We start from the raw sequence: 65,728 nt of genomic DNA on the forward strand, positions 1-65,728 counted from the left end.
ATGGTATTTGTGTGTACAGTTTTCCTAAACTGACTACAAGCACGGCCGGATGGTCGTGACACCAATTAGCTAAAGAACTGGGGACTAGCGAAGAGACCAAAGCTAGCAGCTACCGCCAAGTGACTGCGCCCATACGTCACCTGTCACTCACTCAGGTTTCACAAGGTTTCAGTTATCCTTGGCTGCTCTGTGAGCCATACAAGCCAGCAGCATTTACTTAGTTCATTTAGATTGTAGGTTAATCGTCATATCTCATGACCGGAGGTTTGTTAGGGTTTCTCAGTTGGACAGGGCCTCTAAATGTGTTTTGCCTGGGATCTTGGCACAAGGGATTGTAACATCTAATCCTGTGCATTAATGAATGCTTCTCTTTATAAGGGGTTTTCAGATCGCCAACAATCGCAAGGTCGGAGATCCTCCATGTATTTTTTTTTACGATATTTGCTGAGTGCCATGATCTGTGGATGCTTCCGAGATGTGAACGGACTAAATTAGGGTCAAAGTTTCCATTAATAATGATAGAACAGTCCTTTGGGTCTGCTATTGTGGTTTGGTTGCGGTATGGGATGTTTTTGTTTATCAAAATAGCAGCTTCTTTTTTTTTTTAGTTACATGAGGTGTTCTGGTGCTGTGATATGTGTTTCTTATAGAAGACAGAAACCAGGGTTCATTTTTGCAAGGTGATTCAAGACTTTTGTATGTTTTACAGGTGACCCGATGCCCCGAATGTTCCAGCTTATGAACTTAAGAGCTGTCATGCACATGGAAGACTAAAGTATTTTGTTATATTTATATTGCATCTTCTAGCATCTTCTAGCACCCCACCTCCCCATTCTCCAGAATATAGGATCTCCAATTAATACGGGTTATCTCTGGGTTTACATTTATATGTACATAGCAAATATTACAACAGAAGCAAACAGACAAGATGAAAAGAAAAAAAACATTTTATTTATAGGGTCTGACAGGAGTTTTAGCGTGGAGCTGTCAGTTGTGTTCTCGGGGATTCCAGAAAAAAAAATAGGTTGTTTCACATACTGTGCATTTGGATGTCGAGGATGGTTTCTTTCAATGTCTTATTTTCTTGTTATTTTCTTATTCTTATTGTGTTCATCAGAGAGGCCAGTAGTTCTACGGAGGTTTGGAGTTGTGTATTGTCTCTTCAGAGTTAGCCTATTTGGTGGTGATTGAACTCGAGACTAGATCTTTGGTCTTTCATTTCTTGATGTTTTGCGTCCAGAATAATCAGTTTTATGTTTATTGACTCGAGGACACTGACCTGTGTGTCTGTGTTGTTTAGAAGAGTCCTTGTTTTTCCTTCTGGTTGGCTGGGAGTTTGGTGGTCAGGGTTATTATTGTCTTCCTCCATAGTGAAGTAATATCGGTCGATGAAATCCTCCAGGTGCTGCACTCTAAATAGTGTGCTGTAGTTGTGCTGTCTGAAAAAAAAATTAGCGACCCGTAAAAAGTTGTGGTTTTTGTTTGAGTATTTAGATGATAAATTACAGAAGATGCTCAGTCTGATATAGCAGCTGGGCACCGCCATGCTGAATCCAAATCTCGCCTCTGTGGTCTCGTGATCTCAGCGAATCTCCCCTCCAATAAATTGCTACCTAAACTAGCTGAACTTTGGGGTTTAGGAAGGGTTTAATTATCCTCCACCTTCTGCTAATGTGAAGAGAGTCACAGCTGAACGATTGTTGCTGGTGGAGAGGAGCGTCTAGTTAGTTTCAAATGAGATTTATGGTTCTGCATTGGATCAACACATCAATAGTACATGTAAATTGTAAGTACATTTTGCTGCGACACAGAACGCAACAACTGCACTAGAAAAAATGCCCCTCCATAAGTAAGTAAAAAAACAACAAATAGAAGATGTTTTTGCTTGAAATAAGCAAAAAAATCTGCCGATGGAGCTAGTGAAAATCAGCTTGTCAAGATTTCTTGAAATAAGATGTGATATTTAGGACTTTTGAGATAAAAGTGATCTTGAAATTAGCTAGGAAAACTTATTTTGAGCTATATTTTAGTGTATTTAACTCATTTTAAGTTCTAAAATAGTGACATTGTCCTAGATTTCAGACCATCACCAACATGAAATAGGATTAGGAAATGAATATTAAAGCATTTTAGGATAAAATATGTCTTGAAGTTAGCTGGAAATACTCATATTATGCATTTTTTTACTCATATTAAGAAGTGCTTTTGTATCATAAGACACAATTCATCTCAATTCAAGTGCATTTAACTTACAGTAAGCTCTACAATAGTACTATTGTTCTAGATTTAAGACAACCACCTACTTCAATGAAAACAAGTCTTGCATTAAACAAACAAATGTTTTATTTTCTCTGCATAAGAAAGAACATGCATTTTTAGCTCTGAAATGCAGGAGTAAACAGTTCTTACAATCGAGTGCAGTTAGTCAGTTACACTGAGACTTCACAGCATGTAGTGTACAACTGGAGCAGTCATGTTTTGGCTCACAGTATGTATGGGACTGTAATAAAATAATAATAATTTAAAAAAATAAATAAATAAACATAGCATAACATGCCATATATGTGTAACTAGGGTTGGGTATCGTTTGAATTTGAACGATTCCGATTCCGATTCCTTGTTTCGATTCCGGTTCCTAACGATTCTCGATTCCGATTCTTTTAAGAGGCAGGGTCAAAAAAAGTTTAGGATATTTTAAATGAGCTAGCTAGCCAACGGTCTTTCTGAAGGAAAGACCGTTGGCTCCATCAATTTTAATTCTATGAACTTTTTCCTTTTTATGAACTTTAGCCTACTATGAATTTCTCACAGGGCTGTTTTCAACTACAACATAAATATCAAATCTATGAACTTAAATATTATGAACCTATGAACTATAAATATTATAAATTATGAATATATTTTCACAGGGGTACACTTTCCTTGCAAGCTTTATTTTTGAAAATCTCATGAAAATCTCATGAAAACACATTTGCACATGAGTGCAAACGGAGTAGGCTCAGCACATCGCGGAGTCGTGGAGTCATCAGCCTGGCTAACGTTCGCAATCTCAGGTCGTAAATTGTCTATGAAAAAAATATGTGGGCTAATTTGTTAGCTGCCTCAATGTTGGCGCAAGACATATTATTTAATGTATATGTATTGTTTTACTCACCAGATTCGGACTGCAGTGTAGTCACTGCGGTGCCAGGCTGGGGGTCGGAGCCAGAGCCAGAGGAAGAGGCAGCGGAGGACGGTCGGCGCAGCGCGTCAAAGACGGGGCACACATTTATTTCTGCTCCATGAATTCGGAGGTGCTTTATCATGTTCGACGTGCACCCTCCTATGCACGAACCAATCTTGTCGCAAATGTTGCATTTTGCCGAGATTTCGTTCTGTTTATAAAAGTGAAGCCACACTTTCGACCTCCGCTATCCACGTTCGACCATAGACATTCGGTTAAGCCAACACTTCCGGTGGACGCTTCTTCGTTGGTGTTCAGCGGTTTCTTCTTCCGGTCGGCGGACTGGGAATCGAAACTAGGAATCGAAAATTAAACTTTTGAACGATTCCGGGAAAATCGCAAAGCTAGTCCCGGTTCCAATCGTTTCTCGATACTCGATACCCAAGCCTGTGTGTAACACATGGATTACAGTCAGACATGATCATCTGCGTCTGTCCCCTCAATACACTTACAAAGTGCTTATTGCAACATCCAAGTTAGGGGTCTTGGGCTAACATTAACATGACTATCTGACCAATGTGTCTCTCAATACATTAACAAAATTCTTATTATTGCTACCTTAACATTGGGCTACATTTGCTAAATTACGAATACGTATATTTGCCAACAAAAGCTTTCCAGTCAGCCATGCTCTTCTTGAAAGATGGTGTGAGGTCTCGCTCATGGATTGTGTACAAGAGGACCTCTGTTTGTATGACAGAAAGCAGAGTAGCTACACACCTGGGGTAAGTAAAATGTAGAGCATAATAGTAGACCATAAGGTATAAAACACCCTCTGTAACCTTGTCTTTTGGGAGCGTAGTTATCGGCACATCTCCTAAAGCCAGGAGGCAGTTGGACGAACTCACGATAAGGACTGGACAGGAGAGAGGGCGTTTCTTCAAGTAGTCATTGGGGTCTTCTTTTTCCTTAAACACATAACATGGACATCTTTCCATTAGGATAAAGCACTTTTGTTTAAATGATCAATTCCATATTTTTCAAACTTAGCCCTTCAGAAGTCAATCAAATAACCTTCTAAAGCAAAATTTGGATGAAAGGTGCAGTACATATTAAGTTACAGCTGAAGTTGCTACTTTTAACGTTCCTCAATGCATTTCCTGAACAGCCAAACTGCATGAAACTAGTAAAAGTTGTCATTTCATTCAAAACAGCTTGCTAGCGCCAACTAGTTTAGTGCATTAACTATAGATATAGAAATAACATACCTCAGTAGACTATGCATCACCATATCAAAGTGGTGAATTAAACATTGTAGATGCAGATACAGAATGTATAAAGCAATCAGTCATAACTCTCTTAATTCTGAAGTGATTTTAATTAAAATATATAGAATGTATATAGCAATCTACAATTTTGGAGAAACTCATAAAAGCAAAAATTCTAAATAATTTACACTTTAAGTTGTGGCTATTCAGAAGGTTAATGTTTTAGTATAGAATCTGAGTAGATCCACCCCAGTAACCGGATTTAGTTGAAACAAGTAACCAGTATCAATTTATCCAATGTATTCATGGGTTTCACCAGGTCCCTTTCCACAGGTGTTTAAAATCAAGCACCTGGATTATTAATGTAGACTGCATGGTGCTTGATTAAAACACCTGTGGAAAGGGACCTGATGAAACCCATGAATAATCAACCCAATTTCATTGAAATCAGTTCAGAATTAATAGTTACGACCGATTTTATAGTTAGGACTGCAAGCCTCAATACACATCGTATTTGTTTAACCTTAGCTGATTTTAACCTCTCTGGTGAATCAGATTTAATTGCCAAATATGTTTTCACCTACAAGGAATTTGTCTTGGTATTACTGGTGCATAATAATATGATGTAAAAATAAGATAATAACTACGTTAAAAATGTGTATTTGACTACATTACCTCTTAAAATCGATACAGTGACGTCTCAAGTCCATCCATGCTGTTAGCGGTTTTAGCTAGCAAGTTAGCTCAGCTAACGTTAGCTCGTGCTCGGCTGCAACAGTGTACACAACAAATATATATTGAAACATGGATAATATTTACGTATGTGACTAAAAAACATGAGATACTCGATACAACTTACCTGCAATGAAATACGAATTCAAAACGTCTGGGACGAGGTGGCTTTATTGCGTGCCTAACGTTCCCTCCAGTGAGCCGTACTACGCATGCTCTTCTTTGTGTTTGGTACTGCGCATGTCTCTCAACAGATACGATAAACAAGTGAGATGTCTCACTCCTTAAAAAAAAATAGATGAATGTATTACGCTCACTTAGATTCTGAATAAATCACATCGTTTTTTAGATATGGAAAGTGCCATCTTGTTTTCGTTTAATCTTTAATGAGGGCTGCACCTGCAGTAACGTAAAATAGCGGGACAGCCTGCCCACTGCTGAACCATAGGCTACCATTACCAAAACAGGGGTTTATGTCAGTAATTAATTTTTTTAAATCAATTAAAAACAACTAGTTTCTGAATATATGAGGGGGAAAAAATCTACATAGTAAATTCTTCAGTGTATTGTTTTGAATGCCAGCCTCTCTCTATAAATGAGTGGAATGATCATTATTTAGCTTATGAGGTAGTTCCCTACCTAGCTCAAGCCAATGTTTGGCTGAAAAACTTGTTGATTATACGCCATACTACTATTTGAACTTCAATAATAGCAAGTACATTCCACTGAAGTATGATATCACAGACATCAATGAATATTACTCCCTTAATACAAATACTTGAGTCTGTTTGGAGAAGAAATGAATGTTTTTAACCACAAATATTAAGACTTCAGGACAGTGTAATCTGCCACTATTTATTTAGGGAAAAGGTTGATGTGCTGCTTTTCTTTCAAGTTTAACTTGATTTTCTGGGGAGCATTTCATTAAACTTTTCCTTTTTCTCCTCCCACTATTGAACCATTTAGATAAGACCAGTGTGTATGAGATACTTTATTAAGTAACTGATTTATTCATGTATGTATTGTATTCATGTATGAATGAGGTTTCAGTATATTATCATTATGGTATTGTGATATGATCTGAATAATGTTCAGATAGACTGCCTGTTAAATATCATTTGAGAAATGACATTCACTTTTTACAGTTTTAAGTCATACGTAACAGTTTATTTAGCCTTTCAAATGTGGAGATGTTTATGTAACTGTACATAACTGTGAAGGTTCTCAGTCATCCAAGTCATGGTATATCCAAAAAAGGTTCAAAAAAGGCAACTGGACTTGTAGAGTTTTTTGAGAAGACGTTTCACCACTCACCAGTAGCTTCTTCAGTTCTAGGGGACTGGTGGGAAGTTTGAGGTTTAAATAGGAACTCTTCCTGAAACTTGCTTGTTATGTTAACAATCAGAAACCGGTGCAGCTAATTTCCATTAACGATTGGATGTACATTAAAAAATCCTCTTTGTATTTGCCTCTGGTAATATGTGCATCATTGTATTTTATTCCATTTCGTTGGAGTTTTATTTTGGTTAAAGGAACATTCTGGGAATCCCTAGTCTTGTGATCACCATGAGGCAAACAGCAGAGACTCCAGAAAGTCACGATGAGTTAAGGCTTAAGGCTTTACAATAAACAAGATGTATTTTCTTAAATCAAGTAAGTCTAATTCCTGAAACAAGATGATTTATCTTTAGCAAATAACACAGCAGCTTAAAAACTTCGGCAAAAGTCAAAAAAGCTTGTTCCATATGACATATGACTCAAAACAAGATGTTTTCAAGACTTTTTCACTTAACAAGATATTCAAGATGTATTGTCTTAAAACAAGTTCCTATATCTTGCTGAAATGGTACTTGTTAGGCAATTGTGTCTTATATTAAGTGTAATGAGATATTTTGACTAGAAATGAGACAAATATACTTGGTAAGATTTAGATTTTTTTTTTCCAGTGTGCGATTGGTCTGAGACATATTTCCTCATCCATGCCGCTCAGTGACCGATAAGCACAGAAAATTTACCCCACTTTAGCTTTGGTCGCTTCAGTGTCATTTTGTTTTTGTGTTGTAGTGATTTTGGTATTTGTGGTTCAACATTTATTAGCTTCAGCTCCGACAACATCTGACCATTTGCAGAAACATGTTATTATTGTGTGTGAATACTGAAGAGAAAAAGTACATGTCCCCACAAAAGTTCACACCAGACCAATGACCCTGTCTCTGCTGCCTCCCCCATTAATAGATATTGTCGCACATTGGACTAATGACCAAGAATTCACGTAAAATACTATTTTGTTTTATTCTTTCTGCAGTCTATGAAGACTTTTGCCCTGTTCTCATGCAAACCATAAGTGCCTTACCTACTCAAAAGTAGGTACTAATTGGTGTTTTCTCTCAATAATTAAGCATTAGTCTGTACCATAAATAATACAGTATAGCCCTTAGTCAAGATGATTGGGTTTGTTTAATCAAAACTAAACTGAAACATTAAACAACATAAAATGCCACTTAGTCATTACAAATCTTTATTCCACTTTAAGTTGAAACAGCAAAAATACAGAAACAAGTTGGCTTTATGTCTTATTGATGTTCCAGAACATTTATCGGTCAGTTGGATCCATTCTATATCAATATATTTAGACATGTACAAATGGAAGCCAGGTTCAGATGAAGTGAAAGACAGATGAACTCACTTGTGTCACTTGACGATTGATCTGTTGTCTTCATTTCCCTGGTGCTCTTAATATCAGGGTCACAAGTCTACAGCATTTTCAGATGCTGAGGTGAAAATGAGCTAATGTCCGGAAACTACTACGACCTACTGCGTTGTGAAAATGTATCACACGTTCCCCAGGTATCTTTACATGGCTGTGGGGTTGTTGATCTTTCCCATGAAGAGGATGCTCTTTGTCGAGTGCTCCACGATGAAGACCATGAAGGGTCTATTGAGTGTTATAGTTTCAGGCATACTCATGGGCATGACCTCGATGGTGGTGGCAGCTGCTGCCTCTGTTCCTGTTTCATCCACACTCAGCACAGCCTGGTGAGACACCTGTGGAGGAACCAGGAGATAGTGTCAACTTTGATTCAGAGCACATCCTGAAAACTGTACATACAAACCAGATGGTCCTTGCAACATCTACTCAGTGTATCTGTGATATTCTGTTGAGTAATGGTCGGGAAACAGACTTAAAATTTTCCTACCTTTGACACTTTGAGCTTGATCTCCTCAGACATGCCAGAAAAATCAGCATCGTTTTCAAAAGCATCTTTTATTCCCATTTCTTTAAGTGTGTCATCCAGGGAAGCATCAGCTGAGATGGAAAATTTCGGCATGTAAAGATTCACGTTACTGCGGAACAAAGAACATCACTGGTGTCAGCATCACATACGGCACAAAAGGCTTGTTTGTGCATGAATTGTGCCGATTTTGAAGATAAGAGTCCAACATGCCAAGACATTCCACTGTACAAACATGTGGCTAATAACGCCAAAGAATTTCCTCTCTTACCTCCTGAAGAACGAGTCATGCCAGTGCCTGAGGTGGTCCTTGCTGATGAGGCCCTCCACCTCCTTCATCTTGCCTTCATCAGGCAGGACGATCATCATTGAGGTATTGCCCTTGTAGGGCAGCATGATGACAGAGGTGTGGTTCTCGCTGTCCTGATAGAAGTCGTATCGCCCTGTCCTCTTCATCATGTCCACCTGAACTTTGGTGGCATCATCCACATGGAAGTCTGCCTTATGTGTCATATTAGCATCGAAGGGTTTCTCCCACTGTCCTATATGAGAAGACAGAGGAGGAAGATGCCTTCAGACTGCTGCATGTCACATATTTGCAGGATGATCTGTTCTCTAACAATGCAAATAAGATGATAAAATGCACATGTACAGATGCAGTGTGTTCACAACCATCTAACTATCTGCGAGTATTCTTGTTTTTAAGAATGTGTCCTACCTCTGAAGTAGACATAGTTGATCAGCACCATGGCCATTGCAGGGTCCAAGTCCTTCACCATGTCTTTGATCGTGCCTTTTGTTTTAGTGGAAATGAGTCTGTTGATCTCAGCTGCAGCCTCATCAGGTTTGGCAAAGTCGACATTGAAGATCTCACCGGAGTAAAAGTGCTTGATATCATCCAGGAACTTCTCCAGAGGACTGAAACCAGTGCGCACCGCAACAGCGTTGCCAACATCCAGCTGCTGGCTCTCCTGGCTGCGTCCAAGCATTTGGAAAAGATGCTCGTAGGCTTCATTGACCTTAGTCTGGTTGAAGGTGTCGTAGCCCAAGCTGGAGTACAGCTGGCTGTGGGTGTCACCACGGGCCCCGGTAGACAGCATGGACAGTGCGGTGGAGATGCCCAGCGGAGAGAAGAAGATGTTCTTTCCAGCAGCAACTTTGGCATTCAGACTTTTGTAGAGGCCAAAGGCAAAGTCGGCATTGGGATCTGACAGCATGTGGCAGCTCATATGGCCCTCATCGCTGTGTCCAGACTGGCGGTGGTGGTGGTGGTGGTGGTGGTGGTCGTGGTGGTGGTCTGCCCAGGCTACAGCCAGCAGCAGTGCTGTCAGTGCACAACTAGCAAAGATACCACGCATCTTTAGAGCCTGTTGAGGGAAATACAAGTCAGTTAAGAATAGATTTAGTAGAATGGTAGGGTTAATACAGATCGTACGGTTATGCATCTCAACAACTTTGCACTTCTCAGTTATTACAACAATTTTCTTCCAAAGCTATGTTTTCTTTTTCTTTCTTTTTTTTTTTTTTTTTTTTTTTTTTTACAAATACAATATGTTTTCCAAAAACTAAGACTATTTCAATAAAGTAATGCACTTACCGTTAATGTCCTCTATGCTGCAGACAGTTTGTCAGAAGCGTCCCCTTTATATATAGGAGCTCCAAGAGTCAGCTGACATGCTGGTCAAAAATTAACCAAGACCAGTCCCTCTGCTTTTTCATGTGCTAAGAGATATCGAACTGGACTATCTTCACTGATGCAACACATCCCACACTGCATGACATGGGTAAAGAACCACGGATGACATAATAACCTGTTCAAAAAATGCGTGGAAATATATTGCAACACACATTTTCATGTTTAGAGGAGATCCTTCAAGGAATGAGTCGCAAGGGACTGTCCTTTCAGTACACACAGAAACTCAAATGCGCTCTCTCAGTCTCTACCCTCAGTGCTTTCACATGAAATCCTTTCTGAAAAGAACAGACACAGACATTGATAGATTCCACGTTGACAGTTATTCTTAATCACATAGCTGTTAATCACTATTATTGGGTCAGTGAACTCAAGGTCTGTCCACTGAACTCGGTAGCACTGTTGAAGTGGAGATAAAGCCCCTGAAAAGCTGGCCCCCTATCTTAGGTACTCAGGTTTGATCAGATGTGGCCAAACAGCCCACCAACTGTCATCAGATTGTGACTCAAGTGCTGTTAAAGCCAAGCAGAGTGCAGGAGTATGTGGCATCACATCTTCTCCCTTTCTTTGCAGTCACAAAAATTTAGGTCAGGTTTCCACTCCTATAATATGTTACTTTTGATTAAATGTGGTCGTAATGTGATGTGTTTAAGTCTGCATTTCACAAACCGTAAGTAGTTTGGCTTGTTGTCCTGCAGAGTGCTCTCAAAAATCCTCAGCTTGAGCCGCAGCATGTCCTATTGATCTACTAGTAAACTAAGTTAATAAATAATAGAGGACAGTAGAGCGAAACCCCAGTGAAGCATTCGGGAAGCATAGCATGGAAGCATTTTGTCATCCATTGTAGAAGGCTGAGATGCAATAATCCTTGAAATGTGGGAATAATTGCACACGGTTCCTGACAATCTGTCCTGGAAGCCAGTCATAGATGGAGATGGACTCGGTCATATGTTCAACAGATAGTTGTGTAAGGGCTTGAGAAAAGAGCTTAAAAATGAAGTTCAAACCTCGACTGCTGTCTCACCTCCACACATGTGGACAGCTTGTCAGATCCACCTCTGGGGACCCCACACTCTCACAAATGGCTCGCAAAACTGGGATTCCGATGAGTCACCAGGACCCCTCCTGATTAATAGGCTGACATTTCTGTTAGTTGTGATGGATCTGCTGTCCTATTCATCAAACCATCCTCTATCCATCATCTCCTCAATGAGCTAAATATCACCGCGATGTCTCCACAAGGGTATGTGACTGAGGTAAAAATGAGCTAAAGTCCCAGAGCATCTAAACCCCACTACAGAGCGAAAACCGTTTCATGAGCTTTTTCTCTCGAACAAGCCCAGAGATGCTTTTGCAAAGCAATTTCCAATAATTGCATAAGATGATAAAGAGATGTTACAGGAGGAAATTGGGTTTCAGAGAGAAAAAAATATATATATATATATTTATGTGACAAAAAGAGAAAATGCTTTTGTAATGGAAGAAAAGTGTTTTATGTTTTTGCAAGAATAACAGAGGTTCAGTAAGGGGGATAAATTTCTGCCGTTTAAATGTCTTTTCATCATTTTATGAAAATGAAGAAATAAACTATAAATCACCCTGTAATGTTTGAAAAACAAAAGCGCACTCTTATACTTCTGTGAAACTGCTGCAAATGCATTATTTTTGTTCTGCACAATTTATATGCTATACTACTGGGATAAATTCCAGCCAAAGTTGGCACGTTCTGTGGATGAGCGTGGCAACAGAAAAAGAAAAGGATGAGTTTGATGTTCACTCTAGACATCTGTGGGATCAATAATTCTCCCGATGAAGAGCACGAGCCCTGTGAGATCATCATAGATTAGAAGCATGAATGGCCTGTCGAAGGTTATTCTTGGGGGGACAGAGAAGTCCAGCATGATGCCGGGTCTCCCCCCGTCTTCGGGCTTGGTCTCTTCCACCTCCAGCATAACCTCATGGTGTGCCTAATCACACAGAAACAGGAGCAGTGAGAGAACAGAGAAAGGATTTAGGGAGTGGCTGTTCAGTGGAAATGAAGGAAAATAATTTTTTTTTTTAAATTCCACAGCACGTGTTCATGGCTGATAATTGAATTGCATTCCAAGACAGTTTTGATTCTCGCTTAACCTTGATGAATTTGAGCATCTTCTCCGATGTTCCGGAGAAGTCGGCTGAGTGGGAGAAAACGGTCGAGACTCCAGCCTTCCTCAGGAGGCTCTCTAAATTGTAAGATTTCCTCAGCCGAAACTTGGGGAAACGGATTTCTGCCCGCCTGTGAAAACAACAATCAATGTGTTAATGGATTTGCTCTAAGCTGTCTTGTTACAACTTGTGGGACCCGTACTGCAGGCTTCCAGTCACTGATGTATAGAGAGCGGTAATTATTGCTGATTTAGAATCTACTCAGCATCATTCATCACGTTACAACCGAGAGCAGGCGACTGCAGGGGTCCAGAGAGCATGTGACATAGTTCAATATACTGTAGACTCTGGAATAAGCAAACACACTAGATAAGGTTTGAACATGATAAAAGCAGAGTGATGCTAACCTTTAGGTTAACATGCTCATTGTCAAACCACCATGAATGGTTCATCACTAAACTGTTGTTAAGCATTTAAAAATATTTTTATTATTTGAGGACTATCTCGAATAAATGGGAAACAATGTGGATAAAATATTTAAAGTTGGATTCCATGCGGCGAGCCCCGGTGTACGCAGGTGACCTATCAGGCCACTGTAAAGAAAATATTTAGATGGAGTTAATTGTATTCGGATGGACGAGACTCATAAATCTGGGCATTACAAGGTTTGCTTTCAGTGCCCACCCCTTCAGTGCATTTTGCAAACAGTGGCAGAGGAAGTTCTCTGATCCTAATCGCCTTGCAAGCCCACGCCTGAACACAGTTGAATGGAAATTTCATCACAGCAGTGGGAAAAGGGGCTGGCTCGTAACCTCCCAACAGAAACAGAGAACAAAATGTGCCAAGTTGCTGGGTTTTCTGGATTCCCTCCCAAGCAAGTGGCTGAAAAAGTTTTTCAAATGGTCCTTTGAGGCTGGCCCCAAAGACAAGTCAATTTCAACAGACCTCCATGTTTAAAATTCCTACGTTTACAGAAGAACTGTTTCCAGGCTGGTACGAAAAAAAAATGGTTTCTCCTCATTCCTGAAAACTGTAAATTTTATATAACTCTGCTTTTTGAATTATATCATGAAGAAGTGTGCTTTGAGTGCAGGGTGGGTGCCAATGGGAGTCAATTTCACTGGGAGCGGGAGTCAGTTTCACTGTTGGCAACGTGGTAGGGACGGGATAGAGCAAATAATCAACGGGAGCGGGACGGAGCCGAAGATTAAATTAAAAAATGATGCATGTATAGCCCAAGTGTAGCCTAAATTTCCGAGGCAACCTCAGTGATTTGACCGCGATTAACCAAACATGCTACAGGGGGGCAACAGAGTCTGATAACTTTAGACAACAACATAGGGAGCGGGACGGGATTTGGGAGTCTTTCTCTCGGGATTTTGCGGGACGGGGGGGCTGGACAGGGGGGTGCTGGCACAATCACGTGATCAGGATATGATGGGAGTATTTTTGTGGGCTCGGCATGGGATGGGAGCGACAATTGATTCCCGCGTCACCCTCTAATGGGTGCCTTTACAGGTTGCTAGCTGTCTGCATTGGCATCAGCAGCCGCCTGACACAGTTTTTAGCCGGGACCTAGGTGGCACATTAAGTAGATATGTGTCCACTCACCTTGCCATAGAGCATTGCACAGAAATAAGCAAAGCATCTTCAGCTGTACCCCTGCTGTCTCCCAGCATCAAGCTGGTATTATAACCAACGGTCAGAGGTGTCTTCACCTTACATCTATTTTTACCTTATTGAGTATCCAGTGGAATATTTCACTATTCAGCCCGGGTCAGTAAGTATTATGCTTTCTAGCAATAGCACTTTGCTGTGACAAAAGATGTAGCTACGATACAGCCTGTTCGTTAGCCTGCTCAGCTGAGAATGAGCCCCAACTACTAACCAATGTACAAAGAACCTGGGTCCAACTACAGGTTGGAGGAGGCTCATCAGAAAACAACGCTAAAACAAAGGCAAGGTGAGACCAGATGATGTCGGTTTAGCTTTGTTCTTGGATATTCCATGACCTGGATGACTGAGAATCTTCGCAGACATCAATAATGTCAATAATTCTATTCCAACTATCCAATGACAGGGGCTCATCGGCAATCAGCTTTTCTGAATTCTGGATTCCCCTAAACAGAGATGACCCTACCCTAGATGACATGTGGCGGGTCTAATCTGATACTATACTGTAAAATTACAGTTAGAAGTTAAAGTCCTGCATTGAACATTTAAGGCAAAGTACTTGTTATAAGTAAGTATTAAGTATTCAATGCAAGAAAGTGGCATCTGATATGTATATTGGGTAGTTTAATCTAGCTAGCAAAGCTTGACTGCAACATAACTCAAGCTGTTACATAAATGTAGTGAAGTGTAAGTATAAACTGGTAGTACTTGTGTTTTCAAGCCTTTCTTCTGCATTCACTTCAAGCAGTTCAAACAGGGATGCAAAATGGCACATTTTGAGTCACTTCATAAAACTGAAATGACTCTGTTGTGCCACCCGATCCATGGCAGACTTCAAGTAGCCAAGAAAGCGTGCCAGCAAGAAGGTAGCTCGACATAGTTTGTATTTCGTTCTTGCTCAACAATTTGGATTCCCCCACCTACCCCGGCTTTAGGTTGCTGAGCCAGAAGCTCATGCGGCTGTCTGAGAGGCAGTCCTCCAGCGGCTGCAGCTCAGCTTTGGGAAGCAGGAGGAGTGAGGCCAGGCGTTCCGAATGGGCCAGCCGCACCACCGTGGCTGAGCAGTTGGTGTCGTACAGCATCATCACTTCAGATGAGTCATCCTTGAACATCATGGCAACTTCCGTGTTGGCCGTAGCATTCAGCTGGAAGCTCCGCAGCACTGTGTGGCGACGCTCAAAGGGCAGAAGACCTGAATTACATGACATTGATAAAGGGAATGCATAAATGAAAAATGGCAAACCTAAATTTGAACTTGATGTTTTTGAATGTTCTATTTTGGAAAGAAATACATTTAAAATTTAAAATCATTAATTTTATTACTTGCACACCAAGAAGATACCTTTGAAATATACGTAATTGTTGACTATAAGTTTGCCAGAGGTTTGCAAGTCTTTTAACGTCTCAGAACTGATGTTGAGGGCAGGGGGTTCAGTGAGCTGAGGCTTGGCCTGGAAAAAACTCTCATAGTCAAGTGAGGGTTTTCCATCAGCATTCAGGCTGCTCCACACTCTTAAGTGACCAACATAATCGCCATCCTTAGTCCCTGTCCTACCCTCTGCGTCATCACTTCTGTCCCCAGCATTCTCTTCTCCTTTGCCCACCCCTGCTGTGGCCCCACCAATCCCAGCATCTGTCCCGACTCCAGCCTCAGACAGTGCCTTCTGGACCCCACCTCTGCCCCCGCCCTCCAGAAGAGTGAGGCTACGCAGCAGATCTGTGAGAGCAGCTATGGTGACCTCCACGCTCTGCTCTGTAGAGTTGGCTGCCACCCCCAGGGCCTCCAGGGCCTGGCTCCGACTCTCGGACCCAGAGACTTGGCACAGTAGAGCCAGAGCTGACGCCAGGCCCAAGGGTGAGAACAAGATGTTGTGCTGCTGCTGCTGCTGCTGCTGCTGCTGCTGCCGCTGCCGCTGGGTACTGGGCTCAGCAGTGGTCCTGGTGGCCAGGTCACGATACGGTTCAAAGGCCAACGCTGTGTTAAGGGCTGATATGTTGAGCTGTTGCTGATTGACCTCTCTTTCCCTTCGCACATGCCTGCTGAAGAGTTTTTCAGGCTTTGGAACAGCTGACCTATACACTGAGGAACACGTTGACAATGCCAGCAGTGTAACAAATGTAAAACTATGCACAACAGACATCATCGCTTCTTCTCTCGCCTTCCTGGCTTGATTGTGCAGAGACCGGCCAAACTCCTGCTTTGGGGAAAGTGTTGTTCTCATGGCTCAGTGCGGGGGTGGTGGCGATGTTGAAAGAATATTGATCTCCGGGGCTGAGCTTTTGACCCTTGGGTTGAGCTCTAAACAAACAACGGCAGCCTGTTTTTAGTTTCTTAGAATTAATATGTGTTTGGTGGACAGGGAGGACAGGGCACACTCATTCTCCCCTTTAATACACATTCTGGTCAACACGGATTTTGAACGCTTATGCAACTTATGCACGCTTTTCTTTTGGTCCAGCTTCACTGTGTACACACTGTATTATTCCAGCGGGCCCGATACAAAAGTCCAATCTGTATAAGCTTCCTAGAAATACAGTATCTACAAGCCTGAATCTATCTTATGGGATGGACCACATGTATGCAGATGAAGCAGTCGGCCTATTGTTTATTGCACATTCACAAAAATGTCATGGAAAATGCATGCTCTAATCACATGCTGCACCTATCACTCAGTGTTAGAGATGAAAACAATGAAAAGGTATACATTCTAGGCCACAAGTGAGAGTGTGTGAAATGTCAAAGTGCTCAATAAATATTATCAGCTTCATCTCAGCATGTTAGTATGGCTTCTAATTAAACAGCAGGTCACATGGGATTCTCAGGCGGCAACAGAATGCAGTATAGTTGGTCTGTCGCGTGAAACAGCCGCTGCTGTGAAGCTGCGATGCCACCATGTGGCTGATTATCAAGTAAAATGGAAAGGAGTATTTGTGCCAGGAAAATCTATTATATAAACAGATTGTTTTTTTGAAATACATTCAGCGAAAACAGCCCAAAAGCCATGTCGGATAATGTATGTAGTGTAAGACCAAGAAGCAGAAAATCTGTGTAATAATGGGGATTACAGAATTGCGTGTTTATCTGAAGCTATAGCCCAAGTTATTACAAATTGTATCTGCTGGCAGCAAGAAGCAAACATAATCATTTAATGTTGCCTTGAGGGAAATTTAGTGACACAGTTAAAGAGTCAGCCCAGCTCCAAGTGTTCCCTGTTTGGCTCATTAGTGAAAACGGGGCTAATAAGCATATCTTAATAAGAAGGGTGTGCTGCAGGGGGGCTCAGAGGTTCATCTGAGGTAGGATGAGGCAGCAGTAGAGCAGGATCCACAGGACCAAGAGCATTTCCAGCTCTAATGGAGTTAAGTCACAAGAGGCTGCTAAAGAATGAAGGATGAATCCTTCCCCACTGTTGAAAAGGAGATAAAGAGGATTGTTAGTCGGACACTTCACATTTATATCATTTAAAAGTTACAATTAAAGCAGCAAAACAAGACACGCACAAACATGTAATTGTGTGCAAATTTTGTATAAATGAACTGATGGTACACCAAAGCCCCTCTCACACATTGTCCCGTCACAGTTGAGGTTGAGGCAGTTGAAGTCATAGATACATAAACAAAAGAATAAGGAACGATCCTAAACCGTCTGTGCCGTCAAATGAGACGGTGTTGAACATGTTCATGTTCAGTGAATTTAACAACTGAAATATCTTTAAATGAATTGATACTGAATCAACCCAGCCCTAAGTGGATATATTGTAATTTAGCCATGTATAGTTTTTGTTCATATTCCCAAAGGCCTTATTGTTTCATTAACCGGTCATTGGCTTTCTATATGGGGATCTAGTCTAGATAACGACAGTTGCCGAGCAGCGGTGTTGTTACGAGTTGGGGATGATGTTACTAATTGAATGTCAAGCATTTTGTATACACAATCTGCTCAGTTAAATAGCTTATTTGTAACTTAGAGTTATTTCAAAGGGTCAAGGCGTATATTATTAACTATTATAGTTATTTACATACGTCTTTTATTGTGTGTCTAGATTAGGGGGAAAGAACTCACTTTAGGACTAGAACAACCACCTAATTGGAACTGAATTACCAATGTGTATGTTCAGGCTAACTCCTTTCTGCTCTGTATATGGTTCAGACAAGTTTTCACTCCAGAAACGCCAGCCAAACTTGCATTAGATAGCATTTTAGATTTTAACGTAAAATGTCCTTAACCCTTGTGCTACCCTCTTGCATGCTCTCTATCTGTCTGTTCATTCACTTGGGGTCCCAGAGACCCCAAAGGTATAGCACGAGGGTTAAAAGTGAAGCACACAGTTTTTTAAAATCATTACTGTTATCAGTGCCACAGATTTTTTTTCTCGAAATGTTGTGTTTGCACAGATATTTTCCATATTTCTTTGTCATAATTACAGACAGACATAATTCTGTCTGTCTGTCTGTCGTCAGTGTAAAGTGTATAACTTGCAGTATTGGAAAATTGACAAGCACTGCAGTTCAGGGGCTTAGCTAACAGTCAGTTGTATTTGTACAGATAACTACCTGGATGACTGAGAGGTTGCACTGCAGGCAGGAATCCAACTCTGGTCATCATCATGGATGTGTTCACCTCCATCGGTGTCATGTTTTTTGGTTGTTTCACCAGGACGGTCTACTATTGTTGTCAGATCTTTGTGTTTCCTGGTCACCAGTTCCCTGTTCTTCTCATCTAGTGTTTTAAAAGACTTAGACTCTACGTCAGCAGTGTCGTCCATCTTCTCTTTATCGTGACCATTCTTGGTTAAATGCCGTTTTGCGACATTGTCCTGCCGACCATTTTCTTCTTCTGTGGCAATTCTAGCTGCACTGATCCTTTCAACTGCCGTTTTTCCATTTATTCCTGCCTTACAACTCTCTGTCACACTTTTTAGATTTCCCCTCTCTTCTTCCTTTACATTAATTTCTTTCCTTAAATCCTGCCCTTCCTCAAATCTTCTCTGATCTTCCTGTGCTCTCCTCTGCTCGCTCCAGTTTTCACAAAGCTTTTTTTCTCTTCCTTCCCCAACACTGTTTTGCCAACTAGCCACTTCAACAGTCTTTGCATCATTTTCTCTTGCGTCATATTCATCCGTCCTAACGTTTTCTGACGTCTTCTCCCTCTCTTCCTCACAATAACCACCATTTTCATTATTGTGTCTTCTAACTACCATCTGCTCTTCAAATTCCTCTTTGCATCCACTTCCAAGTAGCTCGAAGGGATCTCTATTGTGTGTCATCTCTCTGGTGCTACTTTCATTCTTATTCAAATCAAACTCACTGTGAATCACTGCCTGAGCCCCGACTTTTGATTCTTGATCAAAATTTGAATTTGATGCAAGGTAGCCCTCCTTGTGTCCACATCCATCGCCAATAAACATCTCAGATGCTTCCAGATGTTTGGACTCTTCATTCATTTCCTCTGCTGTTTCCTCTTCAACCTTTGGCACATTGTTTTTAAACTGATTGTATGTTTGAAAAACCTCTTTATTCAGATCTAGGATGTAGCTGTAGGCATCCTCCTCATCTGAGTCCAGCGCTGACAAGGTATAGATTCCTTCCTCAGAACTTATGGAAAAGTGACTTTCATCCACCCTTTGGTTGCTGTAGCTCCGATCTAAACCCTTTTCCATCCACGATCGGATCTCCTTGCTTACTACACCGGTGTCCAGTGGACTGGGCGGCTGTAAAACACTTCGACACCTGCCTTTCTTTTTGTTGAACACAGAGGTGGCATCATTGCCCATATGTTGATGAGTACTGCTTTGGTTAGTGTTGCTGGAAGAAAGGTTGGAGGTGACCACTCCGTTTGTGGGTAGCAAAGTTGCACTGGGGCTCCCTGAAGATCTCCTGGACCACCGTTTCCACAGCAACTGCTCACTGCTCTTTCCCAAGCTTTTAAGCAAAGCTTGGGCTTGTGGGTCATCAGCAAGGGTCTCTCCAAACCTGACAGACTCAAGTGTTCCAAAACTGTGAATATGAGGAACGTCAATGTCTGTTGTGTGGCCCTGTAATAGAAGACATATTAATGATGATTACATAAAGAAAGAAATTGCTTTAGTTCACAGTTTTGGCAATATATTTATCAAATGTCTTGGGTGGATGTAGAGGTCCACTATTCATGTCTGTTACTTTTTGCTTACAAAGCAATTTGCATCATTTGCTTTGAAAATCAATGTTTACTTACTTACTCTAATACTACGTTTGTACTAAGAGCAACAGTGAGAATAAGTGACAAAATGGCCCAGCGTGGCGAGATACATTGTCACCAAGTGTTGCTCATGTCTTTTTGTGAGTTTTTAGGTGGATGAAAAGGTTTTGATCCCAGGTAGCAAGGCAGGCTAGCTGCTTCCCTCTGTTTCCAGTTGTTATGCTAAGCTAAGCTAACTGGCTGCCGGTGGTAGCTTCATATGCCAGCCAGATTGGCATCAGTATTCTTATCTAACTCTCAGCACAAATGTATTCTTCAAAATGTTAAATGGCCCACAAACCTCATCTACGCCTGAAATATGTCCCAGGAACATTGACACGTAGGTTATGATGGACTGCTCATCTGGCGAGGCACATATCACATCTGTGGGAGGAATGACAAACATTTTCACTTTTTAACAGGGACACTGTTGCTACGGAGACGATCCTGCGAGGACCAGACTGAGCTTTTATGTGACATGGAAGTACAATTAAAAATACATTGCTAACGCCCCGCAGTGGGACTTGTGTTTCTGATTTATTTCCACCATTTTTTTAGTAGGTGGTGTCATTACACCACAATAAGCTTCTAACAGCGAGGTAAATGATGCCTTATAGAAAGACATTCGTCTCTGTGGAGGAAACTAAATGAATTTAAGGCACTCACTCCATTACAAAAGCTCTTACCTTCAGGCTCCAGCAGAGGTGGTACATGCAAACTCTGATGGGCTATTATGAAGGCCTGCTGGATGTTTTCTTTTGGCTCTCTGGACAAACTTGCCCTCAGGTCAACCAAGTCTGGGTTTATGGACTTTATCATAGCAAGGAATGCCAGACCACTCCTCCAGCCCTTCCCAAAGTCAGTCACATCCACCCCGTAACTGCATATTTAAAATAACAGACATACATACATAACCTCAACAGAGCAAACGGACACATTTTTATTTCAGTTATTAGGGCTGTAGAGGTGTATACTTTGGTTCAGGGTGACTAAAGTGAAGGTGTGAGCAACTGGATCTTTTTCAGACTCACTTAGATGTGCATCTTTGAACCCACTGCAGGAGTGTGTTGATTTCTTTCCCGTGGTACTTTGGCTCCCTGGAAGCCTTTCTGCCTTTGCTTGGCAGAGTTGCAGTGTTGCAGGAGTAGCTGTCAGGGTCATCTGACTGGGGTGAGAGGTCATCGGAGGAAGGATAACTGCTCACTGATAAGGAAGAGAGGCTAGAAGACAATTGCCTCTGGAGGCCTCTGGTTAAGTCCTTTACCTGTAGTGGAGTAAAACAGAGGTGTGTATGTGAGGTCAGTGACAATGACTAACGTCTAGACGAGAAGTGTGAAACTACATTACAGCACAGGTGGTTGATGGGGGAAAACTACCTGGAAATGAAGGACGATGTTCCAGACAAGGTTAAGCACAACAGAAGGGGTGCCATCAGCAATACCGGAGGCATCGATGCCAAACAGTTTCACCTGGAGGACAGCAGGGAGGCGGCATCAATCTAGTTAGATTGGAAAGCAACAGTAATATCTGTTCTAAAACTGTCACCGTGTTTACAAGCAAACACACTCACATGTCGATCGTCCAGGAAGGCTAGGGCCTTGGAAATGTTGTTCAGCCTGAATATGCGATGAGAAGACGACCTGAACCTGTAAAGCTAACGGTAGAGATTACAGGATGAGGGGAGTAGATAAACATTTTGAAATACATTTATCTTGAATGTTAGAATGGCAAGAAGGTTCCGGGTTTGAATCCAGGTCGACTGGGGCCTTTCTGTGTGGTGTGATCACATTGTCTGCTCCTATTTTAATTAATGGCCGCCAACTGGTTTTGCTGATTTTTCTTAGTTGTGTCTTGTTGCAGTATGTTAGTGTTCCTAATAACATAATTTAAAGCAGAATTAGAAACCACTTGCCTAGGGTTTCATTTGCGAGCAGCCTACTATAACTTTCACGCTGTGTTATTTTGGTTCCTTGCCAAAATAAACCTAATAAGGTTCACTGCCTCAAACTGAAAGTAGCAAATTAAAGAAGTAGAAAATACACGACACAATCAGGACCTTTCTCTAAAAATTAACTCTAATTGTTTCTTTTTGGGGTGGTGAGGTGGTTAGCAGTGAAGACATGCTCGTTAGGTTCATTGATTCTAAAGTGGCCGTAGCTGTGCATGTGAGTGTGAATGGTTGTCTGTCTCTCTGTGTTAGCCTTGTGATAGACTGGAGACCGGTCTAGGGTGTACCCCGCCTCTCGCCCAATGACAGCTGGGATAGGTTCCAGCCCCCCGCGACCCTCCAGAGGACAAGCGTTTACAGAAGATGAATGAATGAACTTCAGATGTGGATTTTCTTTGTTTAGAGTGAGGACAAGCTAACTGTTTCCTAAGCTAACTGGCTATAGAGTTATGGTTAGGCACAAGAGTGGCATCAATCATATTTTGAATAGGTTACATGATCCAGTGGGCTCCCACATAAAGCGAACGATCTCAGCTGAAACAGGGAGGAGATGAATTAAATAAACTGAGACATCTGTAATATATTCTCTTTTCCTTGGCGGCGCCACATTTGTCCCCTCATGATTCTTACCAGTTTGCACCCGGACAGCTCCTCCAGCAGGGCCATGAGTATCCTGCCATCCTGAATGTCTGCGAACAGGTCGTGCACTTCAAGTGGAGGATCACACTGGTGATACAGACACAGGGCCGTTATTGTCGGATTTATTTGTGAGCAGTACACGCAGTGAGGCCGTATTGATTTGTGCCTTACTCTCTTCAGAAACACATTCATCCACCTGGTGAAGGTCCTCTTCTGCACCGCTTTCCTCTCATCTGGGGGGAAAAAAACAGGACCATGGCCTTGTCAAAGTAATAGATATATATATATTTTACTTGCTTTAACTGTTTAGCACAAGATGCATTTTGTGCTGAATATGAGAAGCATTACGGGATTAAGATGGATTTAGTGGCATCTAGCAGTGGCTGCAGTTAGACACCCCTCTTTTACCCCTTGCTCGCGAAACGTGTAGCAAAAATCACAGGGGGGTAAAACCACAAAAAAGGTTTTAGTCCCTCTCTAGTTCCACCTTTTGCAGAAACATGGCAGCATGATCTGTAACCTGTAAATATGACAGCCTCCCTACAAGCTAACAAGAACACCAAAACTAAATAGTTACATGATAATAAACTAAAATATCTTCAATTTCTGCTATTACAGTCTAAATCCTATGCAATGGATTCATGGAAGAACATGGGAAACCATCTGTATAGGTAAATCAGACGTTGCTTAATTCTGGATATCAGGCATTCAAACTTCTAATCTTTTTTTTTTCACTGCTGAAAAGCATTTTACAAGAAAACTATCTATAAATAAAAACGACAAACCCATCAAAGAATTCAAAACTACCTGGAAAATGACTTGTGTAGACAGTTAAAGAAGTAAAAGAGCTACGTGTTTTATTAGTTTTATGACTATACACAGCAGTATCCCAGCATTAGACTGTACCTTGGAGCTGCACATATTGATCACTGATCTGTCCCGTTGGTTTCCTCTGTGAATCCCAGTTGTCCTGCATTCTCATTCAGCCTCAGACGCTCTGCTTCATGATCTACTCCGGAGATAACAATTCCAGACGTTAGCAATTAGAAGTGAAACTCTGAGGTTTCCTTATAGAGCAAGGATGAAGAAAATGCAAAGACAGGCAGCACGTCCTGCCTGGACACGCTGGAGCTCCTCGCCGAGCGCCACTCCCCTGGGCCATGAGACAACTCGGCTTGAACCCCATTGGCGGACAGTTCATAAAATCCTGTGTGCGAAGGCGGTCACGTAACTTGCTGGGAGCCTTTTGGATACTGTTAATATGAAGGAATCAGCTGGGATTACGGTGTTAGGTTACAGGCTGTGAAGTTGCCCTTCATAGGTCAGTAAAAAGAAACTGTCTCTGCTTCTTTGATGTAAATATTGAAATTATTTCTCAGTTTGTCAGGCTCGGATGAAAGGGATGAGCAGAGTGGGTACCCAAGGCTTGGACTTAAGTTTTAATATTTGATCTTGAGAAAAGCTAGGTTTTACCTTCAGAAGTATTTAGACATGGCATAGTCAAAACTTTTAACTGTGGATTGTAAATGAATCAGATATTCTCATTTTAGACTTGATACCCATCTAGGACCAAGCACTACCACCTCTTGTCAGCATTTAAAACAGGGCAGGGCACATCTTGAATTAATAGAAGATAAATAATTAAGCATATTTTCCTCAAGAAGAGCACTTAAAGACCAACTTTAAAGTATGTGTACTTTACTACGTACACTTTCTTTTACTTTACACATTTACTTCCATTCTTTCTAACAGCGTGGGTTTGTAGTTACAATTTCGGCACATTGCTGCTGTCTGCCGTTTAGTTCTGGGTGTTGCGTTGTTATGTCCGCAACTCTGACTAAAACAGTGTAAAACCCAGTAGACAAATTAGGAATAGCAGTTACTGTTATTGAAAAAATTGCAGTTAATGTGTTCAGTGTAATTTTCGCACCTTGCAAATTCATTCCGCAGGCCAGACTGGACCCTCGAACTGTCTGTTTGACACTCCTGGCCTAGACAGTTAAAATGCTGTTTGCATGGTTATGCATAAATAAGAATGTCCAAGAGTATGTAATATAAACTGATGATGATGATTCTCCTGCACAAAAAGTACTTCATCTTTCAAGGATTCAAGGATTCAAGGATTCTTTATTGTCATTACGACACATGTTGGTACATGGGAAGGAACGAAATTGGTTACTCTGGTCCCGATTCAAGCCATAAGTAAAGTAACAAAAAAACAAAAGTATAAATATAGAATATAGAATAAAATTAGCTTTCCAAGTATTATACAAAATAGCAGGTATGTATAAATATAACTTGAAACTTGAAACTTCTGAGTTTTATGACATAGAAAAATGATATAGGAATACAACTTAAATAGTTATAGCTGATGCATAACTATTTGTAAGGTGTTTTAATAAAGCAGTATTCTTATAATTAACAATACAAACACAAAAAGGAAAAAAAGTGTCGGATACCATTTTTAATCACATCTACAGGAACCTGAAAGCTTGCTCTGTATTTTGCTTAAGATCTGGCAGAATTTCAGTGGGGAAGATGTGTTCACAGTCAGTTAGGGCTATTTTCTCAGCTCAGTTCTAACTTCTCCTTTCTCACGCTGTCAGAATCACTTCATTCTGAATTTCAACGTCACTGCTCTTGTCCACTGATTCGTGTTTGCCCGTGTTCTCTGAGCCAGTCAATTCCGAGTCACTGTTCTTTAGCTGTACAGCAATTCTGTCACACTGCCTTTCAGACTGTCAATGGTACTGCCTTCTTTCTCCTACCCATCTCCACCTCATACTGGTTGAAACACCCACCTAGACCAGACCACGCACCCCTACCTCATAGCAATGACACTCCTTGATGGCAGCAGACATCCCCAGCAGGATGCAGCCTGACACATGAACACACACAAAAACACTTTAGGAATAATTAAAAAAACATGAAGAACAGCACAAGGTGTTGACCTGGCCTCCGAATTCACTAGATCCCAAACTGATCAAGTATCTGTGGGATGATCCACAGAGGCCCCTCCCCTCAACCCATAGGACCCAAAGGCCCCCACTAACAACATTCTGTTACCAGACACCACAGGACACCCTCAGAAGACCCATGTCCATTCTCTGATCCGTCACAATTACACAATATTAGGAAGGTGGTCTTAATGTTGTGGCTGATCGGTTTATATATTTTGTTGTTTTAATTTTAAATGATATCTTTTTTTATTTGACATATTAGTTAAAATGCTGCTTACAGCTTGTTTGTTGATGACCCTGACGACGGCCGCGAGCTGAAACACGTCAGCCTGACAGCCTGTTATAACTTGTAAGGACTTTTGAGTTGTTCAATGTACTACCAGTATTGCCGGAGTCTTAGCCTTTAAGATGTTGCAATTTGACTTCAGATGTGTATTTTTTTTAATTGGTTCAATATTCTTATTAGTAACGTGGACTTTTACTACGATCATAGTGAAGTGTCAGCAACTCCAATTCTAACCTAAGGATGAGAACTCACAACATATGAATTACTTCCAACTGGTATTTATTACACTTTGTGAACAAGACACAGTAAACACAAAACGGATGTAAAATGTATATTCTAAATTCGTTTATTGCACCGTTTTAAATGGCAATTCTGATTTTTAAAATGCCTCTTCAGGATAAAAAAAAAAAAAAAAAAAAACACAAAAGAAATTTGTCATTTGTACTACATTTCACTACAGTCAAGTTGGACTTATTTCCACATTTCAAAAATGCATGAATAACAATTTGGTAAGAGTCAAATGGAGTCAACAATTCTTTACCTTTTTAAGCTTTAAGGCTGAAGTAAAAGAGCATACTTCCCCCACTGAATCTACACGGCAGAGAAGAAATCTTTGAACGAATGAGTATGAAGTATCAGATGCAAAGTTTTGGTTGAAGTTCTGAATAAATATAAATCTCACAGGAGATGGTTTGCGGCGGTACCATCCTCCAAGACTTCTGTATTTTTGTCAGAACAGGACAAACTGAAATTTCTACAAACCGACATGAGCAATGACAACACTGAAGTGCACGTCTATGGATTGTGTTTTACTGGCTGAATTGGAGCAGCAGCGACCGGGTGAAATCCAAAACGAGCGACATTTATTAATGTGACAGCCAACAGTGTCCGACAGGAAGAGCTTCCCCTGTTTCAAACAATATCTGGCTGCCTGGCTTTTACTCTACCTGCCTCAAGAAGAGCAACCGCTACAGGATGAGGCGGTCACCACCGTGGGGAAGCAGGGATGTGTTCAAAGAACATCGCACGTGAACCTGCTGAGCCTCCAGAAGGCACGCCTTTTCATTCTTTGAGTTGCTTTCTGCAGCCTTGCTGTACCCACAAGCAACGGGCTCCGCCAGGGGCAGCGTCACAAGGCTGCAAAGAACGAGAGCGTTAAAACACACAACACCTGGATGAAGTTATGTACATTCTCACTTTTATTAAAGACTTTTACAATATTAAAAATATAGAAGATTTCGAAAAAAAAAAACTGACACCTGCTCTACTAACAGGACACATATTTCCATTTATGATTTTGGGAAGGATCATGAACAATCACACTGGAACCTTTGTCTACCTGAAGTCATGCATTTGTTGGGTTTTCCTGCCTAATAAACTAGGCAGTTCAAGATTCTTCTCTGTAATAAATGATAAATGTTTTCATCTTTACAGCAGGTCAGTACTTCCTTTGCTTCTTGGAGTTGTTACTGATGCTCGTGTCCTTCACAAAGAGTCTCATTTCCTCCCCATGATGAAGCTGGGAGCCTCGGCATCATCTTCAGCCTCTCTTTCTTCTTCCTGCTCGTCTTCGCTGCTGTCCGAGCTCTTCTCCTCGGTGTCCTCCTCCTTGTTTTTATCCTCTAGTTTAGCTTTCTTCGCCATCAGCTTTTTCAGCTTCAGCTTTTCCCGCTTCTTCCTGCGTTTCGCTGTTCTCTCCGCGGCTGCCTGTTTGTTCTGCTCCACTTTGTCGAGATACTCCACTTCTTTATCTTGCTTCAGAGCCATCTTGTCCAGAAAGTCTTGCCTCTGGTACTCTCTGCGGCGGAGGTGCCGGTAAACGTGGAACTCCCCGCTGCCTGCGCCAGCGCTGGACCCCATCACATCTCGGACGAACTCCGGCGGAGCCCGCGGGTTCCAGTCTTTGGGCCGGTCTGGGATAGGAGCTACTTTATCCGGATTTCGCATCAGCCTCTCCAACTTCAGACGCTGTTCCTCCGCCGGAGTCTTGGCGATTACAAGAGGCCGAGCCTCTTTTCCTCCAGGTTTCCCTGGTTTGTTGTTCTTTTGCGTTGGCGCCGCCATCTTTGAAACCGTCACCCTCGTCTTCCTTTTTGCTCAAGTCGCCCCGGAAGCTCTTAACGACTTCCGTAACCTGGAAATATATTTTTAAAAAAAATTTACACTTTTAATTTTAGGGTTTTTCAAATAAATGCCAAATGATTTCGTGTATTATCGTGATGGTAGTGGTGATTTTTTATTTTTTTTAAATGAAAATATTCACTTCTGAACGCGTTTCTTGTGTAACTTAAATAATTGACGTGTGGCTTTACCAATGACAAATCAGATCGGGTTTTGTTTGGTGACAGCTGACCAATCGACGCTCCAAGTCCCGCCTCTTCTCGCGAGCGTGTTTGTGACGGACTGGTTGTACTCCGGCGAGTGCAGAACTAAGTTTGTCGGTTTTGACGACGTATCTTGTCCTCATACAACTACACAACTTTCCGAAGACGATGAATAGTTTAATGAGATATACTGCTCGGTGTCTGCGGACGGGGGCGGCGGTCTGTCTTCCAAGACAAGCCGACGGGCGCGTGTCGTTGGCCTCGGCCCGGTTCCTGTGCGCGGCGACGGATCTCCAGAAGGACCTTGGTGAGATGGTGAAGAAGGACAAGGTGGTGGTGTTTATGAAAGGGACTCCTGCTCAGCCCATGTGCGGCTTCAGCAACGCCGTGGTTCAGATCCTCCGGATGCATGGGGTGGACGACTATGCTGCCTACAACGTGTTAGACGATCAGGACCTCAGACAAGGTCAGTAAACTGGAATAACCTGCAACAAGTTGCCTCGGTGTTTATGTCGCTATGAGTCACTGTCTACCGTTTGTCCTAATGGTTGGCTCATTCAAAACTACGGGACTTTTCGGTGACTTGCCAAGGGCTCCTTCTAGCTAGTTTTGGAGCTGTTTTTATCAGTGTCAAGCAGCAGGAGTGAAGGGTGTGGTGCTTTAAGTTGAACGTTACAACATCAGTATTAATACATGGGGCTGAGAGGCTAATGCAACCAAACTCATTATTTTGTCACGACAGAATGAATTAAATAAGAGCAGCAGATATGTTGAGGCACAAGGAAATGTTTTGTGGGTTATGTCAACATTGCCTTTGTTTATCGCTGTTGTGGAGTTTAAATTCAGCTATAAATGCCTCAATATACTGTATACATATTAATCTGTATTTACAAAAAAAAAAAAATGTTGAAGGAGACACTTCCTTAAAGCCAGAAACGGCTGTTTCCTACAATGCATTGGGATTGGGCTGCTTAGATTTGGAAGCACATGTTTAGAATGAATATTACCAATAAATCTCACAAGTTATTTATACTTTGTCCCAATAGTTGTTGTTTTCGACAAGTGTAGCACGAAACCAAACATATAATCACATAGTTTATGTGCTTTATCATTCTTTACATATTTTATCCATGACTTCACTTTCATTACGGTGACCAGAGTAGACCATGACTGCACCACTGACCAAAAAGAGCACACATCTGTTTGTATTCAGAGATCCCAATTATTCAGGTCTTCTAAAAATATCACAAAAAACATTATTAATGAGGTATGTAACCTTTGGTAATAATAATAATAACAGGTAATATGAGAGGTAATAATGTGACTCCAATTTCATCGGCCTTCCACAGGAGTCAAGGTCTTCTCCAACTGGCCCACAATCCCTCAGGTCTACTTCAACGGCGAGTTCGTGGGAGGCTGCGACATCCTGCTCCAGATGCACCAGAACGGAGACCTGGTGGAGGAGCTGAAGAAGCTGGGCATCAGCTCTGCGCTGCAGGACGCCGAGAAAGAATCCAAGTAAAGGACGAGTACAAACTTGAGGCAGAGGACACGTTTTTTTCCAGGTTGAACCCCACCCCACACGCTGAAGATCGCTGATAAATCTACCCTCTAGGCAGCCAGTATGCAAGACCTACTCGCCCGGCTGGACGACAAGGCACAGCAGGAGTGCAGATGTCTGAATATAAGTTTGCACGGGTTAAGAGTCTGACAATTGAGGGTTTTAATGGAGGGAGGGATAGAAATAGTGGCTAGTGTCTTCGCAGGGATAGAAACAATTCTTCTCTCATTTCTCATTAAAGCTCCATAAAGCATTTTTTTGCAACCTGTGGTGGACAGTCTGTATGGACAGCACCGATATTTTCTCATGTATCATTCGGTGTTGAGAAGGTAGGATCTGATTGGTTTATTAACTGAAAGCGAGTGACTGCTGTTGACAAAATGGTGCTATGAGAGCGAATTTAAATATTAAAGTTATGGGGCAGAAAACCAAAACGAGCTGAAAGATGCTAAAAAAGCGTCATAGAGCTGAGAAATTGATTAGATCCATTGTTAGAAAATGATTGATCATAGCAGCTTTAATATTGCCTAGCACCATGAAAAAAAACTTTTATCATTTACCCTCTAAATTCCACATTTCGATACTTTTCATATCTCCAATCACCAAATTCATCGTTTTATTTAAAAAGTATTGTCATGGGACATGAAGGCCCCGCCACAGGTTTGGTTTCTGTCTGTGCTTTAATTAGCTTACACTAGAAGCTTCCATCACCCTGCCCTCTAAAAGCTCTCCTACCTCCAATCAGTTTCAGACCAAATGAGCCTCAGACTGCACCAGGACTGTGTTAAGATCATTATAACACTGCCACGGTCAAACCAGGAAATGATGTAATCACACTTGAAACCTTCCAAATGTGCTGCCTGTAGTGTTCTTCTCAGTATACAAGAAGGAAGAACAAAGAGGGGATAACACTAAAGCTGCATAATAATAATAATAATAATAATGATAATAATAATAAATAATGAATTTGCTTTTTGAATGGAAGCAACTCTAGACACAGACGACGGCTCACTGACCTCAGTACATGCACTATCAGTGTGGCTCTGATCAAACCCTCATTGTCCGCTATTCGTTCTTCCTGCCGGGAACCACACCCTAAACTGTGTCCCCTCTGTTTTTTAAGTCGACACCCACTGAAACGCAACGGATGACTGATTCACAGCACATGTGGTCAAGCAGAAGCAGCAGAGTTTGTTACATATGTCCAACCTGTGGTATTTGTTCATTTGTCACTGAAGGATTACAGTGCTTTCTGTTTTTGAGTTTCCTCCCGAGTCCAAGAACCTCTGATGTTTATCAGTCCTAGATGTTCCTCGTGCTGCACACAGCTGTATTATCAAAGTAATGATATGTAGTACACTGTAATATATATTGTACATTGAAAGCATATTATTGAATGTATATGAGACGCACGTAAACCCTGCACCAATTAAATATTTTGTGACACAAGTAACAATTATCCTGTTTGCTGTGCCGTTTTTAAATTTGTTCTGTTGGCACATGGGTGTTAGTCCACTCCATCAGCTGTTGGGGATAAAACCTTTATCCACTGCTAAGAACCTTATCTGTTTTTTTTTGTTGTTGTCCACCTATTGGGATTATACACAAGTGGAGACAATGTTCACACACGTGTAGCTCTCATACACTGATCAGCCATAATATTATGACCATCTTCCTAATTTTCTTTTGCTGCCAATACAAGGGATTTGTCTTGGTGTTTGGTGCAATAAACCTGGTAAGATAAAAGAACAATATAAAATAGACAAAGGATATGTAAAAAGTTCTCTCCGGGTACTCCAGCTTCCTCCCACCATCCAAAGACATGTTCATTAGGTTCATTCTAGATTGGCCGTAGGCGTGAGTGTGTGTGTGAATGGTTGTCTGTCTCTCTGTGTTAGCTCTGCAATAAACTGGAGACCTGTCCAGGGTGTACCCCGCCTCTCGCCCAATGACGGCTGGGATAGACTCCAGCTCCCCCGTGACCCTCCAGAGGACAAGCGGTTACAGAAAACGAATGAATGAATTAATATTTGTTCTTTTGTATGTCTGTGTTCTTGGCAGCACTACAGTGGCCGCTGTTTGTAGTGGCCCCCCGCGACCCTTCACAGGACAAGCGGTTACAGAAGATGAATGAATGAATGAATGATATGTAAAAAGCCTGGATTTAAATAATTGTTTTACATAGAGAAAGAACTGTACACCTTGTGCACATATTAGCATTAGCAAACAAAGTGCGTTTAACGTAAAGCACAGACAGCTCTTACTTATTGAGGCATTGACTCCACTAGACCTCTGAAGGTGTGCTGTGGTACCCGGCACCAACATGTTAACAGCAGATCCTTGAAGCCAGTTTTGACCCCTGTCGAACTGGCTCAGATCATTTCACTTGCACATTTATCCTGTTTTTAACATTATAAATGTTCACTTGCTGCTTAATATATCCCACCCACCGACGGGTGCAAGGATAACCACATAATGAGCGTTATTCACTTCAGTTATCATGATCATAATGTTATGGCAGTTATAGTGAGTTTAATTATTGTGCATGACCAAGGTATGAAATCACGGTTTTACGCTACTGCACCGATGTATAACTCTGGCTTAACGTTTACAGACTGCTTCGCCAAAACTCATGATCACAGTCAGCTGGTCTGGCAGGCGTTTTCCACAGCAGACATTACGACTCCTCACTCGTCGTTATCAGTGACATAAACAATGACTGTGACTGCCACAGTGACTCGGCAAAAACAATATGAAGGCCCTTAAACCAAAGCAGCTAAATGGATTGGATTCCTTTGAGTTACTACAGCTGTGCTTTTCCTCTTGTGATATGTATTCACGTGTGCTGTGTTAAAAACCTGTTTTAGCAGGAGATGATATAAAAATAGTACAACCAGAACATTTCATTCAGTTGCAGGAAGGGAACATTTTTCAAATGCCATTGTATGCACTGAATATAAATGTGAGTTATAGGAGGAGTCCACCCCTTTTGCATTTTTCTGTTGAATTTCTTTTCTCACTTCCTCATTTCGAGAACTCAGATGTAGGAGTGCTGTCTCCATTATGATTTTCATTTCAAGACTTCAGCTTCCTTAGTGATGAGGTAGTGGTGAGGAAAGACTCACTGAATCCATTTTTGGGAATTTCTTTAATACAAAATAATATTTTATAAAACATAACTGATCTTTACACTAAAACTAACAGCGTTCAGTGGGACAGCTCAGTTCACAGCACTTTGTCCTTTCTGCTGTAGTTTCTGCTGCTGTCTGCAATCCATTACCTGTAAAACCAACACCCATGAGGCACGGGGAGGATGGAGGTCAGAGTTTCTGCAGGAAGCGGAGCACCAGGTCTCTCAGTGTGGTGCGCAGGGGCTCGTTGTTGTCACAGACGATGTGCGTCCCGTCCTCCTCCAGCTGGATCAGTGTGTCCTCAGCCTGCAGGTGCAGAATGTGTCCGTCCGCCGTCTCCTCCACTTTAACCTCTGTGATCCCGTGCTGCAATGTGAAGAGAAAAACACTAAGCTCTCATCCCAACAGGGTTATGTCATTAGGAAAGTTTAATGCTCAGATTCAAAGCTCCTTTGAGAATACTAAAGCCAATAACGAATACAGACATGTATTTAAATGTATGCTATATCAGGTCGGACTCGTGGATGCATCACATCATTCTATAACCAGAAACCAATCTTTAGATGCACAGTTTTTGAGCGCTGAAGCCACCTTTGGCTGCAGGAGTGGTTGGAGAAGCTCATTCACTTCACTGATTTGTGTGAAATTATCTTCAAGTAAGGTGCGGTTTCAGTGTTCAGCTGTAAAGTTTGTCTTGGACTATGCTTTATTCGTCAAGGTAAATGCGCCTCAGTTAGAGCGGTAGCACCTCAGTGGCTTAAAGCGTTGGCTTAGCTTCTTTACTCTTCAGATTTCCCACCTTTTGCAGTGTGGCCAGGAAAGCTTCCAGGGGCACAGCTCCGCTCAGCAGGGGTTTGGGGGCCAACATCACCGGAGGCTCCTCCATCACACGCTTCCTCTTCTTGCTGGGGGGCACGGGTGGAGGTTTGGGCACCGACTGGCCACACATGGAGAAAAAAAGGAAAAAAATCAGCCGACAGCAGAGGGGTTGCACTGCTTCAAACATATAGTGGACTCACCAGTAATGTGTGTTTGTTGTCCTTGGAGTGAAGCACTGCCGACACGGTTGCCACAGAGACGCCAGGTTTAACCTCAGAGGGCACCAGGGAGTTAGCCAGCTAGGAACAGAAAGAAGAAAACTCTCAAAAGTAATAACTGGCCACCTGCTTTCCTGACAGCAGTTTGAATATTTCCACATCACATTTAAACATGTGTCACCGTTTCCTGAAAACACTTAAGGGAATTTAAAATATGCCCGCACCATCTGTTTCCAAAGGATTCTGATCTGTTATTCAACGCTGTCAACCGACTTCATTAAGCTTTTTTAAGTCAACAAAGAATCTATTACACATAGTGATGAAAACTGGATGTAGCAAAGCTTACCTCAGGCAGTATGTAGACACGCTCGTAGCGGCGTCTGAAGGGCAGGTTGAGAACAGAACAGCGTCGGTAGGGCATTGGAGGAGGCTGCAGCTCCAGCATCAAGTCAGAGCGGTGGGACTGGGTCAGAGGAGGCTGGGTGTACTGCTCTGGACACACCACATGGAGGGGCTGCAGGAGGGAATGACGGGGGATGAGTAACTATAGCTTTTATACACATCTGTTGAACATCGGCAGACTCGGGCTGATTTAAAGATGGCTGCCTATGGAAAATAAAGGGACTACAGTCCAAAAAGGCAATAAAACAAGGATCGATGAACGGAGATTTTACAACCTATCACTGAGTAAAGTAATACAATGGTGACTAAGCCTATGGCACACTGACGAAAGTATTGCAATATCTGTATATTTTCATTACCCAAAAGACATTAAATCAGATCACGGTTGTACACAGAATGAGGGAATAAGGACAATTATTTCTTGACATTTTAATTAAAACCACAATAGTTGCGTTGCTGCCCCCAGACATCTGTAGCTTGTAGTGTTAAACTGCATTTCTTGTGACCACTACTGACAAATCAACTCACTTTAAAATTATAATGGGTTTTCTTCGATTAAATTAAAATGAAAACTGCAAGCAACTTTATAATGAGATGTGACCTTGTCGACCATAAAATATCTAACTCACTTAATTCTAATTTTCTGTAGTTCATCAATCATCCAGTCTGACTGTGTAATCAAGAACTGCGAGAGCAAAATGTTAATGCTGGCTTAATGCTAGCTTGTTAACACAAATTAATCACACTTTTTAAAAATCTGTTTTAAATGTCACTTGAAGGGATATTTTTCAAGCTTTTATTACTTTCATCAACGTGTCAGCTGCTCAGCTCCGTTCACATAAACAGTAAATGCAGATAACTTTGGTCTTGTCAAGAGAACCACCTTCACTGTTATAGGGTGTATTACTGCCCTCTGCAGGAGAAACTCGTTTACTGCAACCGCACTTCAGACTTTGCTTGCTTTCCAGTGTAATTACTACACAGTGCTTCCTCGTTTCCCAAACTACGGTCTTTTCTCAGGTCATGTCAACAGAACATGCACGCACTTAAAATTAATAAGGAAAAAATAGACTTAGTTTTTAAAGTACGATTAATGACAATCTAACGAAATGACTGTAGTCACAGCAACTATTTACAATCTCAAGGCACACAAGTCCCTTTACGTGCATAGAGGCCTAACTGAGTTGTTTTGACATGATTACATTATAGAAGAACAATAGGCTGGTTCAATCAGTTAAACGATTCTATTCCCTCTGCAGCTCATCAGGACTGCATGATCCTTCCTCATGCTCTGTTCTGAATGCTGAGCTAACACTGTTCTGTTATTCTCTCCATGACACGGCTGTTAGCTTCTAAAATTGTTTCTCCTCATACCATTATTGTGTAGAGAAACCCATGAGGCAGGCTTTTCTGAATGAGTCTTACACAATAGCAACGTACCTGAACTTCCTTGAGCAGCTTTGATACTTGATGGAAGTTGAGCCGTGTGTCAATAGGACAGTAAACACACTTCATGGCTAACGGCTGGTAGGGAGCCAGAGCATCCAGGTAAGAGAAGTCTGGCTCTGGTGATGAGAAAGAAAAGTCAGAGAATTATGAAAAAATAGCCCTTTACGGTACAGCACTGTTTAGCCAGTTGTAGTTACCGGTGAAGATGATGGTGTTGAGGCTGGATTTGCCCCACAGCTCCATGAAGTGGACCACGTCCCCGAAGCGCAGAGAGGGGTGACCGGTGAAAACCACGCAGGGCTGACGGAACTCGCTGCTGAAGTCTCCGTGGATGCTGGGGTAGTGCTTAAGCTTGTTGGTTTGGATCAGCTGAAACATGAACATCAGTTCAGTAAATTATAGCTGTCCCAGGCTACTGAACTTTAATATATCTAGTAAAATACAAAAAAACATGAACAGAGAAGGCAATGCATTGTTCTAACGTTATATAATATGACAAGGCCTCTCCAAGCTATTTATCTTGGCTTACATCGTCATGTCAGTGCACATTTTCCAGAAGAAAAGCAGGATTTCCAACCATTCACATACTGAAAAATGCAGCATTGTCCTTCAGCAGCAGGACTTACCTCTGCATGTGGGAACGGAGGCTCCGGAAGATACACCTTGGTTTGCTTATTATGACAGAGCCTGAAATCACAGTTAAAAAGAAGATCTCATAACTCCGATCACAATATCCCAAATGATCCAGTAGAGCAGCCAACAGTAATTCAAAACAATCTCATCAGAATGACAAAAATCTAAATCTGCAATTCCTTTAGTTTTGACTGAACAATAATGTAAAGTATGTGAAAAATGTAGGCCTGCACAGTCTATTACAGGCACTGACAGTTTTGTGGATATTAGGGAATGTAAATGATGTGAAGTAAATTTGAATTCATTCTTTATTCTCTGTTTAGATGCATGCTGAAACCAAAACTCGGGTACTTGTTGATCTCATGGTTCGTTGGAGAACAAAATATCAAGTTCAGTTTAACTGATGGCTGATTTAGTCTCAGTTACAGTGAGACTCAGTTACTCAGTTTCCAACAGTTTGTCCACAATGACAGACTGTTAGAATGATAAACAGCTGCTCACCACTCAGCAAAGATCTGCGAGAACTCCAGCGAGCTGTTGGCTACAGGTGAGATGAAGTAGAAGGGTGTGGTTCCCAGGTTGGCGCTCTCGATGAACTGGTACAGACACTCCAGCAGGTCGTATATCACTCCTGAAGAGTAGCACGGCACCAGCACATTGCCTCCTGCCCGGATGGTCATGGCTGCGGGTGCAGACACATGACAGCACAGTCAAAAAAAAAAAACATTTCAAGGGTGTATGAATGATTTAGTCACTCTGTGCTTATTCTTTATCCACACATTCGACACGTGAATCAGTCCAGTACATTTCAACCTACCCAGGTTACTGCAGAATTCTCCCAGCATGCCATCTGGGTTGGCAGTGGGCATCTGAGTGAGGCCTGTTAGAATCAGAACATCACTGTTCTTCAGAGAACTCTGGTCCATCGGCTGGGAGAAAAGAAGAAGAGATATTCTGAATTATCATGAGCTCAGGAAAAGTCATCCCTTCCAACTTTCACTGACAAATACACCCTTAAAGACCACCTTTCAAACAGCCTTATACAACCTTATCTTATTTCCAAACTTCTACTTGTTTAAGTTTATAATAAGCTTCTGGATCATCACAGACTTCCTCAGGCCCTGCTGGACCTGCTGACCAACCTGTGGATGTGTGGTGAGGAGGGAAGAACCAGACACGTAGGACACTTTCTCGTGATGAGACTGGATGATCCAGTTGGAGCTGCCCAGCGAGTAACCAGAGCTTAACGGGGAGATCTGTACGGCTCCAAATAGCTCCTGGAAACAAAAGACAGGTCATTGCTATGAGAAAAACAAAAACACGGGAAAAAAGGATAGATGTATGCTGATATGTAGGCACACCAAGGCCCTGTTCAGACCTGCTCATATGAGTATTCTTGTTGCAACAGACCATATGCAATTTCTCAGCAATGAACGGTGTCTTTATCTACCTTTATTACGGTGAATTTACATCGCGTATAAAAGCTTATTCCAAGGTTTGTGTCATGTCCCCAAGTCGCCATGTTATGACGCACACACAACAGTGCTGTTTGTGGTAAGATCCATTAGAAACAACAGCTGTTACAATACTCTATTGCAGCCCAAAGGATGTCGGTGTTTATTTGCATACAGACCGAGACTGATCTATTTTTAGATAGTTACATGTGATTAGATCACAGAGAATGCATTCAAGGAACCAGGTCAGAACAGGCCCTAATTAATCCTGTGCTGGCATCATGAGGAAAGATGAGTAAAGCAGAAACATTCTTTCTACTATGCCAACAGAATTAAACACGATTAAAGTTTCTCTGGGTATTAGTTAAGAAGATTTTGTTAACCAGATTAATCAACTCTCTATAAGTATATGCTAGTGTGTATTGTAACAACAGAAACTGTGGATAGAACAAGCAACAGGACATAAATCCGACACTGGAGAAAACACAACAACATCAGATTTTTTTAATCCACTTCATGCACCAAAAGCTATTTTATGCATATGCAGTAAAGTGACAAATAACTCCTGATTAGATATCAGAGAAGAGAACATTCTGACTGCATACGAACTGAAGCCTGGTATCAGCAACGGTATCAGGATCAGTGTGTGTCTGTGTAGAAGTTCTTACCACTTTCTGTGAATAACCCACAAGCTGCACTTTGCTAAGGGCGGAGTTGACCTCCTGCATGCTGTAGCTTCGCTTCCATGTCCAAACTTCCACTGCATCCTTCAGTGGCCCAGGGAGCATCCTTAGATATATATAAGGATGCATACATCAGTTATTTATTTACTTGTTTTGTACTGTATGCAGGTTAAGAAAAATAAAATTAAGTATGAGATCATGTTTAATACCTCTGATCTAAAAGATTAAAGTAAAGCATACAATATAAGACTTTTGGATTTAATATTTTCTCATTAGTTGACCTACCGTTGTATTTCCTTGGTCTTCCAGCAGGTGGCGGACTGAGGTTTGGGAACTCTCTCCATGAAGTTCACCAGCTCCTCCATCAGCAGCCTGAGGGGGAAAAAAAACAGCAAAATGCACATAAATACAACATTTATTTTCATCAAGCTATATTAATATTCAAGCCTTCCATATAGCCATTTTACACCTCTGTCCATCTTTTACAACACTACTTTTAAAATGGTAAAGGTAATGGTAAAACAGTTCAAATTGCCTTCGAAAGAATATATATATAAAAAAACAAAAACATGATTAAAGTTTTCATCTTGTGTCTCCTTACCTCCCGATCTGCAGGGTGGGCTCTGTGGCATACACTGTCCCAGTGAAGCCTGTGTGTTCGGTGATGTAGGGCAGGGCCATCATGCAGTGGTAGTTGGAGATGAGGATGACATCAATGGTAGACAGGTCCAACAGTTCTTTCTGTGGTTCACATAATTGGGAGAGACAAATCGTGCATTATTAGCATACATGTACTTAGAATCATTTACATGAAGTGCAAACTGCGGAAGTGAAAGATCAGCACTCAGGCTTTGTTGATCATAAATAAAGAGAACAATTGATGAAAAACATACAGCTAAACAAAAGAAATGCACCTTGGCTAAATATACGGTAGATTGCGTGTGGCGGGTTAACTACCTCAGGGAGACAGAATTCTGGCTGTGAGTCCACAAACACCCTTCCTGCACACTCCTTCAGCTCCTGGAAAGATGGAAAGAAAGTGTGTGGTCATTAGATTAGATTAGATTCAACTTTATTGTCATTACACATGTACATGTACAGAGCAACGAAATGCAGTTTAGCATCTAACCAGAAGTGCAATAGGCAGTAAGTGCACGTGGCATAAATATTATGGTAAATAAGTATGGTACAGCATATGGACAATATTTACAGATTAGAACCTATGTACAGATGAGACCATATATACAGGTTAATGATCAAGATATACATAACGATTGAGTGAGGTACTATGAACATATTATACAGATGGATTTGTTCGTTAATTGTGAGTAGACTATAAGCAGGAACTAGCATAACATAATTTACAATAGAGGAGATGGCAGATGATAAATTAGGCGATACAAAAACAGATGACGTGAGCAACTTACAGTGCAAAAATAAATAATAGCAGTGGCTATCTAAGTTACTAGACTAGTGCAATATTCGTTACATAGTACTGTGCAAACAGATTGTATAAAGTGAACATGTGCAGAGTAGTCCAGTAGTGCAGTGGTGATGGTGTAAAAGTCTTTGGTCAGTGATTGAATGATGAGTTAAGGGGTGTGAATTGGTGTGTAGGGGTCAGCAGGGGTCAGCGGGGGTTCGAGTTCAGTAAGATCACAGCTCTGGGGAAAAAGCTATTCCTCAGTCTGCTGGTCCTTGTCCGGAGGCTTCTGAAACGCCTGCCTGAGGGCAGGAGGGAAAATAGTCCATGTGCCGGGTGGGAGGAGTCCTTCAGAATGCCGCGGGCACGACGCAGACAGCGCCTCTTCTGGACGTCCTCAATGGCAGGGAGTGGAGTTCCTGTGATGCGCTGGGCAGTTTTCACTACGCGCTGCAGGTGTTTGCGCTCCGCAGCAGAGCAGCTTCCATACCAGACTGTGACACAGTTGGTTAGGATGCTCTCAATCACGCAGTGGTAGAAGTTCACCAGGATGGCTGAAGACAGATGGTTCTTCTTCAGTGTCCTCAGGAAGAAGAGGCGCTGGTGAGCTTTCTTGACCAGGCTGGAGGTGTTGGTGGTCCAGGACAGGTCCTCCGAGATGTGGGTCCCCAGGAACTTGAAGCTGGAGACACGTTCGACGTCCATTCCGTTCATGTGAATGGGGTCATGCGTGCTTCTTCTCTCCTTCCTGAAGTCCACAATGAGCTCCTTGGTCTTGCTGGTGTTAAGGAGCAGGTTATTGTCGGCGCACCATGTGGCCAGGTGCTGTACCTCTTCTCTGTAGGCTGTCTCGTCGTTGTTGGTGATGAGACCAATCACGGTGGTGTCGTCTGAGAACTTGATGATGGAGTTGGATCCATGCACAGGTCTGCAGTCGTGGGTGAAGAGGGAGTACAGAAAGGGGCTCAGCACACAGCCTTGTGGCACACCGGTGTTGAGTGTGACAGTGGTGGAGGAGATGTGGCCTGACCTCACGTGTTGTGGACCTCATGTGTGGGTTTACATGTGTAGGACTATGTCACAGGCTAATCCCAATATAGTTTCACAGTCATAGAACTCAAAAAGAAACAGCTATGTGTAGTCTCACAAAAACAAAACAAACAAAACAAAATAAAAAACACAGGCCGCTTCTTATACCTTTTCCAGGTTAATTGTTCCATCTTTAGACACCCAGCCAGGCAGTTTGGAGAGTCTTGGGCTAAGAAGGAGCAAAAACAGAAATAAATCATCATGATGCAGAACAATGACAAGTCTACCACCCATAAATAAATGAATATATCAGTGACTCACCTGTGGACTAGAGGGAGGGGCAGGAAGTTCAGGACAGAGGTGGTGTCAAGTCCACAGTCCAGCATGATGGTAGTGGACTTAAACTTGAGGACATTGCAGGGCAATGTAGGATGACCTGACAAACAGTACTTCAAGGAGGAAATACGAAATCAGACACACGGAAGATAAACTGTGCCAACAATACAGTACGGATAGAGAATGAAGTAAGAAAAACACGACATGAAAATAACAAAGAAGGGATGGATGCTGTCATTGGCTATTCTAAGTTGTGCACACATGGAGGTGTGGACTAGGTATCGGAAGACACAACCAGATCGCCCAGAGAACTAGTTAGTCTTAGGTAAATAGTTCACACAGTCTAGTTTTGTTTACTGCTGCCTCGCTAGCCCCAGTGAATGAGACAGAAGCTAACAAACCCCTGTATTAGCTTCCAAGCTAACATAGTTAACTATTGCCTTAGTAAGCCTTTTAGAAACTTAACCGCCATTATAGTCATTAATATATGCATTAACTATGCTGTTTACTGTCGCATGTATTACTCACCAATTTCATTTTTAACACAAGGTACGACTGATAAGTTAATTTATGGTTGTCAGGTTTGCTAACAGAGCATCGCTCTACACTGTTTTTCTAGTGCTCGCTCGCTTTGCCCTCTGCTGCCCCCTACAGAGGTGGAGTGTAACTTCACTTACATCAAACATAATATGAAAAAGGCAAGGAATTAACAGGCATGCGTTTTCATATGACTGCCCTAAACAAAAGCACCGACTCTGAAAAATAATATTAAAAACTATCAATTAAAGCATTGGCAATTATTGTCAACAAATGCACGTGTCCGTGGACTACAGGGCTGCTAATTAGGCTCGTCGGCTTAAACCAGAGCCACATATACATCAGATCATCAAGGTGAACTACGAACTGGGCAAACGTAAAGATGCCCGTGCTGTATTTAAGTTTGAAAATAGTAGCTTGGCGGCTTAAATTTAATTTATACGAGAGACTATTTTTTGAGTTATGTTCAAGTTGGAGACGTTTTCGGTAGAAGGAGGCGTTGTGACTGTTACGGGACGAGTGCCGTAGCTAAACACTGTCTATCCACTACTCTGATATAGCCTCCCCCTATGCTAGCAGGGGTTAGCATAGCAAATACCAACAATAGTAGCGATTGGTCCAACCACTCCCAAGTGACTCATACAGGGTATACTTATCTCGAGAAAGGCGACTTAATACGTGGTAATGTTTCGAAATTGATGTAGTAACATCGGCAGCCAGCATAACTTCTACATCTCCGGTAGGCCGTGTGTTTTTGATACTGTTTTTGTCTGCAGCAGCTAGAAAGAAGATTCCTAGCGTTAGGGTTAGCTCACTTTCAGAACGACTGAGGTCGATGTTTTCTCATGGAGGATTTGTACAGATAGTAGTGAAGAGAATTTACGAGTGGACAAGGACAGGTAGGACTTCAAATGCTTTACTTTATTTTATTTTTAATTTACGGTCTGACTAGCTAGGTGAAACAGCTAGGTCCCATATGGTTGTACATTTGATGCAGTTAATTTAAGCTACAGTCATATCCTCTCATAAAAATGAAACAGTAGAAAGTTTTCACAAATAAACCAAATAAAGAAAAGTACAATATCTCTAATAACGTACAGGAATATTGAACTGACAAAACTTTACACTGAGAAGTAAACGTGTTCTAATTGGAGCTGTGTTGAATAATCTGACATTTAACACAGTAAAGGTGTGTCGAAATAGTGCTGATCAGTATCTGACATGACAGAGGACGTCCCACTTCCTGCCAGATTTGACCGAGATTTGTGTCTATATTTACAGACAAGAGGAGGTACACTCTTGGTTTCTTCGCCATGGGGAACACCTGCAGTAATCACCTTGGGATCCCTCCTGCCAAGGGCCCCAACCCTGTGGGCTGCACTGATTTCATGATGGACCACACTGCACAGGTAAAAAAAAACAACAACAACAACATGATACTGAAAATAGTTGCTTTTTATTCAAATTTAAAAAACAATTGCAGTGGAAATTCAACCGGTTGTGCCAAACAAGAAATGAAGTGGGATCATTTGGAAAACACAATGTGTAATAGTAATGGTACATAAATTTCACTTTTGTCAGATATAATTTACACGTAAGGCATCACATCTGGGTATATCCTTTTAATGACTGATTAGTAGGTCACAGCTACTCATTAATACAGCCACCAGTGCTGCGTTTGAATGAGTATTTTCAAAAAAGCTGAAGAGAAAGGCAACTAGACTTGTACAGTTTCTTGAGGACGTTTCACCGCTTATCCAAGTTCAGTTCTGAGAGACTGGTGGTGGAGAGATGGCATTTAAAAAGTGACTACTGTGTGTGTTGCTCATCAGAAGCACATATGACTTGTGTTCATAGACTGTATGCTAGTCTCACATACTCAGCTTAAGTGGTGACAGCATCTGTGCACAAAAATGCAATCACTTTTAGTGAACAGGATGTTTGGGATATGATGCTACTCATGTGACAAGAGAAAATGTCTGTTTGCCGAACTCCCGCTTCTGTCTCTCCAACAGGGCACCTTCTTTCGGCTTTACTATCCTTGCCAAGAGACTGAAAGAGCGGAGAAACCTGACTGGGTCCCATGCAGGGAGTATTTCAACGGCCTTGCAGACTTCATGAAAATCAACAGGAGTATCAGTGAAAGGATTTTCAACTACCTCTTTGGTGAATAACGTCAATCATTATTTCCTGGTACATATGACACTTTGTACCTGCAGCAGCTTAAATATGTTTTGCTGTGAAACTGTCTCGCACACATTTTTGCATGCCGTGAAAAATCAAATCAATCAAATTAGATAGTTGTTTAAATCATTTTTGTGATAAGTGTGTCATTGTTGCACACACCATAATGTGCTTTTGACAACAGCTAAAGTAAGTTTGTTTCTGTTCTTGACGTTGATCTAGCAGTCTCCTGAAAGGAGAAAAAGTAGAAAGAAGAAGAAAAGTCTCTAGTAAAGTGGCTAAATATGTACAAAAACAAGCTAATGTGTGTCATTTGTTTATTTCAGGGTCCTTTAAGATCCCAGCCTTTTTGGATGCTCCATTTAAATCAAATGGAAAATGTCCTGTAATTATCTTCTCTCATGGCCTGGGAGCGTTTAGGTACACACAGTACACTGTTTTTCACACTGCTGCAGTTTTAACTCACTCTAAATGGTATGCTAACATGTGACCTGTGTAATCTGTGTAATGTTTCCTAGGACTTTGTATTCAGCTATATGTGCAGAACTGGCCTCTCAGGGCTTCATTGTGGTGTCCGTGGAACACAGGTAATTTTGTTGTCATTAGCAGAGGAGTTATTCCTTTAGAAATCAAAGGGATCCTCTTAGAGTACACAAATCAAACAGATCTGAAGGATCTCTGCATGTTTGAACTATACTCCATTCATATGCTCTCCATTTGGAGGAAATTCTGTCTGAACGTTAGCCAAGCAAACAATAACAGAGGGCAGTCTCTTCTGCAAGCGGCTGTCTGTTTATCTGTGGAGTAGGAGGGGAAAGACTGTGCACACAATGGTACGAACCAGGTCATCACATTTCTTTTCAGTATAGAGACAAGGGGACCATATGGAGATGGAACATAATGGCCAGGGTTGGTTTGTGGCACACGTCGACTGGAGTGGTATTTGACTGAATATTGGCAGCCTGTTGAAGGCTAAAGCCACAGAGAAAGCATGTGGCAGTCATGTCATAGCTGGGGCATGAGACCGGCAGGTGATTATCAGTGGTCAGTTGGTCTAGCTGCACAGCCAGAAGTGCTTTTGTCGCAGTGACAAAACAGGTTTTCTGACCAATAAACCAAACCAGAACTGAGGATTCTATTTCTTCTATTTTTGACGTCTTTTTTTTTTATAAGCTTCAGCAAAAAAAAAAAAAAGCTGAATTGGCAACTGAGTTTCTTCTGAAGTGTGTTAGAAAACTAGACTAGAGACAATAACTGATGCGCACCATTTGTTTATTTAAATCGTATATTAACAGTGTGTTATGAGATGATAAAAATGATAAAGACTCAGTATTTCCTGTTAAGATAATTAAAGGAAGTTGTGCCCAACTGCAATTTTACAGCTGTTACTTTTGCGATATTGGGCAAGTTTGAGTGTAATTTGCTGGTAACATAGTTTTGGGTGGGTGATCACTATTTGGGTTATTTTGGGGTAATACTTTCTAATTAACATTTTTTAGAAAAACTGTTCTATTTTTAATTCTTTCCATAGTCTGCTTTTGACTTTAACTGTATTGTTTTTTCTCCCCCCACAGAGACCAGTCAGCCTCAGCTACGTATTATTTTCGTGAGAAGTCAGAATCAGAAATGTCCAATGAGAATTTGCCCAAAACATCAGCCTCCGCCCAAGACAACCTGGTAATAGAGTGGATGTACTACAGAGCTCTGCAGCACGGAGAGAGCGAATTCCCCCTCAGGAACAAACAGGTTGGTTTCCCTCACTAAACGAGCGCCTGTATGAAACGTGGTGGGAACGAGATTGTTCCGTCTTCCACTGTGGTTTGAGAAATGACTGTTGCTCGATTTCACATCTCAGCTCACGGCAACGGGAAGGCAGCATGCCACTAGTGTTAAAACCAAACCACATCCTTGTTTTTTCTGTCTCTGTGTTCTCCATTTACCTTGGCAGCACCACATTGTATTGTGGTTGTATTTCAAAGAATTAACCAGAGCAGTGACATTAGATCTGCACTTATTCGATCCTCCAAACTGTGTTGAATCTTGTTTCTCTTACTCAGGTGAAGCAGAGAGCAGATGAATGTATTCGGGCTCTGGACAGACTCACTGAGATCAACTCAGGAATAGCTGTGCAGAATGTTTTGCAGACACAGTTCGACTGGACGACGCTGGAGGTAAACCGTTTGTCGGTGTTTTAGGTCTACAGAGTTGATGAGTCAGCAGGACAGCAGCGTGCTGTACTCAGTCGCAGACAAAACTAAGAGAATGCGGAAGTTATTGTAAGAATACAGAAACTAGACACTGCAAGTCAGTGGCAAATTGAACTGTGGTCATAACTGTAGCAAGTAATGCATTTGTGTTCACTTCATGAAACTTAACAGTGGTCAAAAGAGCCCAACACGCTGCAAATAGACAAAGCACAAGCAAATTAAGAAAACGTGCTCACCATTTTGGCAACATGCAAATACTCAACACCGCTGAATACAGAAACACAATGTGAGTAGCACAAATGACAGAAGATTATTTCCAGGGGAGAGTGATACATGCTTCAACATTGTTAATGCCATCAATGTGCAAATGAATTGTTTTGTCGTCAGCTCATTAGAACTGAAAAGCAAATAAAAAGCAAAAGCCTTATAAGGAATCATTCAATCAGACAAAAGACAAAAGAATCCAAAAACTTATTTCTAATGCCACTGAAACATAGCAGACTTCAACATCTCCGAAAGTCATAAAGCTGGGAAAAAGAACCGCGTCCCACGAGTTTCATTACTCGCCATTGCATTGTGTGTGTGTGGAATAGTTGTGGTGCATTGAGCAGCGTAGATCAAAGCCTAAGAGGCAAACTGTACAGATTAAGAAGCAAACTTGGACTGAATGAAGTATTATTCTATATAGGTGATATATATTCTGAGTACAAACTAAGATCTATACCTAGTATTTTGACTAAGAAGGTATTACAGTCATTTACACTACGTGGCCAAAAAAAAAGTCACCACCAAAAAAAAAAAAGGTCACTAATATTTCTTTGGACCACCTTTAACTTTGATTACAACACACATTCACTGTGGCATTGTTTCAATAAGCTTCTACAATGTCACCAGATTTATTTCCATCCAGTGTTGCATTCATTTTTCACCACAATCTTGTATCGATGATGGGAGAGTCTGACCACTGCACAAAGCCTTCTCCAGCACATCCCAAAGATTCTCAGTGGGGTTAAGGTCTGGACTCTGTGGTGGACGATCCATGTGTGAACATGATGTCTCATGCTCCCTGAACCACTCTTTCACAATTTGAGCCCCATGAATCTTGGAATATGCCCGTGCCATCAGGGAAGAAAAAAACCCATTGATGGAATAACCTCATTCTTTAGGGACATAATGACCTGAGCAACTGCAGCAACCCCAGATCATAGCACTGCCCCCACAGGCTTGTACAGTAGGCACTAGGCATGATGGGTGCATCACTTCATCTGCCTCTCTTCTCTGCTTGATGCATGCCAATAATTTGACACTTCTCAAACAGACCAACACATTTTCCATGACCACAGGATGTGTCTTTCAACATGGTTGTTTAAGAAATGAGAAGCTACTCATTGCATCAGTTGGGGTTAAATAACTTGTTGCCAGCTGAAAGATAATCACCCATGCAGTAATTATCCAATAGGAGGCTCCTACCTGTTTAGTTAAATCCAGGTGGTGACAAACAGGCAGTGTATATTGTAGTTTAAATTCCCACTTCACCTTACACCTGTGATCTGATGGCAAAACCTGGACCTGACCGCAGCTGAGAGTAGTGTTTTTATAGTACCTGTCACTCATTCTCCACCCCCTCTTGTCTCCTGGCTAACAGAACTCCATGGATCTGTGTAGGATAGCAGTGGTGGGGCATTCCTTCGGTGGAGCAACAGCGATTGAAGCTCTGTGCAAAGAGGTTAAATTCAAGTAGGTGTTTTGGCAGCAACTCCAGTCTCTTCCATTACCATGTTTTGTAAAATGAGAGCACATACTCTACATGTAATTTGCACCCGGGAAAAGATTCTGAGTACTTGTGCTGACTACAGATCTAAACAATCAGAATCAGAATCAGAATCCTTTATTAATCCTTCAAGGAAATTGTTTAATGCATTAATAGCAAGCTATAACCTGAATTTACACAACATAATGGAGTCTGTGTCCAAACCCACGATCAGGTGTGCAGTAGCACTGGACGCCTGGATGTTTCCTTTGGATGAAGAGATCTTTCCTCGGGTGAAGCAGCCAATTTTCTTCATCAACTCGGAGAAGTTCCAGTGGGCGGGGAACATCAGCCGCATGAGGAAGCTGGACTCCGCTGTCATACAGAGGAAAATGATCACTATCAAGTACAGTGGATAGAACCGTTGAGTCGCATTAGGAGATTTAATTAAAAAAAAAAAAAGTTTTGTTCTGACTTGGTTGTCTTTTCTTCAGAGGTACAGTCCACCAGAGCTTCCCCGACTTCACCTTCCTGACGGGCAACTGGATCGGGAAGCTGATGAAGCTAAAGGGAGACATCGACCCAGAGATCGCCATAGACCTCTCCAACAAAGCAACACTAGCCTTTCTACAACGGCACCTTGGTAAGAAAAATGAGCAGTCCCACGATCCCCCGCCTTCCCTTACTGGAGTCATGTGTTGAAGCAGAAGTGCTCGTTTTATTTGATAAATTATGTCAAAAATCCTGTTGGATGTTGCAGGTCTTGATATGAACTTCAATCAGTGGGACCCTCTGATTGACGGTGAAGATGACAACCTCATTAAAGGAACTAATGTAACAGTGCTTCAGTCTGCCATCTGAACTGCCACCGTGCCTCGTGCACCTCGGAAAACCACTGGAATCACGGTCAGCCGAAACGATCTGCCACGCGAGTCGGTACAAAGGTCTCCAGATATCAAGCCAGGCCTCCTTGGCATTTTTGAAATTACACGCCAGGAGGCCTGCCAAAATGGAAAGCTAATCTCAGGAAACACAGACGGAGCACTCAGTGTAGCGGTGTTTGTTTCTTGAGGCCTGAATGTTGTGGAAAAGCAGCCCTGTATTTATGAAACCTTTACTATTTACAGCAATTTCCAAGAGAAATCCTTAATCTTTATAAAGCCACCTGAGAATATGTTATTTTAGACATTTTTAAATACTACACGTCTCTTTGGATATATGATTTTCCAGCAGAGACGGGCTACTCTGTGATTGCTGTGTGATTATGTGATGAGGCCTGTAATCAGAATTGCATCTAAGGAGCCAGCCAGGGAAAGATATGTGATCTTAAATGTGAACCAAGCATCCATCGTGATTGAACAGAAGTTATTATGAACACTAAAAGGCTGCATTATGTGCCTTAACTCACGGTACAGTTCATCCTGGGTCAGTGACATATTACACTTTTATACACATACTGTCTGAGATATTTGCATTTGTACACAACGGGAATCCAATAAATCTGGTTTGTATAGAAATATGTTTCACACCTAAATTTATTTATTTGTTTTTTTAAAGGCTCCATTGTTCTGCCTTTAAAATGAAAGCTTAATACTGAACAAAATCTAGCAATGAAGGAAATGCTGAGATGGTTCCTGTTAAAAAGTTTGCAAACCCATGCATCTATCAGTAACAGTAAGGTTTTTGTGCTTAAACCTAATATTTAAGTAAATAATAATGTCCATTTTCTTTTTCTTTTAAGAAAAACCTATTTGTCTGGGGTCACTTAGTTCTAGCAATGTTAATGGTTCAGTCGGGTTATTCAAGTTCACCCGCAATACATCTCAATCAGCGAACCCAAAACAAAACAACAAACCCTTCATTCAAGGATTGCTGCGGTGCCATTACTTTTGCATTCCTGTAGTTTCAGCTAACAGGAGCCAGCTTGCCAAATGTGGCAGGAGTTGTAGAGTCGTTCTAGCTTGGTAACTGGTTTTACCTCCTTTATGTGCAACTTGATACGCTCACAACACTTTGTTTTTTAGAGGTTTTTCTTTGTCGTTGTGCTCGAAATCTTGATTAGTCTTCTTGACCGTGACTTGCATTTCCTGTTTATGAACAACATTTTCTTGCATTTTTTTTTTTTTTTTTTTTAAGAGTACTTTTGGGGCTTTAGCTCAGTAGGTAGAGCTGGTTGTTCGCGAGGTTGTTCCTTGAGCAAGACACTGGTCTTCAAATTGCTCTCAGTACTTGCCCCTGGTCTGTGAACGTGTGAGTGAGTGCGTAGGTGTGACACTGTGACTGTAGAATGTTTTAAGTGCCATCATGTGAAAAAATAGGCTAAAGCCAAGAGCATTTACTTTAAATTTTCCCATGACTAAGTATCCAGTAAAGTTAGAGCTAAGAACTCATCGACTGATTATATACAGACATTCATTTAAGTCATATGTCTGAGGTGTGGAAACTTACCCGTGACGGTAATCTAAACCCATGCGTCATGCTGTGTGTATCGTCAGACCGAACATTCAAAGGTCTGTAAACTTTTGTTCAGGGCCATTTGGGTCAATTGCCAGTTATTGTATAGACCACATTTTCTGCATGATTAATCATATTTCCTGCCAGGATGCGTGACCTTATGAGCTGAACTCTAGAGGATATAACGCTAAGCTGCTGCAACCTATGGGGAGGAAAACTCACCCACACAGGCCTGTACTGATATTTATTTTGCCAGCAGAAATACACGGCACGCAAATATTCACACCAAATACAGAAAACACTTGTGCATTTCAGCCAACAGTGAACAGTGCAATCAATATTTATGTCGTTAACGGAAGATTCAAAACTTCAAATAAATGTGAGGCAGTTTGACAGAACAGATCATATGTAACCACAGCGCTCCAAGTAACGCTGGGCAAACTGGATATCGAGAACAAACTTTATAAACAGAACGAACCATCGGTTAGCGGTTAGGTTGATCATCTTAAGGAAGGAACCGCTGGGTCAGATCAGCAAATCAAGACTTGTGCTGAGCACTCGGAACAAGCAGATAAGTTAACCAAAAGTGTTTGCTAGAATGTAAAGCATATGCAGTTGATAAACATCAGCCATGCAAAGGAAACAGACAGCTATCACTCCTCTGGCAGATTCGCACCAGTGTTTGCAGAGATGAGTTATCTCGGCTGAGCTTCAAAAAGGAAGACAACAAACAGAAAAAAACTTCAGTTGTGCGATACTGAATGCACGTCAACCGACCACACTTGCAATCCTGCAAAGAAATGTTAAGCGATAGGGATTAGAAGAAAAACAATATCACAAAACACTAATGAGGTGCTTTGCAGCTTCCATAGTAACGCGTGTTCTCAGTAGAAAAAGAAAAGGAGAGAAAACACTTACTGACTCTATTTCATGAGCAAATAAACCCTTCCCTCCGTATTTTTCATTCAAAGTACACTCTCTTCCGAAAGTACTGGAACAGTGAGGCCGTTCCTTTATTTTTGCTGTAGACTGAAAACAATTGGGTTTGACATCAAAAGGTGAATATGAGACACGAGATTAACATTTCAGCTTTTATTTCCAGGTGTTTACATCAGGATCTGATATCCAATTTAGAAGGTAGCACCTTTTGTTTGAACCCACCATAGTGCACCCCAAATGACATTGGAATTATGTGAATTATGTGCATTTTAATGCTGGCCACTTGTGATCCAGTCACATGTCTATGTGCATCTGATTAATAATACATAATGTCAGTGTCTCAAGACATGGTTTTTAACCTGTAAATACCTTCTGCACTTAAAACAAAGCATAAGACAAACAATTTAAATTTATTTTAAAATTGTATCTCTTAACCTGTCAGTTCATTGTCATCTGCCACTGCATCAGCTTCCTGTGGAGGGTTTGATAGAAAAAGGAGTACAACCAAGATTACAAACAGGAACACCTGGATTTAACTAACCAAATAGGTAGGAGCCTCCTATTGGATAATTACTGCATGGGTGATTATCTTTCAGCTGGCAACAAGTTATTTAACCCCAACTGATGCAATGAGTAGCTTCTCATTTCTTAAACAACCATGTTGAAAGACACATCCTGTGGTCGTAGAAAAGATGTTTGAGAAGTCTGTTTGAGAAGGGTCAAATCATTGGCATGCATCAAGCAGAGAAAACATCTAAGGAGATTGGAGAAACTACTAAAGCTGGATAACGCATTATTAAAAACTGGAAGGATAGTGGGGAACCATCGTCTTCCAGGAAGACATGTGGCCGGAAAAAAATCCTGATTGATCGTGATTGGTGATCATATAAACGTTTGGTGAAATCAAATGGAAGAAAAACAACAGTAGAACTCAGGGCCATATTTAATAGTGAAAGTAAGAGCATTTCCACACGTACAATGAGAAGGGAACTCAAGGGATTGGGACTGAACAGCTGTGTAGCCTTAAGAAAACCTCTAATCGGTGAGGCTAACCGGGAAAAAAGGCTTCAATTTGCTAGGGAGCATAAAGATTGGACTCTGGAGCAATGGAAGAAGGTCATGTGGTCTGATGAGTCCAGATTTACCCTGTTCCAGAGTGATGGGGGCATCAGGGTAAGAAGAGAGGCAGATGAAGTGATGCACCCATCATGCCTAGTGCCTACTGTACAAGCCTGTGGGGGCAGTGCTATGATCTGGAGTTGCTGCAGTTGCTCAGGTCTAGGTTCAGCAACATTATGTGTCCAAAGAATGAGGTCAGCTGACTACCTGAATATACTGAATGACCAGGTTATTCCATCAATGGATTTTTTCTTCCCTGATGGCACGGGCATATTCCAAGATGACAGTGGCAGGATTCATGGGGGTCAAATTGTGTCCACCAGAGTCCAGACCTTAACCCCATTGAGAATCTTTGGGATGTGCTGGAGAAGGCTTTGCTCAGTGATCAGACTCTCCCATCATCAATACAAGATCTTGGTGAAAAATGAATGCAACACTGGATGGAAATAAATCTTGCCACAGTGAATGCATGCTGTAATCAAAGATATTAGAGTGTGTGACCTTTTCTTTTTTTGGTAGCGACTTTTTTTTATTGTCTTATGGGTTGGTTAGCCGGTATTAAAGTGACTTACAAAGTGAATCATTCCGGACTTACAGTTTAAGAAATGGAACTCATATAATGTCAAGAAATACAATTATATCAACTATCAGATTCACATATATTAAAGATATACAGAAAAGTTTAAAAACTTATTTTTTGAAATTTATTTTTCACTATATTAATCATTGATTTTGTCAAGGCAAATGTATCTCATTAAAAATGAAGGTTAATAATAAATTATGGCAGAATTACAACCCCATCCATCAAAATGACAGACACCTTCCGCAAGAGACCTGGTTATTTTTAGATACACCAAAGTAGCATTTTTCTGAAACAGTCTTCAATATCTTCTATTCTCAAGAAAAAGGAACTTCCTCTACTGGCCTGGGTGGAGTTAAAATCATTTAAATACTTTCACAATACTAAGGATGATGCCAAATTTCACTGTTATCCACAGATAAGGGAGATGGTTCATGAATCTGACATAATGCCAACAAACCTGTATAGGTATCCTGGTGGAGATCTGTGGTGTCGTCTTCACTCGAGTCATTCTGAAACAGATTACTGATCACTAAACCGAAAGCATGTGTAGGACCATGTCAATGATGCCTTTGAGAGGAAGCTGGAGTACCTGGAAGAGAACCCACGCAGACACAGGGAGAACATGCAAACTCTACACAGAAAGGCCCCAGTCTTTTGTGTTTTTTTTTTTGCATCTGTACCTTTCACCTTGATTATCTCCATTTTACAGTTAAAACTTCTGCTGAGAGGGTTGTGTAAGAAACAAAATAGGAACCACTAACCGCACTGTTGTGCAGGAAGAACAAAGGAGGACAGCAGTGTTTCAGCCTGAATATAAGAGAGGACAGACACTAAGTATTCACAAATAAGTACGCACTTGTGAGCTTGTCACTCCAAGTCACGCAAAACTATGAATACATGGGAAGAACATTCAGTTTTGTATGTGTTCTGAGACTTTAAAAGCTGTATCAGATGTTTCATGCAGATCCGCACTCTCTTCAGGACTAACAGCCTTGCGGGGAACCTTAAGAAACGGATCACACGCCAATTAGCTTACGAGTCTATCTACTCACATGCATATCTGTCAGTTGCAATAATGTTATCAAAATGTCGTCAAAGTGTGAATCAAAAGCTACCGTTTTCACTGTTGTACTACAGATCACAGAAGTATCACCTGCAACAGCAAATTTCTTCATCTGGATCTGGAAATGGAAAGATTAAAACAACAAATGTGAAATTCTCAACTCACATCACTGACAACAGGTGATAATCTGTTGAGTTGGGTTGAGCTACGAGCAGTTCACCAGCAGGATGGATTTAGTTTTCATGAACATGAATACCAAAGCACTTTTGGCAACTTATTTGATGAGCAGAAAATGCATCACATAGCATGCTAACCAAAAAAAGACAAAAGGAATTAATGTGCTGCTTACCAGAATCATTTATGATGTTGTATTCACCATTCCAAGCAGAGCCTCGTTGTCAGTTGTTGGAGTCTCTGCCTCATCTGTAGTCTTAATACAGTTCTCACCCAATGGATCAGAATTTAAGTCAGCATCAGTGTGTACAGAATCTTCAGAGCATTTGCTGTTCTTTGGACGACTTGCTAATTTTGGGTCCTCATCTGCTGCGTGTGGGTCAGTGTCATCAGCACTGTGCTCTTCACTGTAGACTGTCTTGAGATGAATGCAAATAACAGTGATATCTACTTCTACTAGTCCTCTGGTAGTGCAGCCTCATTTGAATCACACTGCAGTGAAGCAGTCAGTCCAAATATATCCCGCTTGTCTTCTCCTGCGAGGCACTTCCACCAGGTTTTCATTGCCTCCTTTATCACCAGGCCTTCACATTCCATCCGCACAATCCATCTGATTTTCCCTTCTGCTCTTGTTACTTTAGTGACAGTCAGCTGTAATAATTTGTTTGCTGTAAGTGTGGACAATTCAACTGTTGCACCCCATCCCTGAAACATATACTCCTTAAAGGTATCAAGGTTGTCATTGCTGACAAAGCCAGTCGTGGTATGGGTTTGGGAAATGATTCCACTGTTCCTACATACACCTGGGAGTTAAGCTTCTGGATGTTGCGCGGGAGACGTACTGGCAGTTTGTCGTCCTTAAAGGCGTGATAATGGCTGGAAAACTTAAGCAGTACCGCAAAACTTAAGCAGTACCGTACGTGTGTGGTAGCAAAAGAGCATAAAAACAAACATAAAAAATGCAAGAAGCTACCGAAACCAAACCAGAGGAGTGCCGGGCTGCTGCAACCACTTGCGCCACCATCTTGCTCAATTCCAGTTCTACTATGGGACTGCAGAGACTTAAGTACAAATTCCTGGAACAGGTCTGGAGACACCTTGGAAAATCCCATTTCATACATCTGCTGGGATATGTCAGGGATGTGCGGGAGAAATGTTCTGTGAGCCACCAGTACACCTTGCACATGTGCTGTCACAGATTTCCCACAGAGAAATTAAAAAAATTCAAGAGCCATTGGAGACTGTTTGTTCTCATTTGAGAGTGCTAACACATTGGCTTGCACACAAAACTCCACTTCAGAGGGCAGCTGAAAATGCTTTTTCTTACCCCATGCCAGGTTACTAGTCGTGGTGACATGCCTTGTCAATGAGGAAGACACCGTACTTCAAGCCATCTCTTGAGACTCCACGGGATCTGTACCATCTATCTGAACAAAGTATTGGTCACCAGGACTTCCTTCCAAGCCTTGAAATGCATTTCCAGGAGACTGAATGTCTATAGCTAGGCACTCATAATCTACTGTCCTCCACTCGCAACATTTTCCCCAAAACACCACAAGCACACAAAGGAGATGCAAGTTGACCCTGGTTATTAGAACTGAAACATCTGATCTTTGTTTAGGGAGTCCTTGGACTGAAGACATTTTGGTAGTTTCATAAATTCTAGCAACCCATTATTTGCCATTTCTCACCAATGCTGCTAACTGAGTGGCCCCCAAAGGCAAAAGGGCAAAAATTAAACTGAACAGTACTACCTATGAATAGAATCTGCAAAATGGTTAACCACTGCTTCTTTTGAGTGGGTGTATGCACGTGTCTTGGGAATTATCAGTCTGCTTCCAAACTAAAACATGCCCAACACACAGATAAGGGAACACAGAAGCTGGATATAACAACATTTACAAACAGCTCAATAAAAGCTTCTCCCCAGTACTTTCAATGTCAAAATCCACCTTCATTTATGTTTCTAAATGATCTAATAATGATTGCAGAGAAATGTGTCCATCTTTATCACGTTTGCTTTGTTACATCTTACCTTCACATGTCAAATAACTTGCGGTTAACCGAACACACACACACTTATGTCATCATTATGTCAGGTCACAACATACAAACAGTAGGCTGTCGTAAAGGCAACTTCTTGGATCAATGACACAGCACTTTGTACCTGTTACTTGCGCACTGTGTAAATCATTCTTACATACAGTGCATCTGGAAAGTATTCACAGCGCTTCACTTATTCCACATTTTGTTATGTTATAGCCTTATTCCAAAATGGATTACATTTTATTTTATTTTTTTCAAAATTCCACGCGCAACACCCCATACCGAATTTATTAAAAATAAAACACAAAGAAATCACACGTACATAAGCATTCACAGCCTTTGCCATGGAGCTCAAAATTGAGCTCATGTGAATCCTGTTTCCGCTGATCATCCTTGACGTTTCTACAGCTTAACTGGAGTCCACCTGAGGTAAATTCAGTTGATTGGACATGATTTGGAAAGGCACACACCTGTCTATAAAAGGTCCCACAGTTGACAGAGGTGCATGACAGAGGACAAACCAAGCATGAAGTTAAAGGAATTGTCAGTAGACCCCTGAGACAGCACTGTCTTGAGGCACAAATCTGGGGAACAGTTCAAAAAGATTTCTGCTGCTTTAAAGGTCCCAATGAGCACAGTGGCCTCCTTCATCCGTAAATGGAAGAAGTTCAGAACCACCAGGACTCTTCCTAGAGCTGGCCGGCCGTCTAAACTGAACGATCAAGGGAGAAGGGCCCTAGTCATGGAGTTGACCAAGAACCCGATGGTCACTCTGTCAGAACTCCAGCATTCTTGCCGAGTCTTTATTAAACTCTGTGACACCAAGCTAGCCGATTTAAAGACCACACAAAAAAAAACCTACCTACAGCCGAGGCAGCATTAAACTTGTTCGAGCTGCTCAAATTTTTCCAATGACTAATGTTTGTTCTCCCCCAGTGTTATTTTTGTGGCGTATTCTGTTGTATAAGATTAACCACGTCTGAAATAACATTAGTGCAGGCACACAATCAAGAACAATTGGCTAACAATGACTTGCCAAAAGATCGAGCATTGCGCGTGTTTTTTTAGTTCTCCAAAGGGTGTTGCCCACCAAAAACGGACATGCCCGTGGGAGCACGCTCATACTGTTAACACTGTTTTTCCATTAGATATATCAGTCACATACCAACCTGCCAGTTCATTAGGTACAGTAGTGAAATCCAATGTTGTTTAACTAGGAGAGATTCAACTGTGTGTTAATTTGTAGTACTATTGACTTGCATTGTGCTGACACGTGTTTCTATTATTTTGACAACCCCATTTTAGTCAGTGGGCCTGGCTAAATGACAGAAACACTTCAGTGTTTAATTCAGTCCAGTTTAACAGCACCACAAACTGCATCCTCCACTTTTTTGACTCTGTTTCACCATAAACTGAACATTATAACAGTTGTGAAGCTAAGATTTAGTGCAGGACTCTTATATTAGAATGCTTTGGTTTTCACTAGTGTACCTAATGACTTTGAAAGAAAGTGTGTAAGTAACCAAAAATATGTCGTCACACGTCATGAAGGTCCTTGAGAGACTTGTCCTGGCTCGGCTCCTGTCTTGGACCCTCTTCAGTTTGCATATCAGCCTCATGTCGGTGCATATGATGCTGTCATCTACCTGCTGCAGCACGCTCACATGGATGGTGGGAAGGGCTCTGAGGATCAAGGATCAGCTCCTCCACTGTCTCCTGGATTATTTTTTACTTGTCAGACAGGCTTCAGTTTGTGCGGCTGGGGGGCTCCCTGTTCGATACTGTTGTCAGTAATGTGGGGGCACCACAGGGGACTGGCCTGTCTCTATTTCTTTTCACTCTTTACACCCCTGATTTCCAGTGCAGCTTTGGGTCCTGCCACCTGCAGAAGTTCTCTGATGACTCTGTAGTTGTTGGGTGTATTAGAGATGGACAGTATAGGACAATGATGATCGGAGACTTTGTGGAGTGGTCCCAGACAAACCACCTACTCCTGAATGTGGACAAGACCAAGGAGCTGGTCATCGACTTCAGGAGGAAGAGGACACCAGTGGAGCACATCACCATCCAGGGCCAGGAGGTGGAAGTAGTGGACCACTATAAGTACCTGGGCGTCCACATGAACAGCAGACTGGACTGGAGGGACAGCAGAGATGCTGTGTACAAGAAGGGCCTGAGTCGACTACTTCCTGAGGAAGCTCAGGTCTTTTAATGTATGCAGCACGTTGCTGGAGATTTTCAACCAGACTGTTGTGGTGAGCCATGTACTTTGCTGTGGTTTGTTGGGGGAGCAGTACCAGCAAAAAGGACACAAGTAGTATCGACAAATTGATCCGAAATGCTGGTCACGTTATTGGCAGTGAGTTGGAGACATTTGTCTCAGTGATGGACAGGAGGACACTGAACAAACTGCTCTCCATCTACCAGGAAATTTTAGAGCACTTCCTTCTGCTGAGTTTTATGGAGGAGCCGATTTCATTTTCCAGCAGGACTTGGCACCTGCGCACCTTGCCAAAGGTACCAAGCTGGTTCAATGACCATGGTGTCACTGTGCTTGACTGGCCAGCAAACTCACCTGACCTGAACCCCACAGAGAATCTATGGGCTATTGTCAAGAGGAAGGTGAGATACACCAGACCCTGCAATGCAGATGACCTGGAGGTCATCATCAAAGCAATCAATTCTAATTTTTTGAGCTGTACCTGTATATATTCTTCCATCTCTCTTTCTTGTACAATTGTTGATATGATAATTCGGTTCAGTTTTTGCTTATACTGTTTTTATTTTATTTTACTAGATTTCACTAGATTTTACTTATATTTTATTTTAATCTTGTTTTTTTAATCTTATTTCTCTTTTTAGTTGTAGCTCTCAAGAGTGTTTTTTATGTGCATCTAAGCTACTGGACCAGTAATTTCCCTTGTGGATGATTAAAGTCTATCTAAGTCTAAGTCTAATTTTGCTTCTCATACTTTCTGGCCTTGATTAACTGCATATACTTCATTGGCCATAATTGTGACGATCTGATGATCTGATTATTATGCCAGTGAGCATTAAAATGATGTTCACCTCTGATTGCTGTAACTATTTAGGTTCTGAAGCGAATGAATGCCTAATTTCTTAAGTGTGTTTTGGTTCAAGGATGCACAATGAAGGTGTTTGTTAACGAGTAATGTCCCCTTTGCAAACAAGATGAAAGCAAAGGAAACGGGCTCATGGGTGCAATTAGAAATAGAGAACTGTTCTGCTATACTGCTCACAGCCACGAATGATCAGCATTTGTTTTTCAGTTTTTTTACTTGCAGTTGTTGCCCCTTCTATTGAAGGGGAACTATAAAGAGAAAGAAATGTTGCATAAGCAATGTGTTGCATTCATTTTTCAAAGAAACTGATGAGCTTCAGCTGATGCAACTTTTGTAGAAGTAGGAGAGTAATCCCAAAACAAAAGTGGGTGAACTTTCATTATCAAAGAGTCATTCACAGGAGGAAAGTGTGTGGTATTTCCTTCTTACAGAGATGAAAAGCAACAGACCACATTTAATTCACAAACTATGCATAGCCTACTATTTCAGTATTTTATATCATATATATATTTCATGCGCTGGAACACCTCCACCCCCTTTCCCCAGTCCCCTGGCGCAAGTTGTTTTGAGTTTTTATGTTGTAATGCTTTTTTTTTCTCCTCCCCTCTCCTCTTGTTTTTCTTCCCTTTTTCCTCCCCCCACTATTGTAATTTCCCCATTGCGGGATTAATAAAGGTTTCATTCATTCATTCATTCACTGCACTGGTCGTTTGTCGCTTTCAACTGAAAGATCTCACAGACAAATACGGATACCCATCTAAATTAAATTTATGACATTTGGAGACCTCTGATGAGAATCATTAGTACTGTATTCTGGCTGCAGTCATCCTGTAGAGGGCAGCACTTCACCGTATTTGCCTCTTGTCCTTCAACCGGAAACCGGAAGTTCGTCACCAGCTACCTACCGACCGTTGCCATTTTGACGGAAGACCGAAGAGCTAGGAAACTGCGTGTTTGTTGTTTAGCGGCATAATTTACACAGAATAAATATTCACCATGGCTATGCAAGCGGCGAAACGCGCTAATGTAAGTTCGAGAGGACCGACCCGTGTATTCTGTGAATAATATAACTTAAACCTAAGTTGGTTAGGCTCGAAGCTAACCTCGCATCGTTTTAGCACACGGTTAGCCACTTAGCTCGCTAGCGAATCGAAAACATTTACACAGCTCGCTACATTCTTTTCATATACCTTTTGAGGTGGTTTATTTAGCGCCCTTTTGTCGTCTGAACTGTGACTTTAGAACATGTACACTTTATGAAGGTTTAGTTTACAACCAGTGGCTCGAAACTTGTGTTTGGTTGTTGGTATTGAAATTCACCAAGTGGTGCATACGGCCCCTGGGAAACTGAAGTCCATAATATTATAGATGTGATTTTAGTAAATAGACATTCCGCAAAAATAATGATCAAGTAGTTAAACAAAATTGCTATCAAGTCATTCTTTTGCCTAGATTAATCAACGTTGAAAGATTCACTTACACCGACCTTCCTTATCATGTCACTTTTACATTGTAATCTCTGCATCTTCGTCTCTGGTTTTTATGTTTCTTATCTAACAGTGTTGTTTTTTTTTCACTGTGTGCCGCAGATTCGATTACCTCCCGAGGTGAACAGAATCCTGTACATCAGGAACCTTCCGTATAAAATCACAGCGGAGGAAATGTATGACATCTTTGGGAAATACGGACCAATTCGTCAAATCCGAACGTAAGTGTTTCACTGTGGACTTCTAGCTCAAAGGATGCACCATAACTTGATAAAACGGTGTCAAGAAATGTATGGATTTGTGGCCTGTGGTTTACTGACCACAAGAACGTCAAATCTGGGCCTTACAATGGAGAACAGACTGTCGTATTTTTTATTTTTTTTCTTCAGATTACACTATTAAAGCTATACAAACCATATTTGGGGTTTGTAGTGCCTTTAAGCTTGAATGGATCTAGATGAAACTTAAAAATAGAGCTCACAACTCACAATAGAGCCGTCAAATCATATTCTGTTGCTGGTCAATATGCTGTTGTCTACCATCAGATATTGGTAGATATTTAGCAGTGAAAAGGTTTTGTTTCTTGATTAAAAAAAAAAAAAAAAAAAAAGGTGGATCACATTTCAGTCTCCACACCAAGACACTTGATCACTTGAAAGAGGGTACTCAGATTTTGTTAGGTGAACTGAACCACAGTTACTGCAGAGCCCATTAAGTTAGGAACAATCAAACATTAGCATGTTCCATGTTGACATTACCTATAATATCGTTGGTATTTTCTTCTAACACTCATAAGACTCTGCAGAGATTGGTCTTGTAATCGCGCCCTGTGTGTTTTGTTTTTGTCTGCTCAGGGGAAACACGCCTGAATCAAGAGGAACAGCCTACGTTGTGTACGAAGACATTTTCGATGCCAAGAACGCCTGCGATCACCTGTCAGGATTCAACGTCTGCAACCGTTACCTGGTGGTCCTCTACTACAATGCAAACAGAGTACGTATGACTTTTACAGCTTACACAGGCATAGTTGAATCAAAGGCGACACATGGATCAAGCTGTAGTAAATATCAGACAAATATAATACTGTGGACTTTTTAAAGATTAAATTTGACCTGTTTTTATCAACCTTCTGCAGGCTTTCCAGAAAATGGACACAAAGAAGAAAGAGGAACAGCTGAAGCTTCTAAAAGAAAAATATGGAATCAACACAGACCCTCCAAAGTAGTGCCCCTTACGTCTGGATTTTTTCTTCATCTGTACAAACTTCACTTGTGGCTTTGGTTATTATGCTGAGAATTGACCACTACAGCTTGTGGCAATATTCTTTTTTGAATTATTTTGTTGATTTACATTTTTTGGCTTTTATGGTCCAGTACGTATGAACCATTTGTTTAGACTGGCAGTATTTAAGGCCAAGAGAGCTGTTTTGTGCTCAGCCTCAAAAGTTGCCAGTTCTCAAATTGCTTGTCAGTTTGATTTTCAGACTGGGACTTACATTTTTTTGTTGTGTTCCTGTCAAAGTGAATGACAGGCTTCAGCAAAAAAAAGGATTTAATGTATTGACATGGTCTTATTTTACACCCTGGCCGACATGTTCAAATCAACCACAACAGATTGCTTTGTCGTCTTTTTTTTTTTTTTTTTTTAATCACAAACATTTAACTTAAATATGACCGTGGTTTGCTAACTATGATAAGAACTTCAGTTGACCAGTACTGACTATGTAAAGTACATTTGTAAAATAAATGTTCCTTTTCTAAAAGCCTGCGTCTCCTCCTTTTTACATACTGTAGATGTTATGTAATGGTAGTGCTGTCCTCTGTGTGATGCCATGTGGATCTATATGTCCATCCACTGTGGATTTTCCACATTTGCTTAAAGGTTATGGGGATGCCCAATTCCGAGTTTGCCGGAAGCTTCAAATGGCCTCTGCTTCCGTCTCTGGGGGTTTAGTGGGATGATTGCCATATACAGCAAATGTATAGGACACAAGCATCTTTGTGAACCCTGTTCAATCAGTGGTGTTCTGCCAAACAGTCATGGGTAAACACTGCAGGCTTTCTCAGTCATTTTCTCTTTGAAAAGTACTATATTCCCAACCAATTTCTTTTTTATGAGTCCTTCTGAAAAACAGTATTTACATATAAATGTGTAAAAAATGAAACCTACTTCTATACCAATACGAAAAAGAAATGTCTCAACTGTGACATCTAGTGGTGGTACAGGTCAAGTCACCTGAATAACTGCTTTGGGACTTGAAAACATTTCATGATTTCTGAAATGGTAAGCAGTGCAGGACAACCTTTTCAGTGGTGTCTTTCACTGAGGGAGAGTCATTTTATACTTGTATTGGGAAATCAGAAAAAGGAAAAACAATGAGTTTTCCACAAAAACACAAATTTTGTCCATCTTAAAGCTTTAGACGTAGACACGACCTAGGTACAGTCTGTGTGGCTTAGCCCCATAGTTTTTACTATGTCGTGTAATGTCAGAATGAGGGCACGCTGAATACTGATCTACAAGTTAATATTTTCAGGAAAATGTACTTAAAGTACAACAGTAGATCTTAAACTGTATGATTAACTGGGAGAAATTTGTGGATTTATAGTCTTGTCTTAAATGGTGATTTAATCTTGGTTCTGGACTGCTCATTCATCATTTTGAAATGTTTTAATATTAGCTTTACACTTAGATGAAGACTGGGTTGACAAACTGTTTCTGAAGCCACTCTAAAAGGGACATGGTACTGAGTCAGACGGCAGCAAAATAAACCTCTAAAAGAGTTAACTAAATATCATAGACAAATACTTGAAATAATTTGACAAAAGTAGTGCATAATTTGCTGAAATAGTTTAAGTAAAGTTACCTGAGCCCTAAGTCACAAACAAAGTGTGAAAATGAAATATTCACTTTATTCAAATTATATTTAATATAAGCACTTTGAAAGTGGGGAATCTGACAGGAATATAGAGCTACTTTAGATAGTGGAATAAGTGACAAGCAACAAAATGAAAGTAGAAGATAAACCACCAAAACGGCTAAATGTCAAATGCAAATACTTGGAAAAAATTTGGTCAGCATGGTGAATAGTTAACTGAAATCGTTAGGATAGACAGTTAATACAGCTAAAATATATGGGTTAGAATAGCTAAACATAATAAATATAGGACATTGTTAGCTTAAAGTATCTGATAAATGGTTGCTAGCTTTAAACTTAGCTGAAAATAGGGTTAGCATAGAGCTACTGAGGCTAATCTGATAGGACTGTGGAGCTACGTCAGATGGATGGGAGCCAATGGTGTGTGTCTACATCTGATGTAGCGATGCGATGGTTAGTTGAGTTACCAGACCAGACAGCAGCCCATAGAGTTCCTTTTATTAGATTAAACCACAACACAGGGAGTAGTGCAGCCATGTCGTCAGGGACACAATACATGCTACAAAAGAATCCTTGTACACGGTTGCCATTGTTTACATTTGGTATCTTGATAGCAGTAATGGGAGTAACAGAGTTTTAATTAGAAACATTATCTGGCCAAAGATGTTCATGTAAAGAAGTTCAGGTTACAAACTCGACGGGGACAAGCCACACTGCTGAGAGATGACGATGGACTGGTGTGACATATACAGCCTCTTTACTGCAGAACCGCATACTGTGGCATCTCATGAAGCCTCCACTCGCTTGTAAAATACTTCCAGTATTAATGCAGGGTGGAAAATGTCAGGGCTTACCAGTGGGCTTACAGGCTATTTCCAAATCATTCTCCGAAGGTACCACACTTCACTGAACTTCTCTACATTGAGTACGCATCGGTACGTGTACAACGTGTGAGAGAAGGGAGTAAAAAAGTACAAAAAGATTGACTGATTGGTAAGAGGGAAATACTTGGAGGGGAGGGCTGAGGGGGTGAGAGGCGAACTGTCCGACCTACTTAGCACATGGCTTTACATTAAGGGCTGTCCTCTAGTAGTTACAGTGTGTAATGAAACCTCATTCACTGCTCCTCATACGACTTTTGCACTCATTTACTTTCACTGAAAAAGACGAACGAGACAGTTAAAAATGCTGCACGGGTCTTATTTCTACTCATCTTTAATGCTCCAGAAGTGTAAAAGAATTGTTGATATGCGGCCTGTGGTTAAACTGGAAAAAAGTGGATGTGATGGTAACATGTAACAAGGCTCTTCAACTGTAGATGAATACTCTTCTTTCTAATCAGATTTTGTTTAACGTCGATCATTCTCCAGTTTGTCCTGATGTTAACATTGGATCTAATTTGCCTCCTGTGTTTTGCTTGAAAAAGAAAATCAGCTAATTTAGCTCTTTCTTTTTGTAATTCATCTCTGTTGGAAAATGGGATCCCCCCGCATTTAACTAATTCGCAATGAGGCGGTGTGTTTGAATGCACGTGGGGGGGGGCAGGGGTTTAGTTCTCAGCAACGTATACCACAGCTAATCTACAAGGAAACATGCTCCCACAGTTAAAGCAGTCAAAAGAAAATGTCTCGACAGATCACAAAATTTACATCCCGTACGACGATAGTTGTAGTGTGACTTTTTTTTTCCTCCTCCCTAGTCGGTCCCCTGGCCCCCCCACCCACCACGCTGCTTTGATAAGGCTTTCTCTGTCTGCAATTACAGGATGCAACATGAGGAGATTTTTAAGGCAGAACCTAAAGGC

The 65,728-nt window shown here is 41.4% G+C and overlaps 8 protein-coding genes across 11 annotated transcripts; 3 read left to right on the forward strand and 5 right to left on the reverse strand.

The window, feature by feature from the left end:
• Positions 1-7,594: 7,594 nt before the first annotated feature.
• LOC311499212 (alpha-1-antitrypsin homolog) lies at positions 7,595-9,775 on the reverse strand. Its single transcript, XM_084560105.1, has 4 exons — positions 9,115-9,775; positions 8,668-8,938; positions 8,361-8,508; positions 7,595-8,208 (listed from the first exon to the last, which is right to left on the reverse strand). The coding sequence occupies exons 1-4, from the start codon at positions 9,752-9,754 to the stop codon at positions 8,017-8,019; spliced, it is 1,251 nt and encodes a 416-aa protein (XP_084416231.1). The 5' UTR covers positions 9,755-9,775; the 3' UTR covers positions 7,595-8,016.
• A 1,899-nt stretch (positions 9,776-11,674) lies between these two features.
• LOC311499851 (uncharacterized protein) lies at positions 11,675-16,130 on the reverse strand (the record flags this gene model as incomplete). Its single annotated transcript, XM_084560989.1, has 4 exons — positions 11,675-12,056; positions 12,220-12,364; positions 14,833-15,100; positions 15,251-16,130. The coding sequence occupies 4 exons, from the start codon at positions 16,128-16,130 to the stop codon at positions 11,868-11,870; spliced, it is 1,482 nt and encodes a 493-aa protein (XP_084417115.1). The 3' UTR covers positions 11,675-11,867.
• A 33-nt stretch (positions 16,131-16,163) lies between these two features.
• clmnb (calmin b) lies at positions 16,164-23,745 on the reverse strand. 2 transcript variants are annotated; one of them, XM_084560039.1, is made up of 10 exons: positions 23,619-23,745; positions 22,884-22,945; positions 22,704-22,799; positions 21,696-21,779; positions 21,502-21,594; positions 21,157-21,389; positions 20,812-21,005; positions 20,427-20,509; positions 18,463-19,943; positions 16,164-17,315 (listed from the first exon to the last, which is right to left on the reverse strand). In XM_084560039.1, the coding sequence occupies exons 1-10, from the start codon at positions 23,692-23,694 to the stop codon at positions 17,189-17,191; spliced, it is 2,529 nt and encodes an 842-aa protein (XP_084416165.1). In that variant the 5' UTR covers positions 23,695-23,745; the 3' UTR covers positions 16,164-17,188. The 2 variants fall into 2 exon arrangements, with proteins under 2 accessions (XP_084416165.1, XP_084416164.1); XM_084560038.1 differs by having other exon boundaries at positions 22,704-22,945.
• A 2,475-nt stretch (positions 23,746-26,220) lies between these two features.
• On the reverse strand, positions 26,221-28,168 carry prkrip1 (PRKR interacting protein 1). Of its 2 annotated transcripts, none has more exons than XM_084560322.1 (2): positions 27,298-28,168; positions 26,221-27,095 (listed from the first exon to the last, which is right to left on the reverse strand). In XM_084560322.1, the coding sequence occupies exon 1, from the start codon at positions 28,020-28,022 to the stop codon at positions 27,456-27,458; it is 567 nt and encodes a 188-aa protein (XP_084416448.1). In that variant the 5' UTR covers positions 28,023-28,168; the 3' UTR covers positions 26,221-27,095; positions 27,298-27,455. The 2 variants fall into 2 exon arrangements, with proteins under 2 accessions (XP_084416448.1, XP_084416447.1); XM_084560321.1 differs by having other exon boundaries at positions 27,216-28,168.
• Positions 28,169-28,355: 187 nt separating this feature from the next.
• On the forward strand, positions 28,356-31,296 carry glrx5 (glutaredoxin 5 homolog). The gene is made up of 2 exons (XM_084560607.1): positions 28,356-28,748; positions 29,632-31,296. The coding sequence occupies exons 1-2, from the start codon at positions 28,451-28,453 to the stop codon at positions 29,802-29,804; spliced, it is 471 nt and encodes a 156-aa protein (XP_084416733.1). The 5' UTR covers positions 28,356-28,450; the 3' UTR covers positions 29,805-31,296.
• A 1,691-nt stretch (positions 31,297-32,987) lies between these two features.
• Positions 32,988-42,061, reverse strand: ints9 (integrator complex subunit 9). Its single transcript, XM_084560488.1, has 17 exons — positions 41,949-42,061; positions 41,406-41,533; positions 41,253-41,313; positions 39,590-39,652; positions 39,234-39,373; positions 38,918-39,004; positions 38,618-38,738; positions 37,638-37,772; positions 37,313-37,424; positions 36,997-37,177; positions 36,489-36,549; positions 36,060-36,231; positions 35,854-35,978; positions 34,358-34,525; positions 33,994-34,092; positions 33,774-33,911; positions 32,988-33,340 (listed from the first exon to the last, which is right to left on the reverse strand). The coding sequence occupies exons 1-17, from the start codon at positions 41,955-41,957 to the stop codon at positions 33,164-33,166; spliced, it is 1,977 nt and encodes a 658-aa protein (XP_084416614.1). The 5' UTR covers positions 41,958-42,061; the 3' UTR covers positions 32,988-33,163.
• A 465-nt stretch (positions 42,062-42,526) lies between these two features.
• Positions 42,527-49,616, forward strand: pla2g7 (phospholipase A2, group VII (platelet-activating factor acetylhydrolase, plasma)). Of its 2 annotated transcripts, none has more exons than XM_084560489.1 (11): positions 42,527-42,856; positions 43,239-43,366; positions 43,973-44,123; positions 44,468-44,561; positions 44,660-44,728; positions 45,716-45,887; positions 46,199-46,312; positions 47,994-48,085; positions 48,334-48,504; positions 48,593-48,741; positions 48,859-49,616. In XM_084560489.1, exons 1-11 carry the CDS (start codon positions 42,793-42,795, stop codon positions 48,957-48,959), a joined length of 1,305 nt encoding a protein of 434 aa, XP_084416615.1. In that variant the 5' UTR covers positions 42,527-42,792; the 3' UTR covers positions 48,960-49,616. The 2 variants fall into 2 exon arrangements, with proteins under 2 accessions (XP_084416615.1, XP_084416616.1); XM_084560490.1 differs by having other exon boundaries at positions 42,539-42,696.
• Positions 49,617-60,429: 10,813 nt separating this feature from the next.
• Positions 60,430-62,808, forward strand: sf3b6 (splicing factor 3b, subunit 6). The gene is made up of 4 exons (XM_084560691.1): positions 60,430-60,585; positions 61,149-61,267; positions 61,901-62,039; positions 62,182-62,808. Exons 1-4 carry the CDS (start codon positions 60,556-60,558, stop codon positions 62,269-62,271), a joined length of 378 nt encoding a protein of 125 aa, XP_084416817.1. The 5' UTR covers positions 60,430-60,555; the 3' UTR covers positions 62,272-62,808.
• Positions 62,809-65,728: the final 2,920 nt, after the last annotated feature.

The sequence above is a fragment of the Chelon labrosus genome (genome assembly GCF_963514085.1).
Source record: "Chelon labrosus genome assembly, chromosome: 14".
Taxonomy (NCBI): domain Eukaryota; kingdom Metazoa; phylum Chordata; class Actinopteri; order Mugiliformes; family Mugilidae; genus Chelon; species Chelon labrosus.

Coding starts and splice junctions, on each gene's coding strand:
- ints9 (XM_084560488.1), bottom strand. Junction 37,178..37,312: donor AGAATTCTGCAGTAACCTGG/GTAGGTTGAAAT, acceptor CTGCACCCGCAG/CCATGACCATCCGGGCAGGA. Junction 36,232..36,488: donor CTCCGTTCCCACATGCAGAG/GTAAGTCCTGCT, acceptor TTCATGTTTCAG/CTGATCCAAACCAACAAGCT.
- prkrip1 (XM_084560322.1), bottom strand. CDS start 28,022: ATGGCGGCGCCAACGCAAAAGAACAACAAACCAGGGAAACCTGGAGGA.
- clmnb (XM_084560038.1), bottom strand. CDS start 23,694: ATGAGAATGCAGGACAACTGGGATTCACAGAGGAAACCAACGGGACAG. Junction 21,780..22,703: donor AGCTGTCCGGGTGCAAACTG/GTAAGAATCATG, acceptor CTCTACCGTTAG/CTTTACAGGTTCAGGTCGTC. Junction 21,390..21,501: donor ACATCGTCCTTCATTTCCAG/GTAGTTTTCCCC, acceptor ACTCCACTACAG/GTAAAGGACTTAACCAGAGG.
- pla2g7 (XM_084560489.1), top strand. CDS start 42,793: ATGTTTTCTCATGGAGGATTTGTACAGATAGTAGTGAAGAGAATTTAC. Junction 42,857..43,238: donor TTACGAGTGGACAAGGACAG/GTAGGACTTCAA, acceptor CTATATTTACAG/ACAAGAGGAGGTACACTCTT. Junction 44,124..44,467: donor GATTTTCAACTACCTCTTTG/GTGAATAACGTC, acceptor TGTTTATTTCAG/GGTCCTTTAAGATCCCAGCC.
- sf3b6 (XM_084560691.1), top strand. CDS start 60,556: ATGGCTATGCAAGCGGCGAAACGCGCTAAT. Junction 61,268..61,900: donor CCAATTCGTCAAATCCGAAC/GTAAGTGTTTCA, acceptor TTGTCTGCTCAG/GGGAAACACGCCTGAATCAA. Junction 62,040..62,181: donor TCTACTACAATGCAAACAGA/GTACGTATGACT, acceptor AACCTTCTGCAG/GCTTTCCAGAAAATGGACAC.
- glrx5 (XM_084560607.1), top strand. CDS start 28,451: ATGAATAGTTTAATGAGATATACTGCTCGGTGTCTGCGGACGGGGGCG. Junction 28,749..29,631: donor CGATCAGGACCTCAGACAAG/GTCAGTAAACTG, acceptor GGCCTTCCACAG/GAGTCAAGGTCTTCTCCAAC.
- LOC311499212 (XM_084560105.1), bottom strand. CDS start 9,754: ATGCGTGGTATCTTTGCTAGTTGTGCACTGACAGCACTGCTGCTGGCT. Junction 8,509..8,667: donor CATGACTCGTTCTTCAGGAG/GTAAGAGAGGAA, acceptor TTTGTTCCGCAG/TAACGTGAATCTTTACATGC. Junction 8,209..8,360: donor TCAAGCTCAAAGTGTCAAAG/GTAGGAAAATTT, acceptor GTTCCTCCACAG/GTGTCTCACCAGGCTGTGCT.